This window comes from Propithecus coquereli, unplaced genomic scaffold, assembly GCF_000956105.1.
Source record: "Propithecus coquereli isolate 6110/MARCELLA unplaced genomic scaffold, Pcoq_1.0 Scaffold50, whole genome shotgun sequence".
In the NCBI taxonomy this organism is placed as follows: domain Eukaryota; kingdom Metazoa; phylum Chordata; class Mammalia; order Primates; family Indriidae; genus Propithecus; species Propithecus coquereli.
The window spans coordinates 6,022,517-6,094,605 of record NW_012150841.1 but is presented as its reverse complement, the minus strand read 5'-3'; the positions used below and the strand labels follow the sequence as shown (position 1 = coordinate 6,094,605).

The 72,089-nt window shown below is 40.8% G+C and overlaps 2 protein-coding genes and 1 pseudogene across 2 annotated transcripts in view; 1 reads left to right on the top strand and 2 right to left on the bottom strand.

The window, feature by feature from the left end:
- PCYT1B (phosphate cytidylyltransferase 1, choline, beta) overlaps positions 1-21,806 on the top strand; it is a 75,698-nt gene extending 53,892 nt beyond the window's left edge. The window contains exons 5-8 of the mRNA XM_012656348.1: positions 199-277; positions 7,393-7,535; positions 10,777-10,965; positions 21,131-21,806. Coding sequence (XP_012511802.1) covers positions 199-277; positions 7,393-7,535; positions 10,777-10,965; positions 21,131-21,343 — 624 coding nt within the window. The 3' untranslated portion in view covers positions 21,344-21,806. The remainder of the gene's footprint in view (positions 1-198; positions 278-7,392; positions 7,536-10,776; positions 10,966-21,130) is intronic.
- A 20,328-nt stretch (positions 21,807-42,134) lies between these two features.
- Positions 42,135-71,610, bottom strand: PDK3 (pyruvate dehydrogenase kinase, isozyme 3). The gene is made up of 8 exons (XM_012656347.1): positions 71,527-71,610; positions 59,878-59,955; positions 53,019-53,095; positions 51,665-51,766; positions 51,150-51,260; positions 48,180-48,293; positions 46,522-46,661; positions 42,135-42,505 (listed from the first exon to the last, which is right to left on the bottom strand). Exons 2-8 carry the CDS (start codon positions 59,933-59,935, stop codon positions 42,475-42,477), a joined length of 633 nt encoding a protein of 210 aa, XP_012511801.1. The 5' UTR covers positions 59,936-59,955; positions 71,527-71,610; the 3' UTR covers positions 42,135-42,474.
- LOC105819981 lies at positions 64,136-64,397 on the bottom strand (annotated as a pseudogene).
- Positions 71,611-72,089: the final 479 nt, after the last annotated feature.

The window sequence follows — 72,089 nt, the reverse complement described above, 5'->3', positions numbered from 1 at the left end:
ATTCTTCTAGTTCCCACTCTCTCCTGGAAATGGAGACAGTTGGAGATGCCTTTCAGCCAAGGATTCGGATCCACACTATAAATATAACACGCAACTGCCTTCTTTCGAAAAGGCATTTTGGGATCACCAGTCCCCTTCAAATCTGCAGACTTGCACATCCATCCCAGTGGTGACGTCATTCTTCTCTTTCTTCAACAGATCGATTTCGTGGCTCATGATGACATTCCGTATTCTTCTGCTGGCTCTGACGATGTTTACAAGCATATAAAGGAAGCAGGTGAGGCATTCCCCTGTGTTCACCTGTCTGCCACGTCACAGTAATCAGGTGTAATAAGAGACATCTGCCCCAGGACATCTGCAGCATATACATAGAGGAAGTTGGAACTTCAGGTGTCTCCCAAGCAGCTTCTACAGGCCTCTGTTGACATGTGCTAAGGCTCAGTCATAGCACAGATACCATTTAGGTATTTCTACAGGAAATATCCTGAGCACCGAAGTACTCCACTTCAGGTCTGAGGCTTTGATTTTAGGGCCCATCAGACTAAAATCACAGGACCCTATTGCTTAAAGGGCAGTCATTTTTCCCATTCATAATTAAGTCTTCATACTGGAATGATTTTATACTCCCAAGAAATTTCCTTCCAGAAAATGACAGATAACTGGCTAGTTAACAATCTGAATTCCTTATCTCCAAAGTAGGTCCTGCCATATTTCTAGTGTCATCCTGTTAGGTGAGAGTAATATCACCAGGTACCACATGCAGAGGCAAAAAAAAAAGGAATGGATAAACATTTTAATGACTTGGCTTGTTGTCTGCTATTTTACTATCTACCATGCATCTCGTCTATAGGCACTGTAGGTGCATCTATGCATACCTTTCTACGTATATTAAGTACAGATTCTCCAGTGAGTTACTATATGCTTAGGGATTTCAAGAAGTCTAATGTACCTCACATTATACTAGAGCTTTCCCCATTGTTGACACCTGCCATCAGAGCCATCTTCCCCACTCCTGGGGACCACTGGAACTCTGCCCAGCTTGCTCCCACCCTTCTCCACTGTCAGCCTGCTGCTGCTAGAGCCTTTTCCTGGTGCTCATGGACCTTCAAACTCTTAAGGTAGGACGGGCTCCTCAGTGTCACTAACCCAGGCTCCTACTCTTTCCTTGGCATCATTGCCAGCTCCTGGTAGAACCGATGCTTCTGTATCTCCCGTGATGGGGAGCGCCCTGCCTCCCAAGGCAGCCCATTTCATCGCTGGATGGTTTTGACTGTCCATGGTTTGACTGTTCATGGTTAACCCATGAATCCCCTGAGTGCATTCACAAGCAACGAATTGTCTGAGGGAAAATAGGATACAAATATGAATCAGACACAGCCCTTACCCTTGAGAGAGAGCAGAGACAGACATAAATAACGTGCCAAAATACGATAAGCCTGTGGTAGGAGATACACAGCAGGCTGGGAGGTGTGTCCAAAGGTGGGACCGTATGAAGGAACACAGCATACCTAGAGAAAATGCAAATGTTAATGTAGTGTAGGGTGTGTAGAGGTGAAGGTAGGGATGGAGACTGGCAGGGCGGGTTGGTTTTGACTTAACTTTTCTTTGTAACGTGGAGCCAGACACCGCTCTGAGGCAGGCATGATCAGGTGCCTTGTGCAGGAAGGAGCAACTGGGTCACGGGGGTGGTTTCTGTAACTGAACTTAATTAGGAGCCCCCATTTCCACAGCTGACAGAAAAAAACACGCTTGACATTTGAAGTAATTCAGACTCTTCTAGGTTTGTACTCAGAGTGTGTAAAGTTTTTGCTTTTGTTTCCTGGGGTGATCTAAGTTTCTGGAGCCTATATGTTGGCCTGGCATGGGACAGGGATCTCACTCTTGCTAACCTTTAGTTACAGGGTATCAAGACCCGCTCAGCCATCAGCCCTGCCTGGCGGACCCCTCTCACAGTCTCTACCACTCAAGTCACCTCCTCCACCTGTTCCCCAGCCACCCTCTGCTTTGGCCTGTCCTGGCCACAGCCTCAGCTGTAGGATTCCCTTTCCTGTGCCACAGGTGTGCCACCCAGCAGTCATGCTGATCTTAAATCTCAGCTGCCTTCCATGTTCCTCTAGAAAGTCCCCAAGAAATTTTAGAATGTCCTCCATAATCTACTGGCGGGCCAAGGAAACTGGGCAGTGGGAGGAAGCCATGTCAGGCCCCGCCTGATCTGCCCACCAGGAGGAATGCTCTCCTGAGACCTCCCTGTGTTGACCTCTGTGAGATGATTTCTTCCCAAAGTTCCTGGCACTAAACAAGGTGTTGGCCCTCCCTGCTCTGGGATTTCTAAAGGGGTCTCTTTCTTCCCTGCCCCTGCCCCTGCCCTTGGGATTTGAACCTGAGTGAGAGAACCTGCTCTTGTTCTCTCACTTCTGCTGCTTGCTTCCTGATCCCTCTCTGGGCTCCTTCCCTCAACCCAAGGAGGAGCTTTTCTTCTTCCTGGAGGCCAAAAAACTGCCCCTTGGTTCATTCCACGCCTTCCCACTGTAGGGCTTTCAGTGAAGCAGTCTGTACCCTGAGTCTGCCCAGCCTCTGGTTCTTAATAATTCAAGCGACACTTCTGGGATTTAGAACACCCTTTTTATATTCCTCAAAGCCTGGCCCTTCCCGGTGAAATCCTTGCCTTTCATAACTCTTCTTTTTCAAACAAGCCTTAAAAGCAGCTCGTCTTAGAAGTCAAAGGCTGAACATGTTCTTCTGTATTCTCGGCTTCATCGACCTCCCCCGTGAAGTGATGGAGGTCTCAGTACTAGTGGGAACAGGGCCTTAGGAGAGACATGCCCTCTAGAAGTGAAAACAGCATTGAATGATAGTTCAGAAACTTATTGTGTTACATGGAATGTACTTATTCTCTCCAATGGTGTTTTCGTTGGTTCACACCCCTCGGGGGCAAGCCCGGGAAGCTCCATTCCACCCCTAGCAGGGCTGGTGGTCAGCACCGAACCATCCTCTCACAGGGGCTCCCTCAGAGGTCAGGAGCATTGGATAAGAGTGGGACACCTGACGTTGTCAAGTCTCAATATTTTTTTTAGGAGTTCTAAGAAAGGAAACCCCATACACTTCAGACTTGGAAGGCTGCTGAAGAACACAGTGCAGGGGGAGGGGGAGAAGAAACTGGCTAATGCCTCAGTTACATCAAGATGGATATGGCATGGGGTGATTAATACCTTTTTAAGTCTTTGTAAGATCTGAGCTGGGAACCACCCGCTCCTTTCCTAAAATTGCCATAAGGACCTGGTATACACTAGTGCTTGTCAAACAAATGTGCCTACAGATTGTCCGTGGAATCTTGTGAAAATTCAGATTCAGATTCAGTAATTCTGGTGGGGCCTGAGAGTCCCATTCCTAATGAGCTCCCAGGTTGTTAGATGCTGCAAGTCCGTAGACCTCACATAGAGCAGGGATTCTGGTCCAGCTGAGTTACCTCCAGGGTTAATTAAAACAGTGTTTCCTGGGGAGACAGTTCCTCAGCTACCTGGTAGTACAGGAACAAGCATTTGGTAGTGGTTTTCTTTCTGGGAGAGTGGCCTCCAGTGAGGTAAGAATAAGTTGCATTCCTGATTTTAGGGAGCAAAATGTCAAGTTCCAATTGTTTAGGTGTAGGAACAGGTCCAACGTTTTCCAGCAATCCAGTATGCCTATTATCGAATAAGAAAGTGACTCCCACAGTTAGTGACTTAAAAGAGCCACTTAATTTGCTCATGATTTGGTGGGGCAGGATTTTAGCAGGGGCTTGGCTGGGTGGTTTTTGTTTGGCGTCTCTCAAACAGTTGAAGTCAGATGTTGGTGGGGGCTGCAATCATCTGAAAGTTCAACTGGGATGGGACACCCAGATGGTACACTTACGTGGCTGGCCTTGGATGCTGGCTGTCATCAAGGAACTCAGTTTTGGTTGTCACTGGGGCACTTAGACATGGCCTGTTCATGTTGCTTGGGCCTCTCACAGCATGGCAGCTGAGAGGGAGTATCCAGAGAGCAAGCAACCTTGAAAGAAGCCACAAGGCTTCTTCTGACCTAGTCTTGGAAGTCACACTGGGTCACTTATGTGACATTCTATTTGGTCCAAGTAAGTCAATGAGGCCAGCCCAGATTCAAGAGGAAGGGAATTATGGCCATCTTTAATCCACCACAATTCTCTGTCCAAATTGAATAGTCAGGTGATATTTTACTTGCCCTGGGAACACAGGCATAAGCCTACGTGTGACTTTTCATATGCACAAGGACTCTTCATTATGATCCATTCATCTGCTCTGCTGATTCCTCATCAGGAGAGAGAGTCACAGTAAAGCTCTCTTCGGGGCCCAGGTAAAGAAGGCCAGAGTTCACTGTGGAAGAAGGATGCTCAGAAATGGCCTGAGCATCCACATTTGGCTTTACACTCTAATCGTGGTTTATTTTGAAAGTAAAAAATCACATTAAATGAAACCAGCGATATCAAGGGCATGAATTAAGCTTTACAACACTCTGCTCTGCTTGTTAGAACAACATGTCAAAATCCTCTAGCAAAGTGGTATGAAAAGATGGAGCTTAAATTAAATAGACTGTAAGGTCCACATTACTCATCACCATTCTAATATTGCCTACTACTATTGAAAGTTTCCTTCATTAACATGTGCTTTGCAGCTTCTTAAAATAGCTCCATAACCAAACGCTGCAATTCTAAAAAGCATGATAAAAAAGGTTCTCTGATGATGTTCATTACTGAATATTTTTAGCAGAGCAATAATTAGGATTTGGAGGAAGCTGGGTACCTCATTATGTCAACAGAGGGCTTGGCTTTTTTCAGAGACCTACCTCCCAACCAGCCAAAGCAAATCTCTCCCCAAGCCCAAATCTACTTTCAGTTACTCAAAGACACTCAAAACACTCACCTCTGGCTTTAAAGAAAGGGAGAGCTCATGTCACTAATGTCTAAATGACTTGCTAAAATCCATTAGTAGCTAGAGGATTGTCTTAATATTTCAGCAGTAGGGGTGTGGGTAAAATATCTGTCTGCTGAAAGATGAAATGGATTTCTCACCATGAAGCTCCCCACGGCTCCTACCAAGGTGGGGATGTCATCCGAGGCCTCCCAGCTTGGGACTGTTCAGGGTTCCCTCACCCACCAGGGCCCCCTGCACAGCTGGCTTAGCCTGGGTGCTATTTATGTCCATGTGTTTAGATGTTTGCACCTTCTGCCTTCCATTGGGTTTTCTGTGTTAAGGTCTGCCCTCCTAGAAAGTGATAAAAAGAAGTATTTGGCCTAGTGGCAAATCGCAACTCTGTCCTCTGAGCCACAGAGTGTTAGAAACAGGATGCTTTGTCTCTAACAGCAGCAGCGCCACCCTGCTGCTGGTACTGTGAATTTCTAGATGATATCAAAAGTAAGCTCCAAAAGGACACTCTAGTTGGGGCTGCAAGACAGAAACATTCAGAGAGAACTGGATTTGGAAGGGCACTTAAAGATCAGTATTCATCTAGTCATTCATTCAACAAATATTCCCATAGTGTCTGTTTGTCACTGGTGCGGAGAATGTAGAAAAGAACAAGAAAGGTGTGTTCCCTTCCCTCCTGTGGCTTATAGTCAGGTGGGGAAGGCCGTTATTGGACAAGTTATTTTAGAAAGATCTTGCAGTATTTGAAGGAAAAGGAAGTGGCCCATGGGAGGGAATAACAACAGGAAGACCTACTCTTGGGGTTGAGAGATTTCCTCGAGGAAGTGACACTAAAGCTGAAACCCAATGGATGACCAAGAGTTGCCAGGTAGAGACTGTGTCTGGGGCAGAGTGAGGGGAGGGGAGCCAGCAATTTCAGGACACCGAAGAAGTCCAGTGTGGCCAAGATCATGCGAGCTGCTGCAGAACCAAGTTAAGGATTTGACGGTAAGTCCAGAGGACAGCAGAAAGCTACTGAAGGGTTTTGAGCAGCCTCTGACTTGCACTGGGTAAGAACATTCTGTGGATCTTGCTCTGTGGGTTGAGACAGACAAAATGACGTCATTAGAGACTGGTATTTAGGCTCTTGCTGTGATCTCTGAACAAGCTGGTATTGGTTTGGTTTAGGATAGAGGATGGAGAAAAGTGGGTGAATTAGGGGAATATGTAAGAAGTAGATTGGGAACTTGATTGGATATGGAGAGTGAGGGAGCGGTAAATGACACAGGGGAGTCCCGGGTCATCTTGTCCAGCCACCTCTTTTTCAGCTGAGGAGACTAAGGTTAAGTAACTTGCCTTCAGACGGTTTGACTGATTTGCCCGAGTCTGAAAACTGAGAGCCCAGTGCCCTTGTCCCCAGGCCCTGCCTATTATGCCATCACACGCCCGATATCTGATTGAGTGGCCCTAATAATATTAGGTAGAAAGATCTCAGTGGCCAATAACATGTCATTTCAGTTGACAACAGAACAGTGAGAATAAACCCTATTCTTGTCGTTGTTAATATTTGTGACTTCTTTATTTATAGTCCTGTATCGGGTGGTACGCACAAATATATCTTTGACGACTTTGAGGAAGTGCTATTAGAACTTGGCATCCTCTGTGGTTGTTTATTTTTACTCAGTCTCACATATTCCAGTTGAAAGGGCCTTTGAGCGGTGAAACTACCGTGCAGAGTAGAGAAAGATAAAATCATCTAGCACCTCCATGGGCATGTCTTTAGATCAGAGACAGCAAAAGTAGTACACTTCTTCTTCTTTTCCTTCAGTATAATGTGATGTAGACTTCCCTGGGGAAGAAGAGAAGTTGCCGTGATCTAATTCATTGACTCAGTTGTTATTCTTCATTCACTCACTCACTCATGCATTCAATTTGCATTTATCGAGCACCTTCCGTGTGCTAGACACAGGAGCACTGAGCTGGGTGCTGGGGTTGCAAAGACAATTAAGGCATCATCTGTACTTTCAAAATGTTCACTTTCTACATGGAGGTGGATATTAAAAATACGTTTGTTCATGGTAGACAAGTTATGTCCTAAATGTTGTGCATCCTGCCTGGTGATGTCAGAAAAGACTTCCCAGAGGTGTAACCTTGAATCTGGACCTTGCAGGATGAGGAGGCACTCTGCAGTCGATGTGGGCAGGGACAGGGTCTCCAGGGCAGAAAGAAAGGGCTCAGCATGGGCAAACACCAGGAGCCCGGCATGTGCATGGTGCATCCTGGGAACAGGTCCTGGATGCTGAACACACAGTGTTTATGGTAGGGGGGAAGTGTATAGAACTGAGGCTAGAAGAGTCAGCTGGAGCCAGATGTGAAGGCCTCACTGGCACACCCAGGAGCTCCAACTTTGTCCTGGAAAGGAGGGCCATTAAAGGAAATGGGTCAACCAAGGCGATCTTAATTTTTCCTTTTTATCTCCTCTTTCCTACTTGAACAGGGATGTTTATTCCAACACAGAGAACAGAAGGCATCTCAACATCAGACATCATCACCAGAATTGTCCGTGACTATGATGTTTATGCTAGGCGCAACCTCCAGAGAGGGTACACAGCCAAGGAACTGAATGTCAGCTTTATAAATGTAAGTGTGCCACCATACACCCCCTGAAGACAACCATGTCACACCACTACGACCACCACTGCTGCTGTTTATTGAGTGCTTACTATGTTCTATGTAGTGTTCTTAATGCTGTGCATTTATTGTCTCATTTAATCCACATAACATCCCAATGATGTATTATTATCCCCATTCTACAGAGGAGTAAACCAATGTCCAAAGGGGTAACATAAGTTAACCAAAGAACACAGGTAATGAGCTTCACATTTTATAAAGAAGCTTCCTCACTTCCCTCTCCATGCCCCAACCTCCCTCTTCAGAGTTTTCAGACTTGGTTGAAGGGTTTCTGGGACATCTGCCCCTTGTGAAAGGCAAGACTTTTCTTCTGCTCAGAGGATAGGAAGGAGAGCAGAGACAATGAAAAGCTAAACCCAGAGAAAACATTTTTGTCTTCATGTTTTAAAAATTTCATTTTATTAAGGCCTTACAGATGTGCATTAGAAACCTTTACAGTCTTTTTTTTTATGGTCCAAAGAAATTACAGCTGCTTAAATAAAGTCTAAAGTCTTTGGCTTCCTTCTGTAGTTCTACTATATTGTTCCCACAGAGCTGCTGTTAGTTTAATAATAGAGCAATTGTTAAAACAATCTTTAAAACAAGCAAAACAAGCTGTTAAAAAGCAAAGAGGGCAGCCCAGTTGCTGGAGGTGATGTTAGTGATTCCAGACAACTGTACTTGCCTGGCCTATGAGGAGCTGACATTTTTTATTCAAACAAGAACCCTCCAAACATACAGAATTCCACTCCCCTAAAACAGATACTGTATTTTCAAAGGGTGATTTGTCTATAAAACTAGATACTTAAAAATTATCTATAGCCATAATTGTCCAGCAGCTCGTGCAATTGATCATTGGTACCTTCAAAATAGGAGGGGGGTCATTAATTGTAAATCAGTGACTATTAATTGTCCTCACGAGGCAGGGAGTGTTGGAAATGCAGGCTCTGTGGCTTCATACAAGCTGGGTAACAAAATGGAAAATGTCGGGTTCGAGTGGCACCAGAACAAGTGGCTGAACATAATTCAGTCAAAGTGATTATTTGGTATCTTATAGAGAATAAAGCCCTGGTTATTTCAATAAATTAAACTGTCTGTTCTTTTAAATTGAATTCAGTCAACCATCCAAGCATGTCAAGCCATTTCCAAAAGCTATTGCTCGCTCTCTTTAGATAAGCCACTTAGCTCAAGGAACCGTGCAGACAGTGCTGATACGCTCGCTGCCTGCCTGTGACCACAAACCCGGCCGCAGCTCAGAGATGGAATCGAATGTGTTGGATGGGCGTGTAGATGAATCACGGAACCTCAGAGGTGTCAGGGTCCTGATGGGGGTCAGTCACCCAGTCCAAGTTCCTCAATTTAGAGATGAGGAAAGCTGAGCCCAGAGAGGGGACCTGGCCAAGGTCCATCAGATGAGGGAGAGGTGCAGGCAGCTGCAGCCTCCTGGGCTCATGACTCCCAGGCCAGTGCCCATCCGACTATTCCGTGCTGCCGTGAGAGCTGTATGTAGTAACTATTTCCAGTGCAGAATGAACTGGGGAAAAGAATGCTATACGACAACACCTAACAAGAGCTCATGTGCCCATCTAAGTTTTTACTTGGATTATCTCATTTAATCCTTATAATGAGCCTATGAGGGTGGGTATAATGACTATATCTAACATAGAGATGAGGAAACAGAGGCCCAGAGAGGTTGAAGAACTCACCTAAGGTCATACGGTAAGTCGTGGAATACGGAGTGACTTCCCATAGCAAATATGTGTGTATATATAGCTCAGGGGCAGCACACATAGCTCACACCATACCCTGAGGCCGCAGTAAGGTTCGGAAGGTCTAAGTCAGGGAATCTTGACCCCGTTTTGCAATATTCCAGGTGTCTCAAAAAATTCCGAAATACAAAATGAACTTTAATCTCACATAGGAAAGGAGAATGATAAGCCTTATTTCCACTTTAGGAGAAAACATATGATTTCATGGGGGAAGGCCCTTTGTCTCATGTTATTTTCATAGTTTTGATACCACTCCCACCAGCTAACACAGGTAAATGCCTATGCCACTTTATACTAATGAAACAGCCAACACACATCAAGCATTTACTAAATGCCAGGTTTTGTGCCAAGCACTTTATGTGCATTATTTTTTGATTGTTTGTTTGTTTTTTGAGACAGGGTCTCACTCTGTCGTCCAGGCTGGAGTGCAGTGGCACAATCATAGCTCACTGCAGCCTGAAACTCGTGGGTTCAAGCCCTCCTCCCACCTCAGCCTCTTGAGTAGCTGGGACTACAGGCACATGCTACCCGCCTGGCAAATTTTTATATTTTTTTTAGAGATGGGGTCTTGCTATCTTGCTATGTTGCCCAGGCTGTTCTCGAACTCCTGTCAAGCGATCCTCCTACCTCAGCACCTAAAGTGCTGTGATTATGGACATAAGCCTGTGTGCATTTTCTTATCTAATTGTCACAGCAACCCTATGAGGTAGGGATAATGATTATCCCCATTTTACAGAAGAGGAAAGTGAGGTTTAGTGGTAACACATGACTCTCCCAACATACGATGGCTTCCAGGCATGGAGGTAGAGAGCATTGCTGCAGAAAAGCTGTAAGGAGAAAACAAATTCCAAGTCAAGAGAAGCTAGCAGAACAAAAGCTTTCTTTCTCACCAAGGAAACTGAGGCAATTCAATTAGCTTAGTAAAAAATATTACAGTGAAAATTTTAGTATAACACATGGGTTCTAAAACCCAGTCAATGGCCCACTTACTTCAAGCAATATCAGTTTTAACGATGTCCCAGTAAAACAGAGAACTCAGGCAGCCTCTGAATGGCCATTCCGCACACAATTCATGCTTTTGTTTATGTCCCAGCAGAATTGAGTGGAGATATTTGCCCAGTATCTACCCATAATAAAAGACAACTATGTAGTTTTTATTCTTCTCTTATATAAGTGAATTCAACTCGGAGACATTTAAAAGCAAGAAAATATTAAAACCACTTGTACTTTCCTTTATATATCAAAATGGATTAATGACAAGTGACTTTTCTTACAAGAAATGTGCGTTCCCATCAACCTAGCCCTTGGGAAATGGCAACATCCAGACTCTTTAGGTGAGGACAAATGTAAGTTGAAATACCTGTGACCATTAGTGTGAATGACTGATTTCCCTCATGCTCTCTTGGGTAAATCTGTCTCTTTCTCTTATAAATTTTGACCAGGAGAAGAAGTACCGTTTCCAGAATCAGGTAGACAAGATGAAGGAAAAGGTCAAGAACGTGGAGGAAAGATCAAAGGAATTTGTGAACAGGGTGGAAGAAAAGAGTCACGATCTAATTCAAAAGTGGGAAGAGAAGTCGAGGGAATTCATTGGCAACTTTCTAGAACTGTTTGGGCCTGATGGAGCATGGGTATGTAATCATTTCACTTGGCCCTGCAATGATGGGTGTTTTCAGTTTCTCCTTCTTTTCATGGAGCCACTCAAGGGTGCCCCTTATCTCAGTCCACTATGTGGCCTCTGCTTTGGGCATGACTTCAAGTCCATGCCACTTCATTATTCTGCTTTACCCCTCAATATGGCACCCAATAGCACCTGAAGCCAGGTCTGGTCTCTGTTTCTATTTCTCGTCCAGAGCTTGGGAGCTATTTGGTAATTGAGTGTCTATTATTGCAGGAGTTGATTCCATAGCTCATCCCAGTCTCCCAGTTGGAGATGATGCAAAGTTTGGGAGTAAAGGTGAAGTGGGTCAGTGGCAGCACAGAGCTCATGTTGTAAGACAAGGCCAATGGGCTCTTGGACCAACCACTGACATTTATGTTTTGGGGAGGAGAATCCAAAGAAATGTAGATGCCTCAGTCAGCTTTTGTTGCCAGGAACCCTGTTTTTTCACCGGTTGGAAGTGAGAGAGAAGAGGTAAGACTTTGCCCTGCATTTATGCTCATCATGCCTCGATTTTCCCATTTTTCCATGGCAAGTGTTGGGATAAGGCGCAAAAGTCTTGGGGGACTAAGACCAGGATCTGAACCTTAAAACTGTGAGAGAAAATGTAGAGGGTCTCCTTGCCTAAATTCTGTCTACAACTCTGAATGATAACTATGGAAAGGGAAAGGAAAATTCTGGAAATTACCTTGTACTCTATTGGTATTTAATGGTCTTCCCAAGTAAATAACCAGTATTGCCAGAGGAGTTGATGAGGGTTCTATGAAAGAGATGTTTTTAAAGCTAATTTTCCCTTGAAAACAAAAAGAAATGATTCCACTTTATGTCCCTGATTTTGAAGTAGCCTAGACTTCCTATTATGATATGAGAAGTCTCTAACAAAATCTACTTTGACTTAATTATTTTATTGATGAGTTTTCACTGCTGCCTCTGTTTATTTGAGATCCTTCATGATAGGATTATTTAAAAGTAAAACACTCAATTAATAACAGAAAAAGAACAACATTTGGGAAGTTGAAAGAGATGCTTTGCATAAAGCGTAGTGACCTCTAAGTGATTATAGAGGTGGGTATTATAGGCCAACTATGACCTATCGGCTGAGTCTGAGAAAGGCGGAAGGTTTGCAAGGGCTGCATGAGCCCTCAGTGACTTCTAGAAAGAGCTGGCAAGAGTGGAGGAGCCAGGGGCTGGCCTCCTTTTCATTTTCCCCAGGCCTATTAAAATTTTCAGCTCAAATAATTTAATTCATGGGGCATTTATTAGTGTTCTTGTTATGCACGACACTATGGAAGAACACACAGGTAGACAAAGTGCAGACCCTGTTCTCGGGTCTCTATGACATAAAGTCTGAAATTTCTTATTTAATCTATTGTGTATTTTAATAGTTCACATTTTCATAACTAATTTTCAGGCTCTAAAGAAACAGCTAGTGGTTTTTAATGAAACTGTGTAGGTATTCATTTGCTTATAGGGATTCAGAAATGTGTCTCTGCTGAGAAGCCCTGGTATTGTATCCTGAGGGAGGTGGATGTTTTCTGCATCTGGAGTGAGCAAAGGCAGGGGAAAAATATAATTTCATAGAAACTTTATAGACCCTAGTGGTTTCAGGCTCCTAGTGAAGGCAAAATGGTAGCTGGAATTGTTCTTGGGAAGTCTGGTGACAGCGAGCCGAGGTGATTTTTAAGAAATGAAACCCAGTTTAGAGACTAGAGGTTTTTCCTTTTAAAACTTGCTATTAGTGTCAAAACTGTTATTAACATTAATTTACCGTATCAGGCAGACTTAGACATTACTTTTTTTCTGTTGACATTAAAAGTACAGGAATAGTTACAAGGATGTTAAACGCCAAGATAAGTAATTTGCTTTTCATGAATATGCTATTATTATAATAATTCTTTATTTGTGAATTTGGGCCTGGAACTCATTTCTTAAGATAGAGGATCTGCCTTACCAGCAAATACAGTACTGATACAAATAACCCAAACTTGGAAGGGCATAAAATAGAAGGATTTAAGGTACAAAATTTGGTATAACAAGATTGGTATGCAGTATACTATATAGCTTATAGTGGGCATTCCATAAACATTTCTGGATTGAATGAATGCATGTGTGAGGAAGACCTATTCACAGAACCTTCCAGCATCTGCGAAAGATATGGCAAGGATATATATAATCTCCCCATCCTTAGCCTTTTATTGCTTATGGTGCTGGATATTGGGGTTGATCACAACTTGGTGTTTGGTGGATCAAATTCAGTAGGCAGACTTGGTTTGCTTGGCCCTCAACAATGTTTTAAAATTTCTTTCAGGGAGGGCATGAACTCTCTTGTTTGCCATGGCCACATCATATCCCCCCCATCTCCCAACCTGAACCACACATTTATGCTGTCTACGTGGCCCCAGGGAATATTTGAATTTGAATATTATACTTTTGGTATAGCCTTTAAGTCTCCCCAAGTGACCTCATGTTTGATGGTAAGGACAGCGATATAAAATCTAAACCCTTACACTCCATCTCTGAGTAGAAAGTAGTGACGATCATGATCTAGAAGATGATGATGAAGATATTGTCTAGAAGTTGTGCAGCAGGTTGAATTCTTCTTTCAATGTCCTTTCACATCTATTCTACCCATTTTAACCACACAGGAAGGTAGTATTGTAGCCATTTTATAGATAAAGAAACAAAGGCCTAAAAAAATTATGAAACTTTCCCATGGTCTCATGGGAGTTTGGAGGTGCGGGGATGGGGCCTGGGGCCAGGCCTCTTTCTCCTGGCTAGCCCTGTATCCTTCACAATAGGATGTCCATGGGATACAGTCATTTTGCTTCACTCTCTTTTGCTCACAGCGTGGCAAAGTGGAGAAACTGAGGTCTACCAAACCCCTCTAAAGCCTTGTGACAAAGCCAGTTGCCAGAATGGCAGTTGAGGCCAGGCCATCTAGATTCAGGACAGGCCCTGTCAGCCCTCTCTCTACTCTACTGCTGTCTCTAGGTTTCCTCAGCAAGCAGAAAGCATGGTGTCTGTGGCTCTATTTATCTATTGGCATGTAACAAATTACCTCAAAACTTAGTGACTTAAAGCAATAAACATTTATTATCTCACACAGTTTCTAAGGATCAGGAATCAGCAAGCAGCTCAGCTGGCTGGTTCTAGCTCAGTGTCTCTCATGAAGTTGCAGTCAAGGTGTCAGCTGGAGCTGCAATCATTGGGGCTTCTATGCTTGCTCACGTGGCTTTTGACTGGGTACCTCAGTTCCTCACCACGTGGGCTTCTCCACAAGGCTGTCTGAGTGTCCTCACAACATGGCAGGTGGCTTTTTCCGGAATGAGTGACAGAGAAAGAAACAGTGACTAAGACAAAAGCTGCAGTCTTTTATAACCTAATATCAGAAGTGACATACCATCATTTCTACCATCTTCTGTTAGTCACACAAACCAACCTCACTACATTGTGGGAGGACACTACACAAGGATGTGAATAGCAGGAAGTTGGGACCACAGGGAGCCGTCTTGGAGGCTGCCTACCACAATGGTTTTTGAGAATCGGAAGCAAGCAATCTACTTTTCAATTGCTATTGTGAGAAAAGGGAGCAAACATGAGAAGCCATGTTGGCTTGCCAGCATAATTTTGCAGTCCCATTGACTCTGTTACAAAATGCAGCTCTCTCAAAGAATGCCTTAAAGATGATAAACAAGATAGAGCACACACCTCTCCACATCTCTTGCCTGAGGCACTATGCTCCTTAAAAAGATACATGACCTGGTTCTTGCCTTTTCTTACACATAAGATAATGTCTGCCAAGGTTAGCAATTATGCCCCTGCAGGCTGTAACCCGATTTACTCTTACACCCAAGCTTTGATGTAAATTTTTTTTTTTTTTTGCACATACTAAATCTCGCTGACTGTATAAAACCTGTAAACTAAAATGCTGTGTTGGAGTAGTCTGACAAAAACTCTCTAAAAGATTGTCCCAGGTTATAATCTTCAGGAAGACTTCTAAATAAAACTAACATTAACTCTTTAAAAGTCCTAATTTTTCTTTAGTTGACACTATAATAGATTATCTGTTCCACTTGTTCAGTCTAATTGGTGGATTATCAGAGCCTAAATTGTTATTTTGCAATCTTATCACTCTCCTTATTTAACTACTTTGCTGGGTTCTTCTGACTAGTCTTGACTCATACTCAGAAGGTAGACTGTAACCCAACCAGCGCTGCAAAGGGAAGCCTTCCCCATACAGCCTCAGTATTACCTTTCTTCAGAGGGTGTGTCTCTGAAAGACAGACCCACTATTTGAAGGGCTTTAAAGGTGCTTAATTTGAAAGCTTTGTTGCCATGTTGGAAGGTGGTGCTGTTCATCTCCAAAACGGCATGCAGTATTGAGGGTCAAGGAGCCTGGGTCAGGGGATGTTGGCTCAGTTCAGGGTTTGGTTTCACTTTCCTAGTGAAACTTTGTCACTTTGGTTTGAAATGTTTGAATTTCCAGAGCAGACGCGTCCTACTTAAACATTAACACCCCAACCACATATGCTGTTTTTTAAAACACTATTTTCGTTTTGAACAATTTCCTGCTGTATTCCTTCACTGACTCTGAAAACAGAGAATCATTTCCTATTTAAAATGATGTGGGTCTATTTTTTTTTCCATACAGAGACCCTTTCTTTGAGCACCAGGAGAAAATGACCTTAGGTCAGGTGTAAGTTTTTAGTTCATCTTAGACCAGGGAACTCCCTTCACCTCAGTCCAGTCTGATAGATCCCTGTGCCAACCAAGCAGGCATTTGCCATCTGATATACACGATTACCCTTTAAAAAAACCTGACTGTGTGTCCATTTTTTCGAGAAAACAGATTTATATAATGTGAGGTCCACTGATAATTCTTTTAAATTGTGGCAAATATATTCATAACACAAAGTTTGCCATTTTAACCATTTAAAGTGTACAGTTCATTGACATTAAGAGCAATCACATTGTTGTGTAACCATCACCACCATCCATATCCAGAACTTTTTCATCATCTTAAACAGAAACGGTATACCCGGAACAACAACTCCCTACCCCCTTCTCCCCCAGCCCCTGGCAACCACCATTTTGCTTTCTGTCTCTATGAATTTCACCATTCTAGGAAACTCATATAAATGGAATCATATAGTATTTGTCCTTTTGTGGCTAGCTTATTTCACTTCCCATGAGGTCTTCGAGGTTCATCCATGTCGTAGCATGTGTCAGAATTTCTTCCTTTTGAAGGCCAAATAATATTCCATTGTATGTATATGCCATATTTTGTTTATCCATTCTTCTGTTGATGGACATTTGGGTTGTTGTCACCTTTTGGCTATTGTGAATAATGCTGCTATGAACACTGGTGCTATGAACATATCTGTTCGAGTCCCTGCTTTCAATTCTTTTGGGTATATACTGAGAAGTGGAATTGCTGAATCATATGGTAATTCTATGTTTAATTTTTTTGAGGAACTGCCATACTGTTTTCCGCAGTGGCTGCACTATTTCCATTCCCACCAGCAATGTACAAGGGTTCCAATTTCTCCACATCCTTGCCAACACTTATTATATTCTGGGTTTTCTTTAAAATAACAGTCATCCTAATTGTAGGCACTGTTTTGATTTCGAGAAAAGAGCTACGAAATGCAATTTGTGGATCTAAATTAGATTTCCTACTTGAGACTTTTTGACAGTTGGTTTTTAAAACTTTATCTTTAAATAAAGACACAAGTAAAATGTGAATAAACACGAAAAGCTTCTTACTATGAAAGTGGCTAATGACTAGAGTGGTGGTTATGAACAGGGAGCCGTTTCCTAGCTGGGTGGCCTCGGGCAAGTTCCTTTGCCTCTCTAGGCCTCAGTCACAACATCTGTAAATGGGCGAAGCTGCCTCCTAGGGCTGTTGGGAGGATTAAATTGGTTCGTGCTTTAAAGTCCTCCGAATGGTGCCTGACACTCAGGCAAATGTCAGGCTCTGTGTAAGGTATAGTTGTTGTTGCTGTTTATCAGTTTGGCTAGAACTGAAGCATGGGCCCCTCTCTCTCCTTGAGTTTTGTCTTGCTTAGCAGAGGGCAAAAACAGATCATATTAGGATATTCTTTTTCATTTCTTTTTGACAGATATGCTAGCATATATCTGAAATACTGAAACCTTTAAAGGCATTTGTCAAGACATTTACTGCCTTACTAGATGTTAAGTACTTCTTAAAAGGGAAAACTTTGTAGGAGGGAAATAGAGAATTACTTTCATATGGACAGGACTATAAATGAGATTCTTTTCTTGGGGGAAAACTTTATAAATGGAAACCTCTTAATACAGTAAGAGACTGAATCTAAACACATTTTCTCTTTGAAAATGCCATGCCATGGTCATCGCTATTTATTATATTTCTAAAGTGCTTTTCTTCCCGGGAAGCTCATTATAAACTGTCTCCTGACCAGATGTAATTCAGCTGCTTTGCAGGGAAACTGCCCTTCAAAATGCACCAGAAGCAGATCAGAGAAGCTGCAAACCGAGGCCAGGAGTTGTTTTGCATGGATATTGCATTTTAGGAAGTGTGACACCATTGTTTATCATTAAGGATTCAAATTCTTTCATTCCCTCAGGCAGAATAGTCTCAGTTATGAGCTTGATTCAAAGTAGAGTAGACAAGTTGTAGATTTCTAAGAAAGTGGGCTTCTAATGGAAATGCTGACAATCCATGAACAGCAGGAGGGCTAATGGCTGCCACGAAAAATATACTTAAAGATTACAGTAATAAAAACACATATTTTAAAGTGCCTGCTAGAAGTTCAAGAATTTTTTTTAAAATATTGCTGTTAATAATAGGCCACGTAATCCTTTTGGCATTTGATTTTGTCTCATAAATGGGTGTAATCTAAGGTAATGCTGTTGTACTGCATGATTTTTTTCTGTTTGATTTGGAGGGGGAGGGGTTGGATGCTTTTGGCAGAATTATCAGTGCCCTTAGTGGAAGGTAAATGATTGGTGTATTTGTAGATGTCTGGAATTTTAAATCTGGAGAGGATCTTAGCGATCAGCAAGTCAGTCATCCCTTATATCTGCTAGAGGAAACTTAGGGCTCTAAAAAATAATGGGGCTGGAGCCCGGGGAGAATCGATGATGTGCCCATGGCCTTCATATTTTGTCACCTAAGTCATTATTGTAACACCTGCCATTCCACCTATCTCCTCGCTTGGGTTACCTGAGTTCTCTTTCTTTCTTCCTAATGTAATTTTTTATGATGATAAAAGTAATATATATTCATTAGAGAACTATTAGAAAGTAGAGAAGGGACTATTAATACAAATCCCTTGCAGTCTCATTGCACACAGCAGTCACTGTTCATATTTGGCGGTATCACCCCCCTCTGTTTTCTCTCTACGTGTGTATACATGCCTTCTACAAAATTGAGATCATGAAGAACATACTGTTCTCAAGTCATTCTGACTCTGCAATCAATCGCTCATGAGCATTTTCTCACATGATGAGATATTCTTTAAAAACTTGATTTCATCAGCTGCTTAGTATATTATCTTGGAGTTGTACAGCATTTCCCTAACCTATTTAGGAAGTTTGCAGTTTTATCTGTTATGACATTGCATTGAATATCCATACACACAATAAATATTTACTTACATCTCTGATTATCTCCTCAGGAAATAAAAGTTTTTATATCTATTGCCAAATTACCTGTCAGAAAGACGTTACTATTTTATCCTCCTGAGCCCGCACTAGCCATTACAAACTAAAAAAAAAAAAAAAAAAAAACTTTAGCAATCTGATATATTAAAAAGTATCTCATTTAAATCATTTGCATTTCTTTGATTACTAGTGATATTGAACTTTTTTATAGCTCATTCATAAATTTCTTGTGACTTGCCTATACATGCCATATGGACCTTTTTCTATTAAGGCGTTTACCTTCTTCTTTTGGATTTATAAGCTCTGTTTTTATACCAAGATCCATAATTTGTAGTTCAATGTTGCAAAAATTTTCCTGTATTTTTTTCATTTGCCTTTTATCTTAGTTTGTGGTATTTCTTGAGGTACAAAAGTTTTAAATTTTTATGTAGTCAAACATCAATCTTTTCCTTTATGGTTTCTTTCTTTGCTTTTATGCTCACACCCAAAGATATTTCTAAAACACAAGCCAGATCATACTCTTCCCTTGATTAAAATCTTCCCAGGGCTCTTGGGGAGGAAATCCAGTCACCTTCTGGTGCTCCACCCCAGACTATAGCCACCCCATGGGCACTTGAGGTTCTGGTTACGAATAAGCCATTTGGACTTAGTTCTCTGTTTAGCAGCCTCTGCTTGGAAAGCCCATTTTCCACCAGCCCCCATGGACCCACTCCCCATCTCTACCCACTTCTTCCTGTGCATTATCAAAGACCCAGCTCAGACATGGCCACCTCCTTTACCCCCATGGCCTTCTTCCCCTTCCTCCTGTGCAGCACCTGGTCCCCAGAGGGTCTCTGTAATGGCTTGTAAAATGAATAACCCAAATGACAAGCAGAGTCTAAAATGGCTAATAGGAGAATTGGCTCTCAGGGCCAGTTTAGAATCAAAAGATCGGACTGAGCTGCTGGGGGCTCAGGCTCAACCCCGGGCAGCACAGGCAGGTGCTCAGAAGTTGGTGGAACAGAGCGTGGCAGGGGCTGAGCAGCAGCAGAGGGCAGGGGGCAAGGTAGGCTGGCGGCACCAGGAAGCCTGGTGGGCAGTGTCAGGGAAGGGCTCAGTTCGGGAAGCATGAGGCAACAGTCACCTGAGGCCCCAGACTGGCAAACCGATCTTACCACCAAAACCCCCTCCCACCACACAGTCTTCCCCACACTGGCAAATGGCATTGCCACTTTCCAGATCCACTGGCCCCAGACTGGAGTCACTTGATTCCTTTTCCTCCCACACTCCACGTCCCATCTGTCAGCGAGTCTCGTTGGCTCTACCATCAAAATGCAGCCAGACCACATACTGAAGGCTTCCATTTTGATGCTAGTTTGGAAAAATCAAAACTGTCAGGACAGAAAACAGATCTGTTGCCAGTGGCCTGGGGGAGGGGTGACTCCAAAGGGTCACAAGGGAATTTGGGGGCTGGGTGGTGGTCACATAACTGCATGCATTTGTCAAAACTCGTAGAACTGTACACTAACAAGGGTGAGTTTATTATACCTTAATAAAAATATGGGGAGAAATATACTGGGAATCCAACCATTTCTCATCCTTATCACCCTGGGCCGGGTGACTCTTGGATTCTTATCATAGTGGGCTCGTAGCTGCTCTCCCAGCTCCTGCCCTCGCCTCCCTGCGGTCTGCTCCCAGCACGGTGGCCAGACTGGTTCTTTGGAAACAGAAAGCACATTGCCACTTCTTTGCTTAGAAGTCTCCAGAGGTTTCTCCTCTCCTCCGGGAAGACTGTTCGTCAAACAGCTCCCCGTTATGTCTCTGGCCTGATCTCCCCCAGTGTCTCCCGCTCTCCCCTCCCCGCCAGCTCACTCCCCTGCTGCCACGACAGCCTGCTTCTCCCCTCGGACATGACATGTCCCGTGGGTCCCCTGAGAGCTCCCTTCTCCGGCGGCTTCTGTCTGGAACGTGCTTTGCCCTCACGTCCCTTCCCGTGGTCCCTCCCTCATCTCTTTCAAGTCTCTCCATGAGGCCTTCCCTGAGCGCCCCACTTGCAGCTGCAGCCCCCACTGTCCCTACCCCACTTGCTCTCCTCTCCCGTCCTATATGTCCCACAGACCACAGTTCCATCTGCCACACCACATATTTCGTTTATTGTGATTCCTCCTCGTATCCATGAGGACGGGATTTTTGTTTTATTTTCTGCTACCCCTCCAGTGCCTAGGATATTGCTGTTTGCCTGGCAAACCGTAGGTAACTCAGTTACACTTTGTAGCTGGAAGGAAAGCAGGGCAGACGGGAAGGGTCCCGAGAACCAGAGGCAGTGAGGTAACCTTCTGCGTCGGCATCTGGCCACCCCTGGATTTCACTCGGCTCCTTCCCGTACGTGGTCTGTGTTTGTGGGCGCAGGTGTTTTGGGGTAGTGGCTGTCCTTCCTGCCTCTCCTTTCTGTTTGGCCGCCGCCTCGGATCGCTGAGTTAACAGATGCCTTCTCTCACATGTCTCTCTAGAAGCAGATGTTCCAGGAGAGGAGCAGCCGGATGCTGCAGGCCTTCTCCCCGAAGCAGAGCCCCGTGAGCAGCCCGACCAGGAGCCGGTCCCCTTCCCGCTCCCCGTCGCCCACTTTCTCATGGCTTCCTATCAAGACCTCACCCCCTTCCTCGCCCAAAGCTGCCTCAGCCTCCATCAGCAGCATGAGTGAGGGGGATGAGGACGAGAAGTAAAGGCTGCTGGCAGACAGAAGCCGCACCACGTGGGATGGGGAGGAGGGCGGGGTCACGGGCATGCCTGAGTGGTGTTGGAACGGTGACAGTCACAGCAGCTGCAGTTCAACAGGGAGACCCTGCACTCTGCTAAGGGAAGGTCTGGGGACCAGGTCTCCCTCAATCTCCACACAGCCCAGGGTTTGGGCTCAGTACGGAGGTTTCCAGCCAGACAACCTACACAAACCTTCTTAGCATCATCTAGAATCACTGTACTTTAACCTTGCTAAGGAAGGATGCAGAGTGCCCCACGGGGACTTGCACTGAGTGGAGTGTCTTCTGCTTTGGTCCTTACACCCGCCCCCACCAAGTAAACCACCTATGGACGCGGCTGTTCCCTCAACCTGCTACTTCTGGCTCCATAAGGGCCCTGCACGTTGCCTCGTATCACCCAAGCTCTGGCAGAATAAAGTTCTTTCCAATAGAATTGGCAAAGTGCTTCTGAAATAGTCGAGTTAAAGACAAATCCAACTTTCTCAGTTCAGCCACTGAGACCTGATGTTGCAACACATCAACTCTTTCTAGTTCCAGGAATGTGGCTCCTAGGCAGCCTTGCTTTTAGGCCAGTTATAAAAGGTCATCTAGTGTGACCCTTAACTTTTTACTCAAAGGACAGTTTTGTCATGGAGAGCTCCACATAAGTACTAACATGCTCCTGGTTGTGCTTTCTTATCATTGGTTTGACGTCACCGTTTTCCAGAAATTACCTTAATCCATGGGAACTGCAACAGAGAAAAGCATCCTAGATACAAACAAACAAAAAAGAGGAGCTGCTTTGCTTTGGCTCCACGTTTAGCAGATGATAAATGTCTCCTTAAAGGATGCTAATATGGAATGGCTTTTCCCATTTCTGACCGGTTAACAGTTTCATAGACCTCGAGTAACCGTTTGATGTACCAAACACATAGTATACCGATAGGGGGTGCTACCTGCACGTGCTTCCTGTTCTATGTCTGCTCAAAATACGCCATCCCAGGGTGTATGCCATATGCAATGTGAATATATGCTGGTGGCATTTTGCAATATACTCCCTCTGCTCTCCACCCTAATCCCCCTCTGAAATCCTTGGTCTAAAGAACCATCTGGTTCCCTTGTGACTTGGGCGCTTTGTCAAAAGCTCATCCCAGATTCCTGTAGAAATGTTTTGTCCCAACCAGGAAATTAGCCTGCTGTTCTCATGGCCTCCTATAAGATTTTAGGGTACAGGGGGGCTCTGAAGAGTTTTACAGAGAACAGTGGGCTCAGGTATGATCTCAGCATCTGGATGGTCTAGGTAGTACTGTAGTTCTCTCTGGCCCTGGGTTTGCCAAATGGGATGGAGACTAAGCATTCCTGCTGAGCTATCTGAGGTTACTGCTCCCTAATCACCAGGAAGAAATGAGCAGGTAGGGTGAAGGTTTGGAACCAGACTCTTGGGGAAAAATAGGTATTGCCTGGTTATCCCAGGAATGTCAGAGACGGAGCTGGGCTTGACTGAGCAGAGGCCCAGACCAGCAACTCGTGGGCAGAGCCCAGCATGTCTTGTGACAGAAACACCCCTTTTCAGGGGCTTTGGCAACTAGCCTTCTAGATGACAGAGGGGCAACCAGTGAAGGAAAGTGCCATGTCTTTCCCCTTTGTGTTGGGGTCGAACTACCTCCCTGCCCACCTGGAGATAAGGGGTGTTTGTTGAGAAGCAAAACTACAAGGTTAAGCTGGCTTGGAATCTCTTTGTTCCTGGCACTTTCTCCAGAACTCTGTAACGCACTCCTGTGGGACAGAGAGCTGGCAGGAACATGGCATGTGAGAAGAGAACTTTATGCAGTCAAGGCCTGCCCAGAGCATTGCTCTGCAGAGAGGGCAAAGGCCCCATTCTTTCATTGTGCCCATTTGGTCTCTGTCTTCCATCGTGCACCCGGGACAAATTGTGCATGTATGCCTGCCATTTCAGTTAGTTGGCACTTGTAGCAGTGAAAGGGCGAGACCGGCAGGCAAGAGAAGGTGGTGGGAATGAGGGAAGAGAAAAGGAGAAAAGAGGTTCCTGGAGAGAGGGAAAGAGGATAAAGAAAATCTCTCTTAAACCATTCAGGACCTCCCTTTGTAGGTGAAACTCCCTTGGGGAGGCCTTTTGTGCTCTTATTCCATGGCCCAGGGCATATAGATCCTCATTTACTTGAATCCTGCTCTGGAGCAAATAGTATGGGGTTGATGTATCAAGCTGACTATAAATTTGCAGGCCTTATATGCCATACTAACAGGTGCCACTTTCATGACTCATCAGATAGTGCCACCATTGCTGCCAATTATGGGAAATGTCCCATGCCTGGAATATTCTAGGGATGGGCCAAAACCACCCATAAGTGAGTTCTAAATCTCACCCTCCTAACCTCTAACGACACCTCCCCACCTTCCCAAGGCTACAGGCCTACTGAGAAGAAATGGGAAGGATTCTGCAGTCCAACTTTTGAAACTTCTTGGCCATCTCTCAGTCTCTCCCAGCCCCTTCCCTGTCACCATCTCTCTGCTCCCAGGAGGAGACAGGGTTGTGCTTCCTTTGGGCTGGCTAGCCAACTGTAATGGCCAAGAGTGAGTTAAGGCTGGAATGGGAAATACGGAGCGTATGGTTCAAGCTTGGAGGGGTAAGCAGAAATGACAAGAAGGAAAGAGACTGTTTTGCCCCAGCAAGGGAAGGAAGCTTCAGGCTGAGGAGGGCTAGAAGACAGCCCTGGAAAGGGGCAGCTTAGGAAGATGGGAGACAGTGGGACTGAAGTCGGGTGGGAGCAGGAGGGTAGTTATTTTCTGCTCCCTTTCAATTGTCAACTCATCTCCTAACAGGTAAAGAAGGAAGGGATCCTTTTATACACATCCAAGTTTAGCAGATACCCACACAGGATGTGGGGTCCCTGCCTCCCTGGCTTCCTCATTTCAGTGCTTCCATGTTAGCTGCTTTACGGGGACACTGAAATCAAATGTTCGCCCCTCCACCAGCTAAGAAACAAGGGTTGAATTTTTACACCATAGTCACATCGAATGGCTCGTTTCTGGCAAGCAAGCTCCTGTGTGCCAGGACCTTACCAAGAGGAGCAAGACGCGACATGTCAGCCTGTCTTCTCACGTGGTGTGGGTGGAAGAGACACAGCTGCGGGTTTCGGTCTTGCTCCACGCCTTAGGCTACTAGATACTGTGATCCCACCCCTTGAGGGAGGGACAGGAAGAGCACGGATTTATTTTCTATCTTCAGGACTGATTTTAGCATCCAGTCATACCCCACGGAGAGAGACGAGACGGTGGTACTGGCTCAGCTGCATCAGATGATTCTCAAGCATCTGTTCAGCTCTAGCCTTGGCCATTAGATTTTTTAAAAAAGAAATAGCTCATGAGGCATTTGCAACTTTTCTCTAGACTCCTCTCTTGCTTTTTGTTGTGTCACTGCAATGTGTCTGGGGACAAAGCCATAAGAAGAGCATACATATTTAAGACTATGCTGTACATATAAGACAAGACAACGAATTGTCTGGGGTAAAGCACGACCTTACACCCAAGCATTTGCTCTGGTGCTGAATAACGCGAACTACTGGAATCAGTCCCCACCCAACTCTGCACCCGCTCTCCCCACTCCCATCCCACTCCTGCTCCCAGACAACGCAGCATTCCCAACTCCTTTATAAATAAAGGGATGCAGAATTGCACTTTTGCGTGTCATGGTTCTTAAAAGCATGCTGCTGTGTGTTCCTGTTTATGAGCGCCAGCTCAATGTGGAAAAATACAGGCATTGTGGCAGCTGTCCCGGCTCACTGGCCGACTCTGCCCAGCTGTGGCCTCAGCGCTTCAGAAGGACCTGACTCTGTGCTGTGCAGAACGGGGCACAGTCTTGGAGTCGCCAAAGGGCCCGCATCTGACTTATAAGTTAGGAACAGATCCCCCCGCAGGGGAGGTCATGTGGTGAGCCCAGTTAGGACCCTGAATTGTAGGCCCCACTGCTAACTCACTTTGTGACCTTGGCCAAGCCACTTCACTTCTCTGGCCTCAAGGAAATGGTTTCTGAGATCTCCTTTGCTTGTAAACGCCTCTGAATTTATGAGGCAGCCTGTATTGCTCCCAGGCTTCTCCCAGCTGTCACTGGGCAACCATGACAAAGTACTTAACTCTCACCAAATGGGAAGCTGGCAAGGTGGTCCTCCAGTCCCCTGGGGCCTCCACAACTGATGGCATCAGTGACCGGTTTCACACCTCAGCCTCCACACCTCAAGCATCAAGATAAAAGGTTCTCAGGTCCCATCTACCTTTTATCTTGTCACTTGACAGAATGCTTTTCAAGTGTACCTAAACTTTGGGAAGTGGCCATTTCAACCACTTTTCCATCTTTGGGGCAAAGCTCCTCTGATCAGTTGGACGCAGACTAACGGGTGGGGGGTGCTATATTAGGATCCCAAATGTCAACAGTGAAGGCAGATGCTGACATTCTGAAAATCGTGCTATGTCCTCCACTCGCCGAATTTAGGAGCTTCCATTTACTCCATCTGGAGAGGCTGAGCTCTTTGAAATGGCCACAGTTCTGACATTAGCCTAGGCTCTAGAATAAATAAAGCCAGGCCTGTAGTCAGCAAGGGAATCAATTTAAAAATGGAATACCTATTATTCATAGATCATATTATTTGGCTTTGCCACACAGAACAAACGCATTTTGTGTGTGTGTGTGTGTGACAGAGTCTCGCTCTGTTGTCTGGGCTAGAGTGCAGTGGCATCATCTTAGCTCACAGCAACTTCAAACCCCAGGGCTCAAGCGATCCTCCTGCCTCAGCCTCCTGAGTAGCTGGGACTACAGGTCCTGCCACCACACCCGGCTAATTTTTTTTTCTATTTTTAGTAGAGCCAGGGTCTTGCTCTTGCTCAGGCTGGTCTCTAACTCCTGACCTCAAGTGATCCTCCTGCTGTGGCCTCCCAAAGTGCTAGGATTACAAGTGTGAGCCAGGGAGCCCAGCATCCCAAACACATTGTTGACAGGTTGTATTTAAAGCAGCAGTTACAGGTTTCTTCTTGACTTCCATGATACCTCAGACATGTTCTCAAGGAGAAAACAATCAGTTCTAAAGTATAATAAAATTCATATTTAAGAACCTTGATATTTTCCCCAAAGAGAATAAGCCTTTGTTAATAAACAGAACTTCTGGAGGAAAAAGTATGCTATCAAAAATGTTTCCACACACACACACACACAGAGTCCTCTTGTATTGGAGTCCTCACTGGCTATTTGAGTTGAATGTTTAAGCAACTTCTCTAGGTATTAAGCAGGAGCTATTAGACAAAAAGAGATGCTTTTGAGACACAGTATGACAGCTCATAAGCATCAAGGTGTATATCCAGTGATCAAATTCTTTAAGAAACCAAGTAAAAACCCATAAATAATCAGTAAAATCTGAAAATATCATTAAAAGCTCAAATATCTGTGGGTGCTAACACTTACGTTAGGCCTTCTGCACTGCCATAACTTGTATTCTAGAAAAGACACCATATTGGCTAAATCTCAGCTGCGCTTTACCATATTGGAAGAACGTTCAGAGTAGGGTTGACTTGTACTGTCTCCTATAAGCAATTTCTATTCTCCTTAACTTGACAATCTTTCTTGGTAGAGGGCAGAAAAACTTAATCTGAAAGGTCACTGTACTCTATTCATAAAGAGTTCTGATGGAGGGATTAGATACAACTAAAATATTTGATAGGTAACCTTCCATTTAAAAAGAATTGATGAATCCATACCTGAAAGAGTTTACCCTTTCCACAGGGACCTTTTCAACTTACTATACTTGCGAATAACCCTCAGGCTCTAACATTTCCAAGTCTAAAGAAACCTGTCATCATCTGCTATGTACCTGGCAGGACATGATCCATTACACAGTGTGTTAGTCCGTTTTGTGCTATTATAAAGAAACGCCTGAGGCTGGGTAATTTATAAAGAAAAGAGGTTTATTTGGCTTGTGGTTCTGCAGGCTATACAAGAAGCATTGCGCCAGCATCTGCTCCTGGTGAGGACTCTAGGGAGCTTCCAATCAAGGTGGAAGGCGAAGGGGGAACAAGTATGTCATATGGCAAAAGAAGGAGCAAGAGAGAGAGGAGGTGGTGCCAGGCTCCTTTAAAACAACCAGCTCTCATGTGAACTATAAAGCAAGAACGTACTCATTATCGCTGGAAGGGCCCTAAGCCATTCATGAGGGATCCGCCCCCATGACCCAAACACCTCTCACCAGGCCCCACCTCCAACACTGGGGATCAAATTTCAACATGAGATTTGGAGGGGCCAAACATCCAAACCATGTCACATAGCTTAAGAAGGTAACCAGTCTTTTTTACTTGTTTGGTAGTCATGTTCCACTGGACAGATGTTGACAAGATGCCATTTACTAGCCTGATCACAGATCCACATCAACACAACTGAATCACTGAATCTTCTTCCATGTTTCTATATTTGGTATCCAGAAATGAACGATGGACAAAAGAAGTTGAAGAGATGTATATTAGTTTCCTATTGCTGTAACAAATTACGACAAACATAGTGGCTTAAGACAACACAAAATTATTATTTTATAGTCTTGGAGGTCAGAAGTCCAAAATGGGTCTTACTGGGCTAAAATTAAGGTGTCAGCAGATGACAGCAGTTCCCGTCTGGAGGCTCTGGGGGAGCATCTGCTTTCTTGCCTTTTAGAGCTTCTAGAAGTCACCCGTATTACTTGGCTCATGGCCCCCTAACATCTGCAAAGCCAGCAACGGCCAGTCCAGTCTCTCGCATAACATCATTCTGACTTTCCTCTTCTGCCTCCCTCCTCCACTTATAAGGACCCTTGCGATCACATTGAGCCCAACTGGATAATCCAGGAAAATTTCCCTGTTTTCAAATCATCAGCAACTTCATCAGCAACTTTAATTCCTTCTTGCCATGCAATACAACATATTCCTAGGTTCTGAGGGTTAGGATATGGACATCTTTGGGGAGCCATTATTTTGTATATCACAAGGTGACTGCGGACAGTGGTTACAAACCCCTGAATCTTTTTCCAGGTCCTGACAGAGTTGAGGAACAATAATCCTTATGCGGATGGAGATATTGATTTTCTTCTTTTAAACATTTCTATTTAAATTTCTACTTAACAGTTACTAGTGATGACTTTGCTGAAATGTTTCTTGAGTCTTGACAGCCACAAGAGAAGCATGGACTAGATTATTGGATATGTTCTTGTCAAAACCAACCCAGTGACACAGATTCTGGCTATTAGGCAGAATACGTTTCCTGCCTATTCTTCCCCTGGGTTTTGTTTGTTTGTTCTGGTCCTTTGGATGCTGACCACGGCCAGTTTAAGCTGGGACTCACTTCCAGCCATCCAGTATCGGCTCCTTTTTAGAGTACATTATTTTCCCGTTGTGGCCTCTGATCCCATACATTCCCATAGGTGCTGGAGATACAAAGATTAGAGAAGACACAATCCCTGTCCCCTGTTCCAAATTTCAGTTTAATAGCCTGGCTCTCGGCTCTGGTCTCTCCTGACCAGCCCTACCTTTGACTTTATTGAGCTCTTAAAGAAAAGTCCATGTTTCTGGCCACCAAAACTTCTGATTCTACCAAAGAGAATTTTACAATTATTTTACTAACTGAATCATTTAAAATTATTTCACTAATCTCTTTGGGGTGAAGTGTCTAACTGTCCCAGAGTACAAAGATTGCCACTTACTCAGAGTGGGGGGAAATAAGAAAATCTGATTTACGAAAGATTTTCTATTTGAAACCACTCTTTTGAGTATGCTGAAAAGAAGAGACTGATAATGTCATCCCTTAGCTAGGTCCAGGAACAGCAGTAAGGTTCTGGGTGAGCTACCAAAGTTGCCCTTGACATATACTCTTTCCTTGAGGGCCCCGATAAACAGGCCTGGGGCCTCGCATGGAATAGTTTAAATGCTCCTACTTGGATAGGGCTGTTTTCCGGATGAGATGGTCATTCTAGGTCTCACCCTAGATTCTCTGATTGCAGAGTGTCTGATGGGCCTCTCTCACCTGAATAATGGGGCATTTATTTACCCTCATAGACTGTTATTTCCTTATCAGTTCAAGCCCTAGGAATAGAGCAGTTTTCATATAGGAAGCTTCATTCCACTTATTGTGCTAGGTGATAATAATTATCTTTAACTTTAGAAATAATTATTATACCATGCTGTTACGAAGGAACTGTCAAAAGCTTCTGCATCCATCACTATTGTTGAAATCATTAACATGTTTATTTTGTTTGAAGACTGGCAAATTTTGTTTGGACAAGAATGCCAGAGAAAAGTAACATTAGCCTAACTTAAGAGTTTTTTTTGCAGAGAAGGAAACAGCAAGGTTGCTTAGTTGCCCCCAGTCCAAATCAACAAGGCCTTTTCTTTTTAAATATTTTCCAGTTTTCCATTAAACAGAACATCAAGAAAGTTTCCAGGCTCCTATGCCTGCTCCGTGCCAGGGAGACAGGATTTGCCACTGCCAGTCTTCTAGCTATTCCCAAAGACTAGTCTATAGTCTGGACTTTGCCAGTGGTTTTCAACCTTGTCAGACACTAGAATCTCCCAGGGAACTCATAACAATACTTCCCAGAGCCTTTCTGATGGATCTGAAGTGGGACCCAGGTCTTGGAGATTCCAACGTGGAGCCAGGTTGAGACCCTGTGGGCTATAGTAATACTTCAGCTCAGGAAACAAAGTAAGCCTGAGAGTAACTGGACTCAAAGAGGTAGATGATCAATGGCTTGTGTAGCAAAGATGAGAACTGATTGGCCATGTGGCCGCAATAGGAAAAGGTCTAAATATAATTTTGTTATCCAAAGAGAGACTACTATGTTGATGAAAGTGTCATCATGGTAGCTGTTAAGTTCCTAGCCTGGTGATGTGGAAATGGGTGCTTGATGCTATATAATTTTTCAAAATTCAACAGATGAAATGGCTGTCCAATATGGTTGCCACTAGCCACATGTGGCTATTTAAATTTAAGAAAATTAAAATTTAAAATTCAGTTCCTCAGTTGCACCAGCCACATTTTAACTGTTCAGGTGGCTAGTGGCAACCATATTGGACAGCACAGATGTAGCACATTTCCATCATCACAGAGTCCTAGTGGTGGATGGTGGTCTACAGAAACCCTTCCCAGAGGCAACTCCTTCTATACAATGCCTTATGATTTATGTGATCAAAGTGTAAATCTATGTGTTATTATGAAGTGAACATCTGAAAACATTATCAGTAATCACTTGTAAGCATGTATTACTATGTCATTTGGAAAGGATGTTGAAATGAAGGACAAAGAAATAAAAATATACACTAAAGTACAATGCTCTTCTGCAGCTTCATGGAGCCATTTGATCTTGAGTTGGGGAGTCTCTCTGTGAGTCTAAATTGTACTTATTTTATGGATTTCAAACCAGGACAGGAGCAGCCGCTATGCAAATGCTATTCCCAAGTCATGAATGATGTCTTAGCACAGAGGCTGATTTTTGGTAAAATACAGATGGATAATTTAAAAATTCTGACTAAAACCACTTTCAATTTCAAAAGTCACTGGTTTTATATTCTTTGGGCAAAATATATGACAACATGAAAGTAGTCGATTAGTAATGGCTTCCTATCTTATGTTTTTAAAGAGCACCACAAATGTCAAACCTGGAAAGAGCCTTGGACTCCATGTAATTTTATGGGTTTTTTGTTTGTTTGTTTGCTTATTTTGAGACAGGAGTCTGGAGTGCCGTGGCACAATCATAGCTCACTGCAGCCTCAACCTCCTGGGCTCACGCCATCCTCCTGACTCAGCCTCCTGAGTAGCTGGGACTACAGGTGTGCACCACCACGGCCAGCTAATATTTTAAAATTTTTTTTGTAGAGATGGGGTCTCGCTGGTCTCAAACTCCTGGGCTCAAGCAATCCGCCCTCCTCAGCCTTCCAAAGTGCCAGGATTACAGGTGTAAGTCACCACACCCAGCCTCAACTCCCTGATTTTATAGATGAGGAAACTAAGGCGCAGTTAACAGAGCTAGCTGGTAGCTGAACAAAGCCAGACATGATTTCCCGACATTAACACTCACCAAGAATCATTCGAACTCAGGTATTTGCCTGAAATTTTCAAAAACTTTTGTTTTTTCATGATAAATACACAAGATAGCAGTTATGTGGTTTTCAAATTAAAAAATGAAAAGATACCTCTTCACCACTAAATGTTTAGTAAAAGAATGACATATTGCTAAATAATACGAAGACACCATCTCTTAATTATTTGGGAAGCACAAAGCTGCAGCCAAATGTTTTTGGAGGCACTGGGTTCGGGTGTTGGTGCTGCCCAGTTCCTTGTAAGAGGCCATGGAAACAACAGCCCTTGAATTGAAAAATTCAAGTCGTTTGTCTTCTGAATATTCTATATGACGGTAGTTTGCAAAGTTAACTTTTTAAAGAATTCCCCTGGGGGGGTTGTTAAAATATAGATTCCTAGGCCTCTACTCCAGAGAGTCTGACTCAGAAGAGCTGAGGTAGGGCTCAGGAATCCACATCTAACCAGCATCTCAGGTAATTCTGGTGTAAGTGGTCCATGGCCAAGCCATCCTAGTTTGTCCAAGGCAGTCCTGGTTTACACCTGTTTCCACAACTGACGGCAAAATTATTAACAGTGCTCTTTCTCATTCTCAAAAGTGTCCTGACTTGGACCATATATATATGGTCTTCTTTCCCCTACCCACAGACCACATTTTGAAAAATACCACTCTAATAGCTTCCTCTTAAGCAGCTCCTATACTTTTCTCATAGGATGTTCCCCCTAAAAAGCTGAGCTCAATGTTCCCTGTTACAGAGAATCCAAATAACCTATTTTTCCTTCAATCAATCATAAGAATTTAAGTAAACATCCTTGTCCATTTCCAGCAACTTGCAAAAGTGCTTGGTGCTGTTAATGTATTGAATCTCAGGACCCAAGAGAGAGAAAAGACGTTTATAGGTGGGAGTGATGAGAATACAGATCAGAGCTCAGAAAACACCACACCAATGCCGTGAATCACAACTACCATTTTTATTGTTCTGATTATTGGGATACAGAATTGTCCCTGTGCTCCAGGACTAGTTTGGCTATGACGGACACCACAGATTGCTCTGCAACTTCTGGGGAACATTATCAGAGCCACACACTTCTCTGGCCATGTTTTTCCAACAATCACAACAAAACACTTTTCTCCATGGAACATGGAATGACAAATTGTCTCAAACCAAAGTCATCCCTCATTCATGACAGGGTGTACCAGCCAGGCTTCATTCTACAAACAAAGATGCTTGGGAACAGTGAACATGTGTGTACATTTATCACTGTAACTAAGCTGACAGAGGCACGAAGCGAACCGGGTCAGATTCGGACTCATGGGCATAAATATTGTAATTGAGAAGAGACAATCATAATTTTAACAGTGAAAGTAATGGAAACTAAGGAGGCAATAAATCTCAATTCATCCAACACTGAATAAAGTCAATTTCAATTTTTTAAATACTCAGTATTTTATATTTTCTAGGTAAACCTTGCCTTGGCTGTCCACTCAAGAGTCAAGATACATTCAGTTTAATCTAAAAATATTTTTATGTATATGCACAACTTATTGGTCAAAATCACGTATCAGCTCTAACAGGAACTTTTCAAAGTGAAAAGCAAGATACCGAAGGACTTAATGTAATGCGTTCCCCACGAAGAGTTACCCAGGCATCTAGGGAAAAAGGGAACAGATCCAGGATCTTGTCAAGCCCCTTCTATTTTATTTTTTATGCTGGTTGCGACAGCCAGGCCAAACCTGTCTCCTGAGACCACTCAGCGAGCGAGGCTGAGACGATTCTACCTGGTCCCTCTTCAGTGGCAGGCAGTCTCAAGTTTTTCAAGATGTCTACAGTTACAAGCCTTAGCCATAAAGGTTCTAAAACATTATAATTAAACATGTGGGATATTATCTCGACTTTTTAGAGATAAAGGCATAAGCCAAGTTTTTAATGTAAATATACAGTACCTTTTAAAATATAGATTGAGGTTACCCACAGTTATAACAGTTCAGATGACAAAAAGAAAATGGAATTTATAATAAAGGGGTGCCATGATATAAACAATAGAACATTTTACACTCATCCTACCTGTTTTCACAAACTCCTTCTGTGACACGTCACGCCACTGACTTCCAATGGGATTTAACTTCCGTAATTGCCTTTTTAATGTCTAGCATTATGTGAACAGCCAAAACACAGAATTAAATGTTAAGATTCTTTTTTTCCCTCAAAAAGAATCTCAAGGTAAGAATATTTTAAAACATCACGTAGTTCTGTCATTAATAAGCATTCCTAAGTTTGCCATTTTCAACTAATTTGGAACACCAAGACGAACTGGAGAACAATTAAACCAGTTCTATGCACCAGAATCAGACATTTCTTTACTTTGCTAGCTGCAGGGCAAACATCGCTTTATACATACATGATCTTTGACATTTGTGCTGTTTTGGCCCATTTGCAACAGTTAGCCAGAGAATTCAAATGAACATGCCACTTTTAAGTTAACAGAAGTGAGAATTATTTAATGGAATGTTCTTTTCAGTGAAAGTTTATCCCCAAAGGAGTCAGTTCTAATGGAAAACACAATCCTCACTGAAAAGCTAAGAAGCAAAATTATCAAACAAAATCAAATTGCAGGGTTTGTCTCTCTATGAGAATCTCAAAGAAGCACGATACAGAGATCTTTGTTTACGTTCTAGACAAAGGAAATTTGGATGTCCTTTATCATGAAAAGAGCAAGGTTCAGGTTTCTTGGATAACCTTATGTTCCTGAGATTATGATACTTTTGAAATTATAGCTCTGAAATTTAGGTAAGAACTATCAGATCTGAACACACCATGATGGAGTTCCAGAGATTTCCGTGGGATTCTTATTAAAGGCTATTCCCTGAGACAGGCAAGGGTAGCGAAAACGTAATTCTCTGAGTACAAAAAAATATACATATAAAATCAATTTGATCTCTTTACTTTTCCTTTTAAAGAAATTACTAAAATAAAAAGATTTATCGCTATAGTCTAAACTCTTATGTTTTACCTTTGTTATTTTTTTCTTTTAAATGAACGTTTATTGCGAGGCCAGACACACATGGGAGGCTTTCACACGCATTCTCTCTCCTGATACTTCTCCTAAAACCATCACTTGTAAAGAACTAAAAATATAGTTCTTACAATTTACATAAACTTAGTGGAATCCTAAAATAATTAGCTAGAACGCAACTGTAATTCTTCACTTTTGGAAACTATAACATGAATAACAGCAAACTTAATGGAATCCCAAAATAAGTAGAACTTTGAAAGAATGCAACTGCAATTCTGTACTTTTGGAAAATAGAACGCGAAAAACAAATCCAAAATACCTATGTAAATTAAAGCTCAAGCCATGGTATTCAAAATTAAAATGATTTACATAATCTACTATACTTTGTGTTTTTTTTAGTAATTAACCTTCCTGTGGCTGATTTTGTTCTCCTCAGTGTTTGCTTAACTAAAGTGCTTAATAAAATTTCTACAGAATATATTACCCTCTCCATAGATGAATATTATTTTGAACTACAATCTAACAAAAATCTAACTACATTTAATTATGCTTGATTAATCCAAATGTCACTGAGAGATTTATAGAACAGAGAAATATTTTTCAGGTTAAGTTCATACTCTTTTCACTACAAGCTTCCTGGATTCAGCATTTTCACAAATTTACTATCTCGATGCTCTAACATTTTACAAAATGCCACAAAAAATATTCCCAATAGTCCAAATTGGGCCATGGGCCTCCAGACATCAAGCTGTGCTTCTTAGCATTTTCAAGAGACATGCAGACCTCTAGCAAAGACTAAAGTCACCACTTCCAATTGGGAGGTATGCTGCCCCAGGGTCACCAACACTGAAGGGGAAGGGACGGAGAGAACGGAAGTCAATTCTCCACCGTGGGTGTTTTATGAAAAGAAATGCACACACAGGATGCATTAGGAACTTATTAAAACACTATGGATATTAAGGCGAGATAAGGGGGGGCTTTCTTCTAATGCAGGCACATAACCGTATCACATAATTGCTTGGAGACTTTCGGTAATGATGTCCCAAGGTGCTTTTGCTTACATGAAAATAAGTTAATTTAAAGGGTGACAAATTGGCCGTACCGATGGGAATAACTAAATGTACCCCATCTTCTCCAGTCAGTTAAACCTCCCACTGCTGGAGATTTAGCTCAGGTTGGCTCTACCCCCAAGGGCGACCAGGCAGGTGGGTGCAGAGAACTGCAAGTGCCCACTGTGGCTTTGATGTTCTCTCTGGGGGAAAGAGGGACTGCTGTGGAATGCCACCTGTGTCACACACAAAGTGACAGCCCGGTCTTGGCCACCCTAACCCTATCACCGGGATCATGGAGAATTCATGTCCCTATTTTAGAGACAGATGAAAAGACGGAAAGAGAGGTTTCTGGAAAATTCTGTGACCAAAATATCACTTTCTTCATTTGGGAGGGTAAACGCAGCTGACTACAATTTGCAGGTTTAAGGGGGAAGCCTTCTTGGATAATCCTTTCCTCCACTTCTAAAATGAGTTTAGAGATGTTAAATAGGGTCTCTCCTTCTGACAAGGAGCTATTTTAGTTCCAACATCACCATCCAGATCTTTAAACTTTTATTTAAATAATGATTCCTGAAGTCCTAAAAAGACAGGTCCAGAACCTGCCATGTGTTTTTGTTATGAGCAAACAGCAGCCCACACCGTTCAATGAAATTTGATTGTAAAAGCCGGCTCCTGTCACCAACCACTGCTCCCCATTGGCCAGCAAGACAATGAACTGAAATGAGCTCAGTCCATTCTGTCTACCTGAAGCCGCAGTGCAGGGACCTCGATGGGGTCCCCTGCAGAGCCAGGCACAGAAGACAGACTCTCCAAATTCAGATCAATAAACACAAAGGTGAAAAGAACTCAGAAGTCACTAATACTTCCTCCTCTGAGAAACACACCATTCCATGATGAAAACAACATTTTAGAAGGTTTGGAGCTGCCCTCTGCATCTCCCTTCCTGGCTTTATTTTTCTCCATAGCACTTATCTCTAAACAGCGCTATAAAATTTCCTTATTTTGCTTCCAGCCTGTCTCCTCTAATAGGACATGGGCTTATGAGGCAGGGATTTCTGTCTGCTTTGATCACTGCCATGTGCCTAGCATTTAGCAGAGTCTCTAGCACACAGCAGACAATGGATATTATCTAAATGGAGGACTGAACTTAGCTTTTCTTCACAGGACTCCTCTGTCTGCCACCTTCAGTTCATTACTCTCTCTTACATGTGGGTACTTGTCTTCAATTCTCCATTTCACACCAGGACAGACACTAGGGCAAAACCTCTGGCCTAAGGGGAAGGCACTGCCTAGGGTAGAGCTTGGTGAGTACAGTGAGGCTGTCACTCGTGTTCCTTGATCATTATGCTGGAACTCTGAAGGTGACGAAAGTTTGCTGCCGCTTGCTAGTGGGGATGCGCTGACCACCGAGGCAAGGACACTTTAATCCTAGAAACAGGACAAATAAAACCACCACCCTCTGTGATCTTCCTATAAAAGCACCTTCAAAACATTAACCGGGTATGCTTCAGCGGTAGGCCCCAGATCTACAGACCATTTGAATATATATTGGTGACTAACAACAGCAACAAAAAAAAAAACCCCTGATGAAGGCTTAACACTTTTCTATTTCTTAATAAACCAAATCTTAAAATGGGTTGATTGAAAAGACAGGTAAGAAAACCTGTGTGACAGTAAAGCTCTCAGAAGGGTTAATCCCTTCAGTGGGACAGCTCGACTAGCAACTTGTAAAACGTGTTTAAACTTCTCTTGATAACTCCGATGATGTGCCAGTTTGAAATATTCTATCATATTTAATCAACAAATTAAAAACTATCAATGGCTGATAATTTAAGTTCATTAAAATGTCACATGTCCCTGATTTCAAACCAGGAGGTACAGATCTCTCTAATCAATGGGACAGGAACCTGAGTTAAAAGTTATCTTTCCACACAGAACAGCAAACAAAAATCCTGTACTGATTAAGTTGTTAATGGTCCCTTCCTGCTGGCAATATTGGTTCCTTCTGTTTGCTAACATATAGATTATAAAGGACATTATCTTTAAAGTCAATGTTTAAGCACCTGGACTGCTGGGAAACATGGCAGAACAAATGCGTGTTTACATAAGTGCTCCTGCCCTCCAAAACACACATCCAAAAATTGAACAAGAAGCTATCTATAATGAAGCCACAACCTCATACCATGGACTCCAGGGGAATATATGACAGGCACAATGTAGTTGGGACAAACGGCATTTCTCCCAGTCTCCAGCAGGCCACAGTTACTGGGCAGTTCATGAGAAGGCTCCCAAGAACTCTACCAATCATTTAACTTAACAGGGCCTGGCAGCAGTCAGGAGAAGCTGAGTGCACTCTGCGTAGGCGTTTCCAGAAACAAAAACGAGGAGGGGAGGTTCAGATCTCAGATGCACCATTTGTGTTCATTCCCTCCGGCATCCTAAACAGGAAGAGAGTGGCAGGAAGCAGGAGCAAAGGAGAAACGGTAACTCAGGAGCCAATCGCACAAATGCTCACTACATATAATCCAGCAGAGCGCAAGCACAAACCTACCACACTCTTGCCAGGGTGACAACTAGTGGGATGGAGGGAATGCAAAGGGAATCCCTTTCTCCCAATGGGACCTGGCCACCCCCAGGGCAGAGGATACAACAGCATCCACGGAAGGCACTTAGAGACAACATGTCCCAAGGAGGCTTTGCGTCACTCCTTATTCCCCCACATCCAAATAGCAGAATGAAAAACAAAAACAGCTTCCACCATTACAAGTCATCAATAGCTAGCCTTACAGTTCGGGTGCTCATGTGATCATTCCAAAAATCCTCACTTCAAAAAGAAGGAGTGAAGAAGGATTTACCCACACTCTTCTGGGGCAGATAAAACAGGTCCCATGCAAAGACAAACAACAAGCAGAAAGGGTCAGCGTGATACTTGTGCAGCAATATAAAAGCAAAACAATACAAGGAAAGGAATGAAAGAAGCAAAAGACAGATACATATTAATATATTCTGGAAAAAGAATGAGTTTGGAAACCACAAAAATCACAGATAAAATGGTCCAGACCTCAAAGAAATTAAATAAGGAATCAAAGAGAACAACATAATGAGCTAAGGAAAGAAACAGATAAAAAATAAAACAGAAGTGAAAGCAACATTATAAGCAACAAGGCCCACAATCAATGGTACAGAAAACTGAGTCGGTCAGTGACAAGGACAAAACTGGAGAAAAAAATCCCACAGCATGAAGAAAGATAAGGCAATGAAAGCCATCTAGGGATAAATGTGAAGGACAGTTAACAGAGAGCCAACATAAGGACAAATCCTTGAAGAGAAGAGCAGAATAAACCAATACCAAATGCAGAAAGGCCTGAAGTGATAATATCTAACGCTCGCTGCGTACCGGAAAAAGCTAACAGACAACAGTCAATCCTGAGACATACCCAAATAAAGTTACTGAATTTCAAGAATAAACAAAGAATCACAAGTATCCAGGTGAACAAGCAGGGTATTCGTAAGAGAGGAAGAAAAATCTGTCTGGACTCAGCACCACCAGATTTAGACAACAATAAAGCAACAGCTCCAAAGAATCGGGGAAAATGGATCTGATCCAAGAATCCGATAGTCAGCCAAGTTATTGTTCATAAGGAACAGCAACAGAAATACATTTGTAAATATGCAAGAAAAATCTAACCGAAGCTGTAATCCATTCCACCAAAAGATAAAAGTGGAGTCTTTGTATGAAAAGGCTGGCAGTGAACACTGAATTCATTCAAACATAGAATTAAGTCTAAATAACTCTTGTAATTACCTACAGCTATACAGTTTAAGTTGCCTGTCTTTCTAGGTAAAAGCTGCCAAATCCATTTGATTATCTCTTCTAACTATGCCAAAATGGAAACACACAAAAGAAAACCTCTCTTGAATGGAATTACCTTGCACAATAGAAAATTTTTGGTTTAGAGCTTACCCTTGAGGATTAGTATACCCAGGAAATTCCTCAAAAGAGATAATGCTAATTACCTGGCGTATTGTTCAGAGCACTAGCCTAGGAATGAGAACACCCAGCTGCTCACTTTGGTTCTTCCATTCACTTACCAGGCCACCTCTGCACCACTTAAGTCTTGGGATTCATATGAAAAATAGAGACACACCTGCACGGTCCACCTCATAGCATCATAAGGATCAAATGGGATGCTGTAAGTGAAAGTTCTTTGGCATCTATAAGCAAGGCTGGAAAATCACGTCATGTTTGGATGAAAAGAACCCCTATATTGAGGAGCCAAAATCAGAGACAGAAAGGAGCAGGTGGCTCCTGTGCATCTATCCCTGTTTCTTTCCTTTCATTTCTCTACATTTTAAAGTCATCTCTTAGCACTATAGAAAGGAAATTTCAGTCCATCCACAGCTCCTGACCTGAATTATTTTTACTTTGGAGGCAATGACGGTTTAAGAACTTAGATGTTGCTCCACCACCTAAGGTAAATGTCTGTCAGTTTTCATTCTTTGATTCAACTAATATTTATTAAGTACCTACTATGTGCCAGGCACTATTTCAAATAGTAGACATGGCCCCCAAATACTTAAAACAGAGTAAATGAGAGGGCAATACAGAGGATTGGGAAAGAATTCAACTGAAAAAGGGTCAATGTCTATTTATGTTACAACCTATATGTGAAAATCTCACCATTTGCTTATAGACAAAGCCAGCAAACAGCTAGAAGATGTGTTTGAGTTCAGAGAATCACATATAGCTGATGAAAAAGGATAAATAAATACTTGGTAAACCGTGAGAATGCAAGATGTTCCTGAAAATCTTCTTGTGGTTGCTTTAAAAGCAAAGACAAACTCTTAATGGAGAAAACAAAGACAGGAGAAGCAAGATTGTGCTCAGGTCAGATGGAGATGAGTAAGCTAAAAAGTATGTTAGTAAACGACTACCGATTAGGTCATCACAACACTGAAATAAATCTTTTCTTTTGAAAAAGACTTGTACAAGGGAAGAATGTGATAGGATTTTTCTATACCACATTTTCCGTATTTAACCCTTCCATGTGCTGCTTGTGAGGGTGCAGCAAACACTGAAAACACTGCCAGAACAAGGTCATGGGTAGCATGACTTAAATCTGTTGCCTCCTTTCTCCTACAGTGTATTACACTTGAAAATATAAAGGAGTGTGGTTGTAAACCGAGGCCTAGATACTGATATACATCTAATGTTTGTGAGGAAGCTAGGGTCTTTAAATGTGAAGGACCATTATTTTTAAATCTTTTACAGAACACAAAAATAATCACATGGAACAGTCCCATCTGCCAGACACTGACTCGGTCCTCAAACCAACCGGCCAACATATGACCCATCTCTTACCATTCTCTCAGAAGTACATTGGTATTTCTTTTACCTGAATCATTATATATGAGTTCCCTGTTGAGATGCTTCTAGGGATGGAAGACATGAGATCTTTCTAAAGATGAAGAGAACTATCATAAGCTCAGGTAATATAAAGAAATGAAAGAAAATCAGACTCAGAGAAACTAAGAGAAACAGAGATGTAACAGAGACACATGCAGCTGGTCAGACCACAACTCCTCCTAGGGAAAAATCCCCCCACTGCTGTGGCACTGGGGACAAGTGCATTGATATTACAGTATGACTAAAGGAGGAGGAATAGTTTGTAAGTTAAAACTTCTACATCAGTGGACTCAGTACTTCAAACTTGGACTGAAACGTTTACACAGACATTAAAAGAGGGCAGAAGTCAGAGTAGATGATACATATGAAAAACTGTCGTGAAGAGAAGCACATCCTGTGGAGCTGTGTAAGATGTTGGTTTTAATCTGGACTCTTAGATCACTTCTGTTTCTAAGGGTAAATATAACATCATTCCTCTTTCCTTACCCAAGTTCTCTGCCAATTGCTACTTCCAACTTTTACTGCAAAAAGTAAAGGATTGTGAAAACCACATTGTACTGACAATTCTAAAACTGGCTAAAATGAATACAAATGAAAATTATGAAGACCTAGAGCATTTTCCAACATAAGCTAGATAGTCTATTTTACAACATAAACTAGTCTATTTTGCAACTAGTAAAGTGCATCACACAGGAAAATCCAATCCCTTAGAAGACTACAAAGGAGTATAATATGACAAAGGTACAATACTAGATTGATGAAAGTCTGACAGAAGCATAAAAACTCCACTTCCCACTCTACAAACTTGATATTGACCAGGAGGCAACTTTTCACTTAAGATCTTTGAAACCAAGCAGTTAGGTGAAAAATTTCAAGACAACTTTTGGAACACTTTAATCAATAGAAGTACACGAATGATTTTTAAAATAAAATCAAGGCATCAATGAGTAAGATCTAACATGGAAGTAGCCACACCTCACAATGAGAATCCGATCAGATGGAAGAAGGCAGAGTCTAAATCAGAGAGTGGAGGAGGGATGCACAGGAGTGAGGAAGGGCCCTGGGACTGAATCCTCAAGGCATGCTCAGCTGATGTCTTCTACCTCCCAGTTCTCCAGGCCCTAGTTGGAGGTTTGGGACAAATACGGTATTTGGTCACAAAGAGCAACAGTAGGATCTGCTGTTCCTGGAATGGGGGAGGAGCTCAAACCCTGGGGGCACTATAGACACTAGAGACTCTACGAGGACGAGATGGAGAGCACGGGGCACGAGAGCTCCAGGGAGGCTCTGTGCTCTTCTGTGACAGGCGCCAACCACACCGCAGCAAGACACTATGCAAAATTACTCCAGCTACTACTTTAGTGGAAGATCTGAAGTAACTACAGGAAAAACTCCATAGAAAGGTCCAGCTGGTATGGAGACAATACATATTCAAGCACTAGGAATGAATAACTATGGTGCCACGCTCAGAGTTGGTGGAAGGAGTCCTCTCTGGTTGAGTTGCAGATGATAATCTTTCTTCACAGAGAGGACCAGAGCATTCAGTTCTTTAGAAAGTTCTATTAGTCTTGATCTTGTCCCTACAAAGAAAATAATGGGAATATCCATAGTGAGTTTATGAGTACAACCTCCTCTGTTTTAACCAAGACTGACTTAGAACATTTAGTTATAGTACTAATCCAAAAACCCTTGCCTTATCTCTGAATTATTTTTTATGGTTACCACAGAAAAAGAATTACCACTTAATTACTTACATATACTTTAAAATGGTTCTTTACTCTCAGTTAAAACCCTGATTAGAAATGGAGAGTGACTGCTAATGGGTATGAGGTTTCTTTTTGGGGTGATGAAAATATTCTAAAATTAGATAGTAGGGAGGGTTGCACAACTCTCAGTATACTAAAAACCACTGAATCGTATATTTTAAAGTGGTGAATTTTATGGTATGTGAATCTCAATAAAGCTGTTACTAAAAAACTGTTTAGCAAATAAATTTTCTTACAATTTCTAAGAAAATTTTCCTTAAGAATAAATTTTCTTAGAATTTCTCACATATAAACACCTAGTGAATTTATCAGAACTACTAAACACTTTCCCCAAATGTCTACCGATTATTTTATTTGTATAGTTTAGCAATTTTAATTGTCAGGCTAAGCATTTTAGACTTCTAAAAATGGCTTTCTACTAAAATTTGTCTGTCTAATAACATATTGGAAATTAAGACTCATATTTAATTAGCATACAACCTGCTAAGCTATTTAGAGTTTTAGAATCACCTTTAAAACAATATTCAATTGAGGCTACCTTTTGCAACCAAAACAGACCTTATTATTTATAAAGATAGCTTTTGCACTACTCAAATTACTCCACTGATGAGAACAATACTTTGAATTAACTGGTCACAAGGATGCTGAACATGCTATTTGACTTACACACAAAATGAAAATGGAATCGAGGGAAATTGATCTGATCCAGGTATTTCAAGCTGGTTTACCTTAATCTCAGCCACGAATGGGGTGTGTGTATAAACCAAACTCTTCTAAATTTTGTCATTTGAGATGAGTGGCCAGTCCAGCAATAATGCACTGACGTCCATCATGACATTTCCACAGAAAAAAATAAACACCAATATAGATACCCTTTATATTACTTATCAGAAAAGACCAATGCTACTATAATGGTACAAAATTGCAAAGCTATTGATATATAAACTATTAACATATTTATGTACAAATATCTTTCTGTTGCATTATGTTGGGGATATCAAGAATCAAGGTTTTCAGGGTGAGAAGAAATATATACAATTAAAATACATTAGGGAGAAACTGCAATGTTAAGAGAATAAAGATATAAATATGAACATTATATATGTGTGTGTTTGTGTGTATCTCCGTCCAGAAAAAGGGTCTAGGAAAGGTATAATAAACACTCTCAACTCCCGGATTACAGTCTCTAATACTGATTAAAAAGAAACAGGTCTCCTTGGGGGAAATGGTTGATTCCAGGACAGGGGCACAGAAGACGTAAGGTTGGGACATCATCTTGGGCAAGAAAACTTTCAAAGATTAATGGTTTTATGTCAATGGAATACAGAGGATCCAGCTTGAAATAGCTCCCACTGGCCAAAAGTGAGCCAATTTAAGCATCAGAAAGGAAAAGCACGACTATGTACAATAACATGGATGAAACTCACAGAAAGCCAGATACAAAAAGGGTGCGCACTATGTTACTTTTGTTTTAAGTTCAAGAAGAGAATCTATGGTGACAGAGACAGAAAAATGGTTACATGGTGGAGAGTGGGGAGGGAGAGGAGTTTGATTCGAAAGGGGACTTTTGGGGCACTACAAATACAGATGTAAAAATATATCAAGCTGTAAACTTAAGATTTGTGCACTTTACTACTACATGTTATGCTTCAATAAATATAAATACTGATTAAAACATATCAAAGTAATAAAAATCTATAATATCCTTAATACTCAAAATGACAGAGCCATAAACTCACTTGTCATCATTGATGGCGGCTTTTAACCCAACTTCTTACCTTGAAATCGAGTCAAAATAATCAATGGGGGTAAAAATCATTAGGTGAATGGCTGATGGGTAAGGATACGTTTGTATGGTGCCAACATACCACATGGATTACTTTCTAGTGAAAAAGGGAAAAATAACTATGCCGAGGAGGGATCAGACAGCCATCACCTAAACTATGGTCAATCTTAACATCACTTAATGGGGGATCAACCAGCTATCATGGGTCTTATAGTGTAATGCAACAGTGCTTATGGAATATTCTAGCAAAAATTTCTCCATTAGCCTTAATCAGCTTCCAGTTTACAGGAAATACAGGGAATGGGGAACAAGCCAAATGACATTTTAAAGAAGCAAGCAAATCGAGGTGGGACATTTTGCAAGAGAACTGACATGGTCTCTGAACAACAAAATGTACTGGCTTAAAAACAACTTGAGATTACCCAGATGTATTATGTGGTCCTGGAAGAGATCTCAGTTTAGATAAATCAAAGGAATTTGAATGAGATGAAAATTTATTATCATGGAAAGATAGGGATGGTTGAATGAAACAAAAGCCGGTTGTAAAACAGTATGAACAGTGTGATCTCATTTGGGGAAAAATACATGTGTATACAAATAGCAAAACATCTGGAAGAACAGACAAAAAGCTGGAACGGTGGCAATCTCTGGGTTGTGGGAACACAGTGGTTTCTCCTTTCTTTTTTGGCTTATTTATGTTTTCTAATTTTTTATAATGCACATATACTACTTTTCTATTAATAAAAGATTATCTTAAACAAAGAAACAGAATCCTTACTGTTGCTAGTAGAGTTAGAGCTTAAAGGTAGTCAGAAGAAAAAAATTGAAAGCCAAAGATCGGATTATGTTTCTTATTACCATAAAATAGTGAAACTTTTTATTCTGTGATAATTTTTTCCTTGTTTTTAAATTTTTTTATTGTGACAAACTATATATAACATTGAACTTAACGATGGTTAAGTGTACAGTTCATTGGCATTAAGTACATTCACACTGTTGTGCAACCATCGCCATCCATCCATCTCCAGAACCTTTTCATCTTCCCAACCTGAAACTCTGCACCCATGAAACAACTCCCCATTTCCTCTCCCCCCCCACCCCGGGGCCCTGGCAACCACACTTCTACTTTCTGTCTGTGAATCTGACTACTCTAGGTAGCACATATAAGTGGAATCACGTATTTATCCTTTTGTGTCTGGCTTATTTCACTTAGCATAATGACTTCAAGGTTCATCCATGTTGTAGCATATGTGAGAATGTCCTTCCTTTTTAAGGCCAAATAATATTCCATTGTATGGATAGACCACATTTTTTAATCTTGATTGATAATTTTAACTTCATTTTTTTCAGTTCGAACCCACGACATTTCTGTAAACATTCTTCTGTCAATCTCTAAGGATGATGGCAAATTGCAAACTTAATTGCTTCTTTTTTTTTTTTTTTTTTTTTTCTTACTCTTTTGCCCAGGCTAGAGTGAGTGCCGTGGCGTCAGCCTAGCTCACAGCAACCTCAAACTCCTGGGCTCAAGCAATCCTACTGCCTCAGCCTCCCAAGTAGCTGGGACTACAGGCATGCATCACCATGCCCGGCTAATTTTTTCTATATATTTTTAGTTGTCCAATTAATTTCTTTCTATTTTTAGTAGAGACGGGGTCTCGCTTTTGCTCAGGCTGGTTTCGAACTCCTGAACTCAAAACAATCCACCCGCCTTGGCCTCCCAGAGTGCTAGCTTAATTGCTTTTTAAACAAAATTCATGGCAGGCCAAAGCCCTGCTCTCTGTTGTTAATACCTCTACAATACGAGAATTCCTGGAACAGTGGGACCTCTATCTCAATGGCTACTCTGGCTACCCAATTCTTGCTATCTTTCTGTCTGGGGTGAAAAGTGCTCCAATCTTTCTTTCTCTAGGGATCACTTTGCTTTTCCAGTGATAAAACTGCAAAGAAAACTTAGGTGAAAGTAACAGTCAATCACCTAGATGGTATTAATACACTCTGGGGACAAATCAGATACTTTATAATGGAAATCAAAGTGGTACGTTACTGTTTAGCTTTGTATTTGGAAGCATCTCTAGGTTCTCTGCTGGGATTGCTCCAGTCATCAGCTTCAGGCGTGGTCTTGTAATGGCGCCATGCGGACTTATTAAAAACTGGAAGTCTCTCGAATGATTCACTTGAAAGAGCCTATTGGAAAAACAAAAATATACACCAAAGGTCCACAGTGGCATTTTTCTCATGTGAAATATTTACCTAAATTTTACTATTTAAAACATCAGAAACCTTAATGCATATTTTTGAAATTATATCAAAATTATATTTTAGTAGTTTACTTAGACTGGCCAGGAAAAACTTGAAGCTCTTTTTAAAGGAATAAAAACATTCACTCATTCAAAACCAGTACTGAAGTACACATGACCAGAACAAAACATATTTTAATTCTGTTAATACCTCTTTAAGATGCTCAACTGTTTTGACTATATATTCTTAGACCAAACACTATTGTATAGTAGGCAACTGTTCTCCCAAAGGGTCCAGGAAGAAATAAAGTCTCAAACATATCAGATTTATAAACATACACCATGAAGTGATATCAGATATCACATCATTTAGATGCATTGGCATCAAAGATAAATACTTCAAATAACTGGTTAAATTATGGCATCACGTATACAGGTTGAGTATCCCGTATTCAAAGTGCTCAGAACCAGAAGCATTTCAGATTACAAATTTTTTTTTGGATTTTGCAATATTTGCATTATACTTTCTGGTTGAGCATCCCTAATCTGAAATGTTCCAATGAGCATGGCCTTTGAGCATTATGTTGCCACTCAGAAAGTTTTGGATTCTGGAGCATTTCATATTTCAGATATTTGGAGCACTTCAGATTTCAGATTTTTGGATTAGGGATGCATAACCTGTGGTGGCATACTTTGTCACTGTTAAAAAGAATGAGCCGGTTCTATATGAACTGATGTGGAAAGATCTCCAAGACATATTGGTGGAAACTAAAAAAAAAAAAACAAAAAAATAGCAAGGTGCTGAACTTTCATTTATGTGGGGGAAAAATTAGATTTTTTCTCATATGTTTATAAATGCAGAATCAAGTCTAGGAGGATCCATAAGAAACCTGGACTTGTGGCTACCTCTGGGGAAGAGAACTGGTAGTTTAGGGCCAGTGGCAGGGATTTAGTTTTTCCCTTTTGTAGCTTTAAAATTTTTATTATGTGCCTATATCACCTATTCAAAAAATGCTCCAAATATTCTACCACCACCAATGAATGAGAAAAACTGTGCTACGGTGAATTTTGTTATTAGATTTACCTTTTATATAATCATATTATGATTCCTGAATTCTTGTAACTTTGGGAAAGCCAGTGAGTTTTTAAAATAAAAGACTTCAAATTATGAAAATCTGCCTCCTTTTAGATTAGCCCTTTCAAATGGACATGCAATTTTTAAAAATCAAAATTTAGAATTATTTTGTTAAAAATCAATATTTTAATTTTTGTATCTCCATGTTTCATATTTTGCTATGCTTGAACATAAAACCAAGGGTGAGGTATAACACGGTCTTCACGTGAAACTGAAGTAAATCTGAGCTAAATGGGAGAGATGATACAGTGCTATTCTCGATTAGTGATTTGACCTTACAGCTTTAAAAAGTAAAGATGCCTTTATAGTAACAGAATCAAAATGTAGTACCTTCAAATAAATGACAGCATCGGTACCGACTCCTTCCATGGAATACAGTTTTAGATCTCCCTGAAAATATCTAGCATATAGACGAGAAATTGGCAAACCATAACCAAATCCAGCCTATTGAGAAAAGAAAATTAATTCAGTGAGACAAGCACAAATGCTAACATGTTTCACATGAGGACCATTGACACAAGATTAAAACAAATTCTTGATTCGATTTAAATCAAATAAGTTAATGATTCAGCCTTTACAATGATGTACATGCTCATCTATGACAATCTATTTTCACCCTGTAAAAACACTCCTTATATGTTTGGATAATAATAGAAATATTCCAATTTTTGATTAATGTTCTTTTAGTATTTTAAAGCAAAGTTTTAGTCCTTTTTTAAAAGCAAATCCCAAATCAAGTGGAATTTTATCCGATAACAAAACTAAACATCATTTCAAAGTTCCATTATCAGATTTCCTTGTTCTTTGAAGTGAAAATTAATAGCACAGGAGTTCAAATCTACCAGTAACAAGGCTAAAACACTGAAAATTTTCTGAGAGGCAACTTCCTAAGGTTCTGGGAATGTTACAGTATTTTGATATATCGTAGTTTATATATTTTAGAGACAAAACTTCCAGTACCCTCTATGTCTCTATGGCATATAGGACATATGAACCCTGATAGAACCCTGTCAATAACAGGTGTTTTTTTTTTTTTTTTAAAAAAAAGATCTCCAAGGTCTTAGATATGGGCGAGAACAATGAGAATAACTGAGACTAAATGCAATAACTTTTGTGATGGTAGCGGAGGGGGGAGATGCCGTGCTACCAAGCTTTGTCACCTCTGATTAAGTCTATCCACAAGGTTAAGGACGGAGGGCAGAGGGGTCAGGTCATGCACATGTAGAGTTGTGGCTGCTTGGGCCTTAGAGTCAGGAAAGAACCCAGTTGAAATCCACTTTCTGTGTGACTTTTTGAGACTGTTTTCTCATCTGAACATGTAATAAAAAGCTTACCTGAGAGCTGCTATAAGGATTAAATGGTATAATAAGCATAAAGTCTTAGCATAGTGCCTAACACATAGTAAAAATAAATAAATGGAAGCTGGTATTACGGCTACTAAGAGCGGCAATTTTACCAAGTTACATGGATTTCTGCCATTTTCTAATACCTCTCCTGGATCCTCAGGGTTGGGCCTAACTGAAATGGCAGGGGAAGGGGAAAGAATGTACCCTATCATTTAAGGGCTTTAGGACTGGCTGAATATGGCCAGCAGTGAAGATGAGACAGCCATAGTAGTGACTGAAGGAACCACAGCAAAGAACCCGGCATATTTCAGAAAGACACCTGAGGAAATCTGCCTCCTGTGTTAAAGCAAGGCCCATACCCTGCCCTCATGTCCAACAGGAACAGCTGAGAACTCTGAGGCCAATGCCCAGACTCCCATGGAATGCAGAGGAGGGGCCTCGACCTCGGATTTGGTGAGGTCCAGAAAAGGTTTCTCAGAATGTCAAAGGGTCAGTAGGAGTTAGCTGAGCAGACACCCTCAAAAAAGAAATACATGTGTCAAGGAACAGAGGTGTAAAACTACGTTGTTTGGTGAGGAAATTGTTTTCCAGTAGTATGTATCCTGTACCCGCTTTAAAGCTGAGGACAGTTTCCTAACCGGGAGAGCCACTAGTGGAAGCCTTCTTCAAAGGCAGAGGCCACATGGTACACCGGAAAGAACACAAACATAGCCAGCACTGGCTCTGCCATTAGTTAGCTCGATGACCTTGGGTAAGGTCATTTCCTCGTTTCCTCCTCTATACAATGGGAGGGTAGACACATAATTTTTTAAGGTCTCTTACTTGAATTTCCCAGTTTGATTAAAAAAAAAAAAGAAAGAAAGAAAACCAACTCTGACATAACAGTTATCCTCAAGATGCTATTTTAAGACCTGGAAGAGATGATCCAAATTCCTTTTAAACAACTGGGGAAGGCACTAGATTTGTTTATAGTGTCTTTTTGTCTTTTGATGTTTATTTAAGTAGGAGCCTGGTCAAGGCAATGCCTTTCAAATTCAGTCTTTCACGAATTTTCTTGAATCTGATATAAATGACTTCCTCTATGTTTTCGACATGCTGAGTTAACAGACTGTCTCAAATAAACAATGTAAAATGTTTGGTTTTATTCATACAAATAAAATATAATCTTATGTGCTTATCCGTCAGGTAGGACTTTTAAATGAAACTTAATTTATACCCTGAACCATTCTGCAGACTGATAGATATGTTACTGTGTTTAATGACAAAGGGTTCAATTGTTGTTTGTCAATTAGAAACACTCAGCAGGGGAAGAAAGTGTGGCCCTACCGGGATCTAAATGCTACCATGGTAACCAGAGGCTTTTTCTCACTGTCTTAATAGGGCTGAAGGTTATTTCCAGAGTGAGACAGAAAGGGCTCTGAGAATGCATACACCACCTGTATGTTTCACGCTAATGTTATTTAATATAAAAATTTAATGTTTCCATAATTTAACATTTTAATTATATAAACAAATTTGATGGTGGAGATTCAAAGGCACTAGGTGATTCTCGAGCGTCTATGGTGTGCGGCGCCAAGGTGCACAGGACCAAGCTGCAGCTATACAGCCTGTGCTGCCCCTTCGCTCACCCACCAGTAACTTCCACCCGCTCCAAGGGTAGTGCTAGGTGCTAAACGGCGCTCTGGTAGCAATCTTACCACAGTGAAATGCTTTTGCTCCGCATTTGGGAGTAAGGCACTCAGCTCAGGGTGTTTCTTAAACACAAATTAGAGAAGAAATCTAAGTCCAGAGGAGTCACAAAGCAAGTAGCTGAGGCAAAAAATTCCCCCTCCTCCAAACTGTACAGGAAACATCCTAATTCAAAGAGGACAACTATCTGGGGAGACGAGAAGCTCTCTCCGAATCCCTCCCCACGTCAATGATCTCTCCTTCAGCAGCAGTTTAAGATGCTTACCAAAGGGGCAGCTCTTGAAGGCTCCAGGCTAGGTCTAGGAGCAGTTGAATACATGTAGTTAAAAAGACGATCTATTTTTCGAAGTGGGACACCGCCACCTAGGTCGCTTATCTGCAGTGTACAAAATGTTAAAAAATCAAAAAAAGGAAGTCAATCTATAGTTAGTAGGAGGCAATGAGCTCATTAAATAAAGTACACACCAGATGACTCTAAAATGTACAAGTCCTTTGAACCTCCCAATGAAATATGGTTCCTTTGTGAACAGTGTAAAACAAAGGAGGCAGAGTAGGACAGTGGGATCCGACAGGCTTGGGAGTGAAGTCTTGTTCAGCTCCCTGAATAACAGGGTTCTAATAAAGTTTAAATGAGGTAACTTAAGCCAAGGATCTAGCACAGTACGTACAAACAAGACACTCAATAAATGTCAGTTTTCTTCCCTTCCCTCTGATTGTTCAATGTCTAGACACTATTAAATCAACTGATAATTAAAGTATGCATGCACATAAAGCAGTTACCTTAATGGATAAGTCTTCTTTCCCCAAAGTAACAAGGGTTTTAACAGCCGGGTAGCCCTCTTTTCTATCTTCATGGAGTTCAACTGTTGCTCTCATTGAGTTCTAAAATAATAAGACCTTTTTTTAATAAACCATACTACTGACTCACAAACCACAATTTTAAAAAAGAAACAAACCCAAGATTACTTATACCCAACAATTCTTTTGTGGAGAAAATATTAGTTGGATTGATATGGCATTTTTTCCCCCTCTAAAGAGCTTAGCTAAACATGTGTTCAGATCAAGGGAAAATTTTCCTGACACTTTGTTTTTCATTTAGTTTTAGCCCCATCCAACATGCTACATATTTATTTTTCTTTCTTTCCTTCCTTTTTTTTATTTCTGCTTTAGAGTGTTTAAATTATTCAATTCAACCCAGAGGAATGTTTTTATCACATGTAATGAGGCTGTGCAGAGGCTGATTTGTGCACTTTAAATCCTATTTATCAGTCTGCATTTATAGAGCACCTTCTCTCTAAAGAAGGCAGAAAAACTGAAAGGATTCATGCTTCCCACAAAAATTAATCATTTGGCTGAAAAAAAGTAGAAGAAATATCAATTAAAAAGAACTTCTGAAAAAGCCACAGCTGTTGAAGAGAAAGTTCACAATTGAATGCCCATCTCAACCTTAAAGTGTTACATCAGTAACATTCTAATTTTTGGAAGAAAATCAGCATAACTGATTTTTCAGGTGTTCAATTTAGTGTTTCACACATTGGAAGAAACGGAAGTTGAGCTCAAATGCCATTAGCTACTGGTTAACAAAAGCAACAGCTTAAGCTATAGAATCTAAAGAGATTTTTGGTCCTTTTGGTCCAGCCAGTCCGTATCTTTCCTCTCTGCCTCTCACAGATCTTCTGAATTGAATCAAATATGTAAAAGGACTATAGGATCTCTCAGTAATGGAATAACCACTAATGCACTAACATGGTTAGTGTTCTGAAGCATAAATATGCATAAACATGTTTTTATTTTGATCTGGCTACCACCAAAAAAGCCCTTGCCAGGTTTGGAAACTAAAAAGCATCTCTAATCTCATAAGTGAAGAAAAAACAGTATAGATTTTACATAAAATCACTAAAGTACGATTAAGTTTAAAAATCAATATGTACTAATATTCATGAAAACTATACTGCACACATCAATTTTTCGTCTCACAGTGTACAAATTATAAAACCCACAGGATATCAGAAATAGAATTTTTAAAATGGTTATGCAAAACCTTTTTCTTATGCTAATCTAATGAATCCATTATGCCTTGAATCAAAGTAATTTAAAATGAAGACTTCTTTCCATGTTTTTAAATTACACTTACCTTGAACAACTCAAATAGCATGTGAAACAGATGTGAGGGCACATAAACTACCTGAATAGGTTTGTCTGGCGCTTTGGCTGAAAACAGAGACAAAACCGTCAATGAGTAAGGACCCAAACTAGGAGAAAGTCAAGAATGATGTTTGCATTCTATTTTCCAAGCACATAAAATGGAACTCTATAAAACGTTCATTTGGGTTTCCACCTCTAAAGGCAGGGCCGAGCAAAAGGATATGCTTCGGAATGAAACAAACCTGGGGTGAAACCCAGTTCTTTCACTTACCAGCTATATGTGACCTTGGACAAATCACTTGATCTCTTTGAAACCTCGCTGAGCAGAACTGGAATATTATCACCTACTTTACAATGTCCTGAGCATGACATAAGGCCATCCAAACAGCACCTGGTGTTTTTCAAATTGGAGGACACCCCCACACCCCACCACTGACCCCGGTGGTCAGCAGGGGGAATGTGGGGCTATAGGAGAGAGAGGGCCGGTGAGCTGGAATTAACAGCAGTGTTAAATTTGTTAAATTATTACAAACAAGGCATAGTATAGAATAGAATGTAAGGGTCACATAACTTTTTCTACTAGCGGCTAAACCCCCGGAGACCTACAGTCTTTTCTCCTCGCGTCAGGGATCGTCTGAGGGAAATCTGAGAAATACCGAATCCCATGTCAAGCACTCAGAACAGCGTGGGGTAGAGAGTAGATGCTCAAAAATTTAATCCTTCCTCCTCCTCATGACCTGAAATCACTTAAGAGATTGAAATGACATGAACTTTCCCAAGTAGAATGCAGACATGCTCACCCATGCTATAATTTCAACCTAACTACTTCCTCTAATAAAGTAAGTAACAATAACGTAGAGTTCACATTTGTTTGATTCTCAGCAGTTTACAAAAAGCTTCCACACACATTATTCAATTGACTCCTCCTGACAACACTTCCTGGCTCCTAGGCCGGGTGGCGTTATTTAGAGGTAAGGAAACAGGCTTCGGAGAGCCTGTGTCACTTGCCCGTGGCACTAGAAGTGGCACTGAAACTGGACACCTGAACCAAGACTTTTTGATTCTAAATCCTGAACCCTTTGACAAGCAGTTATTTAAAAAAATTTAGTAATATATACAAATGGTTTAAAAATTTAATGAAAGAAGAAAAGCAAAAGTCCCTCCCCCTTCCCCATCTCACCCCTCAGTCTGCCCCCAGAGGCAGCCACTCTTCACTGTTTCTGCTGCAGTCTTTTGGTTGATCACATTTGCATTCCGTTCTATAACCCTAACTATTCTCTACATTGCCTTGTACTTTTCTGAAAGACAGAGAGGACCCCAGAATGCTTAAATGCAGAGGGCTTTACTTTGGGGTGACAACACTCACATGAACAGTCCCAGTTCTTCCCAGCTTGTTCTTGAACAAATTAGTCTTATTTGGCTGTCAGCAGGCAGAGCCTGGCCAGAGTCCAGATGCTCCCCCCCTCATCATCCCTCCATAACCAGCTTTCAGTTAACCCCTTCCCTTCGGCCTTCCCTTCCCATTCCAGTCCTTTGCACCGCCTGGCCCTGCTCCCAGGGTCCCTCCAGGATAACCTTTGGCAGACCGGTTGCCATCTTTGCTGCAGCCTCCTCCTTTGGGGCTGTTTCTGCTCTGTCCCACCAATCAGCATACTTCCATCTGGTGACCTTCTCTCAAAAGTTGGGATTAGTGGTTGTTCTGGACTGAATGTTTGCGTCCCTCAACATTCACATATTGAAATCTAGCCCCCAAGGTGATGGTATTAGGAGGCCGGGCCTTCGGGAGGTGATTAGTTTGTGAGGCCAGAGCCCTTATGAATAGGATTAGTGTTCTTGTAAAAGAGACTCCGGAGAGCTCCCTTTCCTCTTCTCCCACATGAGGAAACAGCTAGGAAGCCATCTACAAACCAGGAAGTGGGGCCTCAGCAGACGCCAAATCTGCAGGCACCATGATCTTGGTCTTCTCAGCCTCCACAACCATGAGAAATAAATGTTTGTTGTTTAAGCCACCCAGGGTCTGGTATTTTTGTTGTAGCAGCCTGAACAGACTAGGAGAGTGCCCACTGGTGAGCTCCCCTGGGGCCTGAAGAGCAAGTTGAGTGCTCCGTCTATCTTGTACCAAAAGGCGTGATTAGTTATAAAAACAACCTTATGAATTCAAACTTTTCACTTTAAATCTCAAGGAAATGAAAATGCCTTTCACAGTTTTGTTTTGTTTTCAGTTTAAATAACATCTCTAGGAGCCCTCTAAAGCCTTGCTCAATTACTTGCACTTTCCTTTGGGAACATTATAGTTTAGATTTCTTTCCTTCCTTTTAAAACCATGTCAAATGCTTCTGTCCATGACTCTTCCCTAATCTTGGGTCTAGTGGATGTTAAGTAGTAGATGTCTTATAGATGTTTGCTGATTTTCTAAAATAAGACACAAATGAAACATGAATTTTCTATCTATGGGTACATTTTTAAAAGTCAATGGAAAAAAATGGTCCAGGTTTTTCATGCTCAAGACTCAAGAAATAATAAAGTTTCTATTTTGCACAGTCAATGCTCCAAATGCCATTAATTGAACCTGCATTTAATAAATACTAATAGAACTCTACATAGACAGACATAATGATTTTTATTTTGTTCTCCTACAAGAATAAAAAAAAAACCCTGGAGGCTAAGTAGAAAAAAGGTATTTAAAAGAAAAGGTAGCTGGATCAATGGATAAGGCTATCAGAAACAGCATATAGTATGGCTCAGTCACAATGGGATCAAGTCCTGACTCTGGCATTTGATAGCTCTATTAATAGGTATTTAACCTTATCTGGGCCTCAGTGCTCCATCTCTGAAATGGGCACAGTCCACATCTCACTGTGTTAACAGAAAGATTAAATGAGATGATGGTGATAAACTGGTTTACACAGAGCCTACCACATAGTAACCAGTCAAAAAATGTTGGCTGTTGTCATTACTAAATATTAATTTCTACAGTGTTAACAGAGCTACCAGTGATGACTTTCTGATTGTTGTATGGAACCACTTGAAAGTATCCATAAAGGTATCCAATGTGGGGAAATTAGAGGTCAAAGATCCCAGGATAGACATATACTTTTTCTATGAACCCTTTTATAATGAAATATATATAGTATGAATTGAAATTTTTATATTTTCCTCCAAACCCAAAGCTATGAATCATCCTCTTGACAGAAAAGACCAATGTATAATAGAAATGGTGAAGAAATGCAAGTGGTGACCATAAGTCTTATCTTTCCCAAGTTAACCCTGACTTCCAGTAGCCACCCTTTACTATATATCCGATATGTACCTGGTACAATATTTGCGGTGCTAGAGACATTCTCCTTCTACCACCCTGCAAGTCGAGCTTACAGATGAGGAAGCTGAGTGTTTCAGAAGCAAACTGATTTTCTAAGGCCTACGCCTCATAAATGTTAGAACCAGGATTTCCACTGCTTAGCTAGCTACAAAGCTCGCATCTTTCCCCAAGCCATGCCACCTTGCCATATGGACGAAAAAAAGATAAGGTAAAAATCTTTCTTTGTTTAATGTTTTGGCAACTGAATGAGAATGGTGAGAGAATGAGAACGAGCATGATGAAACTGCCTCTTGACTCTGGAGAAATGGATTACTGGTTGCCACAGATGGCAGAAATATTGGAGAAATATTTCCCAAATATTCAAATATTTCAGAAATATTTGAAGGCTGATCTAAGATAAATAAAATTCTGTTATTTTTAATGCTCCTGTTAAATGTGTTACAGAAAGGACAATGAAGGAAATTTACTATAGCTTACCCCCAATATTCAGAATTCTAGTGTTGACTGGTGAATACTGATGGTGTTCCCACCATTATGTTCTGGATAATCTTAGTTACTACTCTCTCCGGGGTCCACATTGGGAAAGAGAAAAAAAAAATCTAAAATTCAGAAACAAAAGATAATATGCCAAACAAACAGAACTTAAATTCTCAGGCAGCAACAAATTGTTCTTTCAGTCTAATGGCAGCCTCACTTACTCTGAAGGCCAGAGCAGCAAGTGGTATCACTCTATTGTTAAGGGTACCTGTTGTGTTATGAAAGAATCCCAAAAGGGGATGCTGCGCTAGTTTAGACAAGCTCTGAAAATGAATCCACATGAATGTGCATCTGACTCCTCCCTTAGAAAACAGAGTCAGCTGTCATATTGCACAAAGCACACAAGCTCTCTCCTTATAAAGCAAAACTATCCACTTACGGTGTTCAGGACCAACCTCTGACCTGCATATCTAACATTGAACTTGTTAGGGCTAAAGCACATTCTTTAATCATGCTTGCAAAGAGCTCTGGCATTCAAGAAATCACAAATGTAAATCATAACTACATTGCCCAAATCAACACAAAACTAGAGGCTACCTCTAACCAGCAGCATTCATGTACCTTACTGACGGGAAAGGGGCTTCAAATTATGACAGAAAATGGGCTTATATCACTCAGGAGATGGTGCCAAAAATAGTCATAAGGCTCCTCCCATGGTGTGTGACCACCCAGCATGACAACCTTGGCTGGGAAGGAATGTGCTCTGGCCTTCAGGCTGAGGGAGGCTGCCACCCACGAAAAAGAGCAGTTTGTTACTACCTACAGACTTAAGTTCTATTGTTTGACAAATATAAATCTGGCCGTTAGGTCGGGTCCCCCCTAGCCAGTAGGAAGGAAGAAATAGAATATTAAGATGCTTCTAATCAGGAGCATTCAAGCCAAGCCCACTTGGTTCTGGCTGTGTATTTATTCAAAATGGTGGCACAACTCTTCTCAGAGAACCCAAGAGACCTTGAAAGCAGCTTTGACTTCATACCTTTGAGTAGGATGGAGGGACAATTGTCCTTCAATAGAAGCCTGAAGCCTTTTCACATTTTGATCTCATTATAAGAAAAATACATTTTTGGTATATTGTTGAGAGGGAATTGGGTTTACCTTTAATTATAAATGCCCACAACCTAAGACTCAGTCATCCCATGTCTAGGGATCTAACCTACAGAAATACTTCCACATGTTTGCAAATTTTCTCACCCTCCAAACACATGCACATACCTTTCATAGCTCATTATATGGAATATAGGAAAATTGGAAATCCTAAATGCATACCCATAAGAAAATGGTTAAATAAATTATGGTAATCTATACTCTGGATTATCTCTAAATGAGATTAATACATGCAAAGATCTTTGAGATCAAGTGAAAAACACAAGTTATAGAACATGTATAGTTTCAACCCCATTTATGCAAAAAACAAAGCTCTGTGTGGGACTAAAAGAGTAGCGGTGACTTTTACCTTTTACTCACACTTCTATATTTGTATTTTCACAATGAGCATGTATCTTTCACAATTCATAAATAAAAAGTAACATGTAAATATAGAATCATGTGACTAACATAAAAATCAGCTATAACCCCACTATCCAAGAGCCTGCTGTTTGTATTTTGGTAGTATAAATCCTTCAAAATATCTTCCAATGAACTTGCACTATTATAAAATTTCATAGCCTATATTTTTAAAAAATCTCAATTTTTCCCACATGTTACTCTTTTAAAGCATTATTTTAATGGGCTGCATAGTAGTCTATCTTACGGGTGAACTGCAATTTATTTACACAATCCTCTATTGTTGAAAACTTGGGTTGTTTTCTAACCTTTCTCTGTAAGAAAACCACTGTGATCATCATTCTCATACATAAATCTGTACTGTACATAAATCCATTTTCTTATATGTTCTAATTTATTGGACCAAAGAATATGACCACTAATTTAATTAAATTACTTAAATTTGTTTATTTAAATTTGGTTTATCTTTAATTGTAAATGCCCATACCCTAAGACTCAATCATTCGTCTAGGAATCTAACCTTTAGAAATACTTCCACACGTTCACGAATTTGCTCACCCTCCAAACACACACACAGAGAAAGAACACTGTTAACCTTTTTGAGAAAGGCTATACCAAAACTTATACAAGAAATGTATGTGTTGAGAGAATATTTTTTCTGGGCACAAATTCAAAGCATTAAAATTTTTTAGTCATTGTCATTTTGAAAGACAAAAAAGGGCATTTCTCTGTGTTTTTGTTTGTACTTCTTTGATTAGTAAAGTTAAACATTTTTCCGTATATTTATTGATTGCTTGCATCTGTTATTTTGAGAACTGCCTAATTATAACTTTGTGCATTTTCTACCTGATTACTTCTGTTCCAAGAACTTTTGGGGTCTAACTAACTGCATCAGACCAATCTGGTTCAACCTGTACGTAAACAAGTTGTGAGTTGTTTGGCAGTTGTCGTGGACCCCCAGATTGAAGGTCACGTAACCTGAGCATGCCCAGATGAACCAAGTGTGCAATCATGGGCGGAACCTAAGTGCTCAAGTACTTGGACCCACGAGTGGGGACTTAATTAAGAAGCGGACAGCATGCAGCAGGATCCAAGATCCAATCAGATTGAGCCTTGTTGTGACTCCATTGCAAGATCCAATCAGATCATACCTCATTACCCTCTCAATTTTATATAAAACCTGCTACAATCCCCAGCTCAGGGAGGCAGATTTCTCACTGCAAAAACCCAGTGCTTTGGTGTTCTGCTTTCTCTTGGGCGCCGGCAAACGAACCCAGTTTGGTTCAAATACACTAATACTTTACACAGTCCTGTATAAAAACTCCTTACGATTACATACCTGGTTGACCAAAGGTATAGAAGAAGTTTTTAAAAGATATAAAAGATGGAACAGCAGTATAATTTTAGGATCTCACTGAAATACAGGTCAGGTATAATAGTTTTTTAGTCAGCTTCTTGGTATTTAAAGTTAAAATTCTTTTTCTTTTACCATTGAATTCTTCAACTTCCAGCTCTGGAGCTACCAGGTAATACTGCTCACACAGCATCTTGGCTGTTTCATATGCATCTGCAAAGAAAGAAAAAAGTTGAGCTGCTGCACTAATAACATAGTCGCAAGCATGTAAATGCATATAAAATAAACTGTCTAAACTGATGGACTTAGAATTAATTATCTACCACCTTTTAAAAAAATAGCCCTTTTTGGCTATTACTACGACTAAAACAAAATTTCTCTTTCCTTAAAGTTTTAATGACCACAACAAGGTCAAAATACTAATGACAATATAGCTAACTCTATACCAAACACACATTTAACTTTTAAATATTCCTAAAAGGTGTTTTTCATGAAAATCTTGGAACTCAAGACTATGCTCCTGAGCACCATGCAACCTGACTAAATTGTAGTAAAAAGATATTTGTTATAATTTTAAAAATAATAGTGGTAACAGTCTTATGATTTGCCAGAGTTACTTGTGAATGAAACATCAATAAGTATTTGCTGAATGAATAGGTTTTCACGAGTCACCCAATTTAAGTTACTGGAGGCACCGCTATTGCTTTAAAATGTCCTTTAAGTTAGTTAAAAAGGTAACAGGTTGGGGCTGATATTTTTCAAAGTCTGAAGAGCAACAGTTCACTTTTAAAAAGGGAAATATAAAAAACAGGGCAAGAGGATCAGGACCATTACAAGAAATAGCTGGAAGAGGGAATTCAGGAGGTTCGAAGATGAGGAACAAATTCAGAAAGCAAAGGTACACTACGATACATTGCATGTGTGCCTTTTCTCTTGAACTGTAAACAATCTGAGGTCAGGGTCAGGATCTGTGTCTTAACATTTGTTTTGTAACTTATGTAGAACTTGGTATAGTGCCCGTGTAGATGGTCAATCAATATTCCTTAGTTTGATAAATTTTAAACCTTTTGATAATTTACTTTAAAAAACTTCATTGAGATATAATTCTCATACAATTTTCACATTTAAAGCATACATACAACTCAGCGGTTTTTAGTATATTTGCAGAGTTGTGCATTTGTCACTGCAATCAAGTTTATAACATTTTCATCACTATAAAAAACCCCAAACCCATTAGCAGTCATTCCCCTCCACCCAGTCCTAGGCAACCACGGATTTGCTTTATGTCTATAGATTTGCTATTCTGAACATTTCATATAAATGGAATACTGTAATATGTGGTCTTTTGTGACTGGCTTCTTTCGCTTATTATGTTTTCAAGGGTGATCTATGATGTAGCATGTTATCAGTACACTCCTTTTTATTGCTGAATAATATTCCATTGTACAAATACACCATACTCTCTTTATCCACTCATAAGCTGATAGACATTGGGTTGTCCACTTTGGGCTATCATGAATAATGCTGCTATGAACATTCATGTCATAGTGAATGTGCTTTCATTTCTCTTGGGTATATACCTAGGAGTGGAAGACTGCTGGATCATATGGTGACTCTGCATTCAAACATTTGAGGAACTGTCAGACTGTTTGCCAAAGCGAGATTTATTTTTAAAGTTTCACCTTTACAATTTCTAAAGATTAGAGATTCAAATTATGTTAAAATGCTTCAGGGGCACATTTGCAATGTTCTCGACAGGGTATCAGCTCTCTGTAGACAGACTCCTACTTCTTTTATATTCCCCACATCAATACTGTGCATGGAGTAGATAATGTACTTGTTTAAGATTCAAGAGGAGAGAGAAAGAGGGAAGGAAAGATAGGAAGAAAGGGGAAAAAATAAGCCCTACAGAATTTAAATATGTTAAAATTTGACATTATTAACCTAAAATAATACAAGATAAGATTAGGGTATGTTCATATTATAAATTTTGGTTCATTTACTTCATATTGCTACCAGACTAAAATTTTATCTATTATTTGACCTCAGAGTAAAATTCTGATTATTTTATTAAACTTTTAAAATTGAACTGCTATAAAAACCAAAGGTAGAGACATTAGACTAACTCTGACAAGATGAAATAATGAGGGATAGCAAAAAGGAAACAGTAGTAAGAGGAGAAAAAATTTTTTAAGTTGATCAGTATGAAAATAGACACTAAAGTAGGACTGGATTTCAACTCTGAAAAAAAGAAAGTTAAAATTTAGAATTATACTAAATTTACAAGTTTTTTCCTAGGGCATAATAAATCTCATTAAATATCTATAAAGTACTTTTGTCGAAAGAAGAGAAATCAAGACTCACTCCTTTTGCTTTGGCTACAGCACCAAACAATGCTATATCTCCACCTAGTGACGTGATAGCACAAAGCGACCATGAACTTCCAAGGCCACAAATACTGAAATCTAAAGACAACGCTTCGTTATCTATATATAAAGCCAATACATCTCCACAAAACAAATTCTCCAGGTATGTAAAAAAAGATGTTTAAACATTGCTCTTCCATTCACTATGAAACAGGAAAATAACCTACACCCACTAAATATGCTAATTCCTCAAGGTATTAGTTTACCCAGTAGCATGATTATGACGGCATTGTCAAGAAAAAGTGGGGCACAGATTTAACCTGTGAAAGATGGTGGAGCCCAGAAAGAAGCAGCCAACTCAAAACTCGAAGACCCAGTATGGTTCCTAAAACCACATGTGAATAAGAAATTTTTAAGCATCAGTACAAAGTGTATCGATGCTATAATTAAGAATTGCATGATGATCCTCGAAAAACTCAAGTCATCACAACGTAGATTCTCATACACCTGCCAGCCAAAAGCATTTTCGGGATGTTAATGGTAATATCTATATTGATATGCATCTTTATAAATTCCCACAGCATGTCATAATGCCTTGGACACAAAATACACTTAGTGAGCATTTGTTAAATGGACAGTCCTCTGGCCCATGATAAAGTTCTCAACATGAAATCAGTTACAGTGATGGGAGGTGTTCTTTTTGGTTAGACTGAGAACTAGAGGCCTAGAGTGATTCCCAAACTTGGTTTGTGTGTAGCATTTATTGGCAAGCTTAGATAAATGGGTATAGATTATGAAATGAACCCTGGAGATCCTGAGGCAGCAGCTGTAATGTTGAGGCCTGAGAATCCATATTTTAAAAACATAGCAGGTAATTCTGAAGAGAAGCTACAGTTGGGGACTACTTACCTGGTAAGTCAAGTCTGGGTCATACAAAATCTGCCACTGTGTCTCCCATGATGTGAATGATCATGGGGTACTGAGGTATATGACAGCACATATATACTTAAACAGGATACTTCTGTTTAAGTAAAATAATTTAACAGAAAAGTGAAAAAGCTTTAAAAAAAAACTACCACCATAACAACCAAAATTCAACTATTGGCTTATAAATTTCCTTTACTTCTAGAGTAAAATGCAAATTCTACTTATAATAAGATTTCTAATAAAACTTCTCTACTTTTTTAATTAGAAATCAAAATTTCAAAAAAGATAATTACTAAATTACTTTTATGTGCAATATATTTGAGCCAGTATTTACTACTAACTTTAAAAGGAAATTATTATTATTGCTACTGAATATAAGTAACACTCATTGTTTTAAGAACCTGTTTTCAAGGGTGTTGATCATAAAGTAATTAACAAAGCTGTGGGTGTGGCACATACATACTTCCCCAAGCTAACATACCCAAACTGTACATACATAAGACTAAAAATTAAAAAGGCCAAGCCATATAGAGTAGGGTGAAGGTTCACACAGCAACCAGACCAACAAATGTAATCTAGCCATGAATCCGTTTTAAGAAACAGCACACAGGAAAATTTAATAGATAATGGAGGTTATTTATTAGATTTTTTATCAGAAGATTTTCCTATTCAAAATTTATCACAGAACTCTGCTATCAAATATTAATTAGCCTCTATCCCAAATACATGCAAACATTTGTTTACAAGTATCTTGTAAGAGGCTAGACCAGGATGAACAAGTGCTGAAAAAATTAAAATGAAGGTGCCAAGATCCCTGGTCTTTGAGTCAAACAGAATACAGAAAAACATAAAGCTCAAGTGAGAAGCCACTGCCAGAACAAGGTAAACATAAATGACCATAACGCATTGGAAAATGCTGATATGCTTTTAATTTTTTAATGAAAACAATCCCACAGCATTTATTGTCATCTGGTAATAACATAAGGGTAATTGAAACAATATGAACAAATGTTTTAGAACTATACTCCCAACAAAGGACATCTAAAACAACAAGCTATTACCAACTCAACAATTTCTCACTTCCTTGATCATTTCTATTTCTAGTCAGAGACATTTTATAGCAGAATATTATCACCTCCTTTTAGCATGATCCAACCCAGTTGTTTTCTTGACTTTTACGACGAATCTCTTGTCCCTCATCTGATACAAGGTTCATACGCTCATCAAAACCAATGATACAGCCTTCTAGCTGCATATTCACTTGCTCACAGAGCCATACCTGAATCCAGGACCTACGAAGATGAGGTTGACAGGCTACACCATCACCTTCTGCACTTTTCGGCCATGGCCACGGTATACCATGGAAGCCTGCAAAGACCACACTGAATCACACACTACCTTAGGAAGCAACTTCCGGAACTGACACATTGCTTTTTAGAAACCCTTTTAAGTTTCAAAGCAATTCTAATAAGGCATGTCTATCATCATCCTCCTTATCCAAAACCCATCTCAAGTGGGAACCACCAGGTTTTTTTTTAAGCAAATTAAAAAAAAAAAACCTCCTTCACCCTCCAAACCACAGCAGACTGGATAAGTGGGGGTGTAACATCTAACATAAGGGCAACCAATCTCTAGGCTGACAAGAATCCTAAAACTTATGGTCGTAGGCAAAAAAAAAAAAAAAAAAAAAAGATGAACTGAGCCAATTAAATTCATCTTTTAGGAATTTAGGATCAAGACACTCAGGATGATCAGGCAGGGCAGAAGCCAAAGGGGTACACTGAGAATTATCATGGCAAGCATAGAGTGCCCAAGTCAGCCATTGGACAGACAGAAAAAGGTAAATGTAACAGGCAGAGAATGGAGGGGAGGCTGTGACTTGGCAACTCCAGTTGCAAAGATACACAGAAAACAACCTTGTTTTCTGCTTCCCAATTCCAATTTCTATAGCTCCAACTGTAAAGTGCTTCCTGTCCTTGGATTACCATGGGACCTACTAGGTTCCTTTAATAAATCTGTTTCTTGTTTGTGTGTGGTGGCTCACACCTGTACTCCTAGCACTTCAGGAGGCTGAGGTAGGAGGATCGCTTGAGGCCAGGAGTTTGAGATCAGCCTGAGCAAAAGCGAGACCCTGTCTGTAAAAAAAAAAAAAAATAGAAAAATTAGCCAGGCATGGTGGTGCACACCTGTAGTCCCAGCTACCGGCAGGGGCTGAGGCAGGAGGTTCACTTGGGCACAGGAGTTTGAGGTTGCAGTAAGCTGTGATGAGGCCGCTGCACTCTAGCCCGGGCAACAGAGCCAGATCCTGTCTCGAGAAAAAGAAAAAAAGTCTATTTCTTGAGCTAGCGTGAGTGGGTTTCTGTGACTTGCAACCTGAAGAGTCCAAGTGAGAGCATAAGACATTATTTCTGAACCAGAATAATGCCACACTCTGAGGATACCATTTGCATGCTATTATGCTAAGTAATAATAGCATGTAGGAACAACACAGGCAACTTAACATCGCTGTGAGAGCTGACTTTTGTACCGAGTATTTAAGTTTGTACCTTTAAAAGGATCTTACCACAGGATTTTCCATTTTATTTCCTAGTTTCTTACAAAGAAAGGAGGGAAAAGGGTCACAATGGAAGGTACCTCCCAAAGGAAAATAGGACCTATTTTACAACACTAATTCTAGCATTCACTGCCTAGAGTCTGTAATTTGCAGATGTGTAAAGGTAGATATTAATGTGCTAAATAAGCAGCAAGGAGGCATGCTTCAGTGTTTTGCACGTTCAATTAATGCTATGCAAGATGCACCCCACTTTTACACATTGATACAACTGTCTAGTCAAAAAAAAAATATTGTCCCTAGCCTTCTATATAGAAGTTTTCTGTAGTCTGTCTCAAGAGATCTAAGGATGGGATCAGTGTTCGTTTGTTAAGGCTTATTAAGGCTGTAAAATACACACATGTGTACATGCATAAGCACGTGTATACATGTGCACACAGGGTCATTTGGGCTGGACATCTGACTATGCTTAAACCATGTAGGATCTTCACGGCTGAGAAAATCACTAGCAGAGCTGTCATTAAAACCCAGAACCCTTATTCTCTTTATATGAGGCTTCTTAAAACAAAAGGAAGGAAAAAATATTAGTTATAGATATGCTGAGTTAGAAGATTAACTGAGAAATCTCGGAGGATAATGGGAGAAGGTAAAAAGCTGGTGCAAAAATACCAACTACTCTACAAAGGAGGAGGGAGCAGTAAGACTCATTGGGAGTAACAGGAAGCTGACAGGCCTGGGCCTCTTGAGACTTTCTGATTGTTGCTCCTGGGGCATTTGGGGATGGAAACTTCAGTGCCTTTTAGCTAGAAGACATGGAAGAATTTTCAGGCCTTTTGATCTCTGGCACTTTCTGCCTTGTTTATTCTCTCAGTCTTATTTTAAGCTAGAAAGAGCTTCTGCTTAGGTATTCTGACACTCAAGAGAATTAAGAGGAGGGCCATAGGAAATGAAACAGAAAGCTGACTGTTAAAATTTGCTTTCGTCTACAGGGAGAAAAGAGACTTTCAGGTTTCCTTCTAGGTTGCCCAGCCCATTTTGCCATGGTAGTCACTGATTTAAGGCCAATCTCCTCCCAGTGAGGAAAAAAGATTATATATACTTGGCTGGAAAGACCATTTGAATGTACAGATTATGAGTATCACAGGTCAGACATAGGAAAGACTCCAACAATATTGATACAGAGGGCAGGAGAGAGGCTCCTACTGTCAGGTAGTGAATTCTGGCATCCAAGAAGGTTGTGTGTGATGAGCATGAATGCTGGACATAGGGAAATACACAAATACTATGGATTTCACAGACACAAAGATTATTCATAATATTTGCAATTGTACACTGATCTGTAAATCTGGTATAAGTTCAAATGTATAAAACAATGTTCTCACTGGGTTATAAAACAGGTAATTTTTATTCTCTTCTCTCTTTTCCCACATTTGCTAAGTTTTCTTCAATGAGCACTTTTATTATTTTGGTAATATGGTATTAGTCTCTTAACTGTCCCAACTGGGAACAGAGGTTGGATGATTAACAAAAATGTTGGATAAAGTGGGAAAGCATAAAATGGGATTACTATCATAAACATTAACTTAAAATGCACATTTCAATATATAATTTATTCCTACATCAATCTTTTCATATAAGGTCAAAGCCTTTTCTTTGAATATGGATCAGTTTGGGGTTCCGGGTCGTCTTTCTTGGATAAATGATACCACATACCTCTATGAATTCCAACTTCTTTCAAGTGTAATAAACTTAAAGATACTTGGAAAGCAACCTGAGTATGAATTTTTCTTGTAATATTTTTACTCTGTGCTTCCCTGTGATCTGATTGTTTTCTTGCTCACAGTAATTTTGTTACATTTTTAAGAGACGTTCCTCTATTGGGTCTTTTAATGGAAATAAGTCTCTTTTTTGTACTTATATTTCTTCAGTTTATATAACATTTAAATAAATTATGTAGTCACAACAGGTAGTATAACTTACACCAGCGGTCCCCAACCTTTTTGGCACCAGGGACCGGCTTCATGGAAGACAATTTTTCCACTGTGGTGGGGGATGGGGGCGGAGCTCAGGTGGTGATGTGACCGATGGGGAGCGCGGCTGGCTCGCCACTCACCTCCTGCTGTGCAGCCTGGTTCCTAAGTTTCATGGAAAACAATTTTTCCACAGAAGGTGGTGGTGGCGGCGTTCAGGTGGTGATGAGCAGCTCAGTTCCTAACAGGCCACGAACTGGTACCGGGCTGCAGCCTGGGGGTTGGGAACCGCAGACTTACACCAATGGCTTGGGTACAAATAAGCGACCCTTAGTCAGCATACGCATCACCAGGTGGAAGCAGAAGTACCAAAGCATTCTAGAAAATATGTACAAGCTAAGAGTATTTAGTGTGCTGTGGGTATCAGCATGCACGATTTATGAAGGGAATGAAGGGCCCCAGAAAAGTCAATTATGTGGATGATGCTTTACAGTGTTTATGCACTTTCAGAATCTGAAACCACCTTGACTGCTTTTATCCTTAAGGGAAGATGCTGTTAAGAGATGAAAAACATGGCTTGAGGCAGTAAGGAATGGGGAGCATGCCAGTCCTTCTTGCTCACCCCATGAGTTGTGGGATTAGGATGCGTGTGTGTGCCCGTGTGTGCTAGGGGAAGTGGAATTCTGAGTCGCAGAAGGGCATGGGGAGTGACTATCATTGGATAGGGTTTCACCAGGAATCGAAGCTTCAGTCATGCCAAACAAGTGGTAGGAATAATTAAATGAGAGGATGCGGTGAACTTTGTTCACAATACGCTACTAGGTGTAAAGTTTTAAAAGGGCAGGAGAAAGTGAAGATAAAGCTGTGGGTGAGGACAAGAAGAGGGAGGAGAAAGGAAGGGACTGTGGCCTATGGTCAAAATTATGAATAAAAGGATCAAAGAAAATCGGAGGCTATGAGGTAAACTGCAGGCATAAACTTTCAGGGTTTTTTCTTTTAAATATGCATCGAATTATTCTGCATATAATAATCTTCAGCTAGTTTTTGGTATGAAACTGGTATCACTAAGAGAAGTGATGTAAAAGTATATAAGAGTAATTCCAGACCTTTAGAAATTTATACCCCAGTTACAGAGATCGACTTAAGTACAAATAATGACAAGACCAGGTAATATATACTAAATACAGTAAGAACAATACAGACAGTAAGTGCCATAAAACAATAGATTCTTTTCACCATAAGCATCAAGGCACAGAAGACTCCTCCTCACACTCTCCCACGGTGCCTTTGACTGCATGTTAGCAGTGCTTAATCTCTCTGTTCTACAGAAGGGGTAACAGTTTCATAAAACTCCCTGCTACTTATCTAGTTGTACTAGTTCTTGGTTAAAATCTCCCTAAAAATTAATGAAAGACTTTATTTGTGAAGAAATAACAAGATGATAAAAATGAGTGTTTTAAAAACTTTATCATGAAGAATTTCAAATACATACCAAAGCACAGAGCATAGTACAGGGTGTCCCAAAAGTTGCCATACACAGGGAAAATGGGAAATTGTAGCTAAATGTACCTTTATTTACAAAATATTCATTACAAAATTTTACAAAAGTTTTCCTTTGTGTGGAGACTTTTGGGACACCCTAGATAACGAATCCCCATGTGCCCATCAACATATGCCCAGTCTTTTTCACTCCTCTCCCTCTGTGTAATTTTGGAGCAAATCCCACATGTCATTTCATATCCTGTGGGTAAATATTTTTAAATACCTCTCTCAAAGCTAGGACTCCTTTACAAAAACATAACCATGTATCAATATCACACCTAAAAAAATTACCACTATTTCTTTAATGTCAAATATCCAGTGTTCAAATCTTCAATTGTCCTATAAAAATCTGAAATGACTTTTTAAGTACTTTATAATTTATGCCGGAAACAAAAGTAAAGGCACCAAACCACTATATAATCGATGGCATAAATGAGAAGCCAAATGACTTGCCTGACACCTAAAGACTACCTACTGCTAATAAATCTGTCTACAGCCTTTCCTGTGTGCTAGCAATACTTTAGGGGCTCTACCTATATAAACTCATTTAACCCCATGATATAGCTGAGTTACCAATGGCATCATTTTACAAATGAAGAAACTGAGGCCCAAAGAGGTTACTTAACATGTCCAAGGTAACCCGGCTAACCCAAATGCCCATCAGCTGATGAATAGGTAAATAAAATATGTTATAGCCATATAATGTAATATTTTTCAGCCATAAAAAGGAATGAAATACTAATAGATGTAACGACATGGATGACCCTTGAAAACACTACACTAAGTGAAAGAGGCCAGTCACTAAAGACCACATATGGTATGATTTTATTTATATGAAATGTCCAGAATAGGAAAATCTATCTTAGAGACAGAAAGTAGATGAATGGTTGCCTAGGGCTGAAGAGAGGGGTCCTAGTAGGGAGTGATTGCTAATGGGTAGAGGGTTTCTTTCTGAGGTGATGAAAATGTTCTAAAATTGGGCTGTTGTGATGGTTGCACAACTCTGTGAATATACTAAAAACCGCTGAATTGTGCACTTTAAATGGGTGAATTTTATGGTATGAAAATTATATCTCAATAAAGCTGTTTTTTAAAAGTAAATCATCAGAAGGTTTAAAATGTATCAAACCAAGCAATACATATTAATCATTTAAACAGGCACTATGCAAGTTACAAAACACATACAAGACACAAACCCTGACCTCGAATTGGTTATAGTTCAAGAGAAAAGGCACACATGCAATATATTATAGTATATTTTTGCTTTCTATATTGTGCTTTTTTCTTGAAGAGGTGGTCAATTGCCTGAATCCACTTTTCTGATTCATAAAAAGCACTGGGCTAGGGCCTAATGATCATAAAAGCTGTGATACGGCCGATCCTTTCCCCTTTCCCCCTGGAGGTTTGCAGAGGTTATGATCAACCACAGAGCTATCTTGTGAGAGAACAACCTATAGGATGATTCTTAGGGAGTTGAGGCTGGGCCTATTCACTTTATAAATGAAACAATGTCAGTAAATGTTTTCTAACTAAACAGAGGCCAGGGTAGCTCGACGATTCTAGGCTGAGCTAAGACCAATGGGCCTGGGTCCTCCTCCCGGGGTTTAGGAGTGCCCAGAGTAAACAAATTGCATAGGTTTTCCTTTGCTATGGCTACTGAAGAACAACAAAGATCCTTGATGAAGACTAGGTAGAGTTGTGGTCATGAAATCTTGTAAGGTGAGTGTTTAGAGGAGGGAGATGAGGGCTATAGTAGGAGATATGATCAGCAAAGGGGACAGTTTGGGGATCCGAGGCTGTACAGAGTGACCATAGTACTGAAGACGTGCAGGGACCTGGTGGATCACTCACAACCAGGAAGGCTTCCTAGAAATAGCATTTATCTTAAATGAATAATGAGGAAACCGCTGTTCTAATTCAAAGTGCTGGAGTACCGGGGACTTAAGGATACAGGGCTCAGTTCCACCCTGAGGCTACTGGGACTGTGTCTAGCTTGATGTCCAGTGAACTCATGAAGCTCGCATGCAACATAGATTCCAAAACCAGGGTTGTACATAAGAAAGACGTTGAAATTTTATAGACTTGCAAATTCAACCTAATTTTATAATAAGGATTTGCATTCTCTGAAATTTTCAGATAATGGTGGTAATCAAAACTTAGAATCTTACTTAAATGTTTACTGTTTGAGATAGAACAAGTAAAACCCTAATCAATGAAGTAGAAACTCACATTTTGAGCATTACGAATTATGCATCTTTTCCTGAACTGCCTAGAAAGAACACTTCATATTTGGATCAAGTGGCTTGGGCCCGGAGTGGTCTGATGAATCAGCAGACAACTCAGCAACATGACCTTATAGCCAAGCTGCGTCAAATAAACCACGATCCTATTTGAACTACGAATGATAACATTATATTGGTCTCCTTACCTTTCACCACATCAGCCACATTACAGGTGGGATCAATACTTCCTATGTGTTTAGGATGAGCAGGATTAGTGTCACCACCAAACAGAAGTGCTAAATAAACACAAAAGGGAAGAGATGGGATTAAAACGCAGCAGGCTGGGATCAAGCATAGAAATATACACGGGTTTTGAAAGGATCTCTTATTTGTAAGAATCGTGTTAGTATTCACAGTGACTTATAGCAATGGAATATACACAACTGATGGGTGAGCAACTCTATTGGCCAACAAAGGAGGAAGGATGGGCTTTAAGACCTGTCAGCTGCAATCAGCAGATAGTAAAGAAATGACACGTGCCAGGTGCCCAATCCTTTCTCCCCAGCCCAATGTGACTTGGATGAAGAAACTTACTTTCATCCTTAGCCAGCTTCACCCATCTTCTCAGTACTACTCTGGACATTTATACTGACATTTGCTAAGTATTTAGGGCATACAATCTGTAGCATTAAGACAGGCCTGCAAAGTGTCTTCACTGACAGCGTTTCAGATGCCTCCATCATGGAGATTATTTTTCAATGTTGCGTAC

Coding starts and splice junctions, on each gene's coding strand:
- PDK3 (XM_012656347.1), bottom strand. CDS start 59,935: ATGCTGTGTGAGCAGTATTACCTGGTAGCTCCAGAGCTGGAAGTTGAA. Junction 46,662..48,179: donor ATGCTGTCATTTATTTGAAG/GTACTACATTTT, acceptor TTTTTCCAATAG/GCTCTTTCAAGTGAATCATT. Junction 42,506..46,521: donor TCCAAATACAAAGCTAAACA/GTAACGTACCAC, acceptor TTTTCTTTGTAG/GGACAAGATCAAGACTAATA.